At 36.8% G+C, this 72,089-nt stretch overlaps 1 long non-coding RNA gene and 1 pseudogene across 1 annotated transcript; one reads left to right on the top strand and one right to left on the bottom strand.

Moving 5' to 3' along the window:
• Positions 1 to 4,814: 4,814 nt before the first annotated feature.
• LOC144578226 (uncharacterized) lies at positions 4,815 to 7,327 on the bottom strand. Its single transcript, XR_013523674.1, has 2 exons — positions 7,239 to 7,327; positions 4,815 to 5,049 (listed from the first exon to the last, which is right to left on the bottom strand). It is a non-coding gene; the product is annotated as an uncharacterized LOC144578226 (long non-coding RNA).
• A 48,663-nt stretch (positions 7,328 to 55,990) lies between these two features.
• LOC100394760 (left-right determination factor 2 pseudogene) lies at positions 55,991 to 61,449 on the top strand (annotated as a pseudogene).
• Positions 61,450 to 72,089: the final 10,640 nt, after the last annotated feature.

The following is a 72,089-nucleotide window of genomic DNA, read 5'->3' as shown; positions in this document are numbered from 1 at the left end:
ATAGATACAATAAAAAATGATAAAGGGGATATCACCACCGATTCCACAGAAATACATGCTACCATCAGACATTACTACAAATACCTTTATGCACACAAACCAGGAAGAAATTGAATCCCTGAATAGATCAATAACAAGGTCTGAAGTTGAGGCAGCAATTAATAGCCTACCAACCAAAAAATGTTCAGGACCAGATGGTTTCATGACTGAATTCTACCAGATGTACAAAGAGGAGCTGGTAGCAATCCCTCTGAAACTATTTACAATACAAAAAAAGGGAATCCTTCCTATCTCATTTTATGAGACCAACATCATCCTCATACCAAAACCCAGCAGAGACATAACTAAAAAAGAAAATTTCTGACCAATATCCATGATGAACATCGATGTGAAAATCTTAACTTCCTCCTTTATTTAGAGTCCATCTGGAAAAGGGAGAGATAGAAGAAAGTAGGAAAGATGAATTATTTACACCCTCCATGAAAAGGGATGTAATATGGTGGAAAAGACTAAGTTGCTTTAAATTTTTTTGACAGATAAAATTGTAGCTATTTACTGTGTACAACATGATGTTTTGAATAAGCCAGGCACAGTAAGACAAATGCCATATGATCTCATTCATATGCGGTGTCTAAGAAAGTTTATCTCATAAAAGTAGAGAGTAGAATGATGGTTACCAGCATCTGAGGCAATCAGGCAGCATGGGGGTTGGGCAAAGAATACCAAATTTCAGTTAAATAAGAGAAATAAGTTCAAGTCATCTATGGTGCAACATGGTGACTACAGCTAATAATATATTGCATTCTTGCAAAGTGCTAAGAGTAATGTAAATTAGTCTCATCACAAAAATCATAACCATGTGATGCAATTTATTTTATTTGGGAAGTTGTCCTTATTCCTCCCACCATGCACCCCTACTACAGATTGAAATCAAATGTGGTACTACATATATGATGTGTGTGTGCATATACTATATATACATGTGTGTATATATACATATATTACATACATATATTACACATTTACGTATATTACTTATATAGTTGTGTGTATGTGTATATATACACATATTTGTGTATATATATGTGTGTACATATATATAGACAGACACACAGCTATATTTGTAACATATGTAAATGTCTCTATACATATATAGAAGATACACACATATATATCTACTATATAACACATATATAGTATATACAGTATATAGTATATAATATATAATATGTGTTTATCTTCTATATATGTATAGACATTTATATATCATATATCATGCCTACTATATATGATATATAGCAGATATAAAATATATAAGATATAAAATATATAAGATATTATGTACTACTATTATATATCTACTATATGTCATATATAGTAGATATACCATATATAAAATATATAGTAGATATAATATATGTATGTAATATAGAGTAGATATATGTGTATGTGTATATATTATATATACACATGTATATGATTATGCACAGTTTGAGTGAAATGTATAAATTTTCAGCCACATTTACAATATTTTTTAAAAGAAGCAGAGCCCAGCCAGTATTTCAAATGTTTTAACTGCCTAATGAAAGCATTTTCATTCACATTTAACAAGTATTTGTTGAGTTATGATAGCAGGCTTTCTGTTAGGCACTAGATACCACCATAGGTGGTCAAGGTACAGTGACAGGGTCCCTGCCTCCAATGGGTTTGTAATGTTATAACAGGGATATTTAATCTAACTTGACTCTCAGAGTGAATTAATGCCTCTGGCTTCATAGGAAAGCCTCAAATATATCAGTTTAGAGAAAAAAAAAAAAAAGGAAAGAAGAGAGGGGCAAAAGTGGATGTGGTAACACTTCACCAACAATTATCCTGACTATTTCCAGGATATTTTGTATCTTACACGGCCAATGCTCATGCTTGACCTAATTCTAAAAGTGTGGTTAATGGGGACGAGTATGAATGGCAACAGCATGGCTCACTGACTTTTTTTTTTTTTTTTTCTTTCTTTTTTCCATTTTTATTTTTAGGATAATATTCAAATGCTCAGAAAAGATATAAACAGTTTTACATTTTTGATATTGGGTATTGTATTCAAGAGCTGAGTCAGTCTGCCCCAAGGAGGTTCCCCTTGCTGGTGAAATTATACCTTTTGAGAACCAACAACATTCAAGACGTTTGCTGCTTATAATATTGGTTACTAACAGCTGGTATTAGTTTTTATCTGTATTTTAATTATATGTAACTCTACAATTTTATATGCCAAAATGTTTGTAATTTACTGCAGTTTTCTCATTCAATTATTTGAGTATAACAGGAAAGGGGATGTTATTTTTCTATGCTGCAACAATATTCATAGAGGCTGTTATTAATGATTTGGGGTATTTCACATACCCGATCACAAACCATATAATACTGTAATGAGGTACCTAAAGCTAAAGTCACTAAGGACCATCATTACTTTAATGATTCTAAGTTTAAATATTACAAAAAGAGCAATATCAAACAAATATTCCAGTTCACAAATTATCTGTAGTAAAATTTCATTGAATTAATTTAAAATTTCTGAAGGAATTGTTGAGGCTTGATGCAGCAGATTATGGGGAGAGTGGGGTGGAAATTTTTATAGTTTGAGCCAAGGAATTTGTCAAGAGGGAACCACAAGAAAATGTATGTTCTTATTCTAACACAAGACTTTGCATAGGTAGAGATGTTTCCTTAATTTGGATGCAGTCCTGAGAGTTGAAAAGCATTATTTACCAGTTGAGTCATTATGGGCTTCAGCTAAGAGGCTCATAGTTCATTACAGGAAGCTTCGGGAAAATGATTTCATGGCCAAGTTCCAGAGAAATTACAGCACAGGAAAACAGTAATAATTCAGTAGTAGTAGTCACCTAAACATTGTTAAGAATTTCTAATCCTAGGACACATGTCATTGTCATGCCAGGTTTTCTTATGTAAACATATTGATCCTTTGCAAAAATTTCTCTTCCTTCAGCCTGAAATGCCTTCCCCTCATTTTGCCCTCTTGAAAAGCTTCTATTTATCCTTCCATTTCATTTCATGACTGTCCTCTAAAATGTGCTCCTCAGGCCTTTCCTTTTTCTATTCTCCATTGAAACATTCTAACAAACTCCATTAAAGTACTTTTACTGCTGTATTCCAATTATTTGATGGCATGTTTGTTCTAGGCTGTGAACAACTTGAAGGTGGAAATCATTTTTTTTTATTTCCATAATGTAGTACCCATCAGAGTGGCACATAAGAAGGGCTTAACACTATTTTGGAATTTACTTTTATTAATTAATTTTTATTTCTATTTTAAGTTCCAGGGTACATGGGCAGGATGTGCAGGTTTGTTACGTAGATAAACAAGCGTCCTGGTGGTTTTATGCCCCTATCAACCCATCATCTAGGTATTAAGGCCAGCATACATTAGCTATTTTTCCCAATGCTCTCCCTCCCCCAAGCCCTTTCCCTGACAGGCCCCAGTGTGTGTTGTTGCCCTCCCTGTGTCTGTGTGTTCTCATTGTTCAGCTCACTTATAAGTGAGAACATATGGTGTTTGTTTTTGTTTTCTGTTCCTGGATTAGTTTGCTGAGGATAATGGCTTCCAGCTCCATCCATGTCCCTGCGAAGGACGTTGTCTCATTTGAATTTACTTTTAAGATATTGAGTGGGTCAGACCAGGTCACTAGTATCAATTATAATGAAAGTTTTGTATTTGGGTTTTTCCTCCTGCACTCTCCATTCTGGTTAATTGTATAACCTCCACATCCTTCACTCAGAAGCCTCCATGCAGTGGCAGCATTCCAGCTGGTGCCAATAATGGGCAGCCACTAATGAGGAGGACAAGAAGGAGAAGAGCAACTATACATTGCAAAAAGACAGTCACTTGCAAAGGGAGGGTGGAGCATGGAGCAGGAAGTAGCAGATCTTGCATTTTGTTGAAGAAAATTAGACTGGATGTGGGCACTGAAACTTAAAAAGCTGAGTTGATTTTTATTTGCTTGAAAAATGAAACAGTAGAGATTACAGAGGGAGAGCATGTTAAGCAGTGAATATGATGTTTACTTTTTAAAAAGTGTTCGTTTGAATAAATTACATGAAGGGCTAAACCAGAAGTCACATGCTATTGATCAATGTGCTTTGCCCAGCACCAAATGTGTATCATTTTGCTCATCCTTTGTCTAAAATACGGCAAATTTAAAATTCAAAAGATTTCACATAAAAATCTAGATTTCTGAAACTTTCTTAAAAATTTGGAAACTGAAGTTTTGTCCACATGGTGACACTCTTGAGGAGACAGCAGAGAAAGGCAGTGAAGATTGAAGGAACTGGAGTCAAACTGCTTCTGTCTAAAACCAGCTTTATCTCCATGGACAGAACAGTTCCTAAAATGAGCCGTATCCATTCACATCAAAATAATAGTAAATGCTACTTTTTGTGATAGCATTATAGTTTTTAACCATTTAAAAGTTGTTTTAAAATGTTGCTTTTTCCATTTTATCTCTTCTTTTTAAAATGTCTTTTGGATGTTTTATAAAATGAATTAGTTAGAACATATTATACATATATACATAGATAATGATCACCACACAATAAACATATCTTTAAGTCTCCATTTTATCAGTTAAAAAGAATGCACATTTCAAGATCTTTTCAAAGACATTTTATTTACATTAAATTTAAAATTACATGGATTTTATGGGTAAATATCCTTTAACAAAGACCTGGAATTTTCTATAGCCTCTTGTAAAATTAGCTGGTTTTATGAATTCTTCACGATAATGCAATTTAAACCAAAGAAAGTTGAAGAGGACTAAATGTATATTTCAGTGCCTATATCAGCCAGCAAATGCAAATTCTAGTCCTGATCCTCTTGTCTCCTTCCCTCAACTTGGTTTTCAGGCACCTTTCCGTTCCACCACAATAGTCCAAACCTTTGAACATTCTCCTTCCTCAACACACCGTTTAAAATGCAGCCACTAAAAAGACAGTTCTCTTCGGAAGCAAAGGAGTGAATTACCTCACATGATGTCTTCTTGCCTGTAATTGAAAAATCCCTCTGAACAAGCGGCATCATGGAGTTTATACTTGATTTAGTTCTAGCCTTGATTGTTAATCATCACCTCTAACCACACATCCAAAACTAAAAGGGAATGGGCATGAATCAAGTCTTTCAACACCTTAGAGAGAGGTTTCATATAAATACAAGGTACTATTCATAGATACCACACCTTAAATAACTTCCTTCTTTCGAAAGAGTATGAAAGGAAATAAAGCCCAACCCCAAAAGCCTGCTGATCAGCTTGACTACCAGAGGACACTGATTATAGACTAAAGGACTTTAACCTAGCTATTCGGCACCATTAGAATGTTTGATCTTTCAGTTATTACAGTTTAAATGAGATTTAACCCTGAATTAAACTTGTATCTATTTAAAGTACAATTTTTGAGCTTCTCAACTTATTGTGAATACAACAGCTTCTATGCCAAACCCTCAAGGTCAAATAACATTCCTCCCCACCCCAGTATCTTCTGAGAAGGCCAGCAGAAGACTGTACCCACTTACTAAGTTTGAATCTTTTGTACTCCATTTTTTTCTGACCTCCAGATAGGTTCTCATTTGATTACAAGTCAACAACACCTTGGTCACCTGAGCATTCATTTTAATAGAATACACATTTCAGGATAGCAAAGTTTAATGGGCACATGGTGAAGCCTGGCTGTCTATGTTCATTACCAGCTCTGTCACTGAGTACCTGTGCAAACTTGGCCAAGTTAATCTCTTTGTGGTTTCATTTACTCCTTTGTGAAAGGAGAAGGATCATATTACTCACCTCCTAGTATAGCGAGAGTTAATCAGGTGATCTTTGTTAAAGGTCTGAGGGCATGGTACCCTCCACTATGCAAGCATTTGCCAGCCAGAACCCATGCCCAGCGCAGTGGTTGTTCCCTGAATATTTGTTGAATGAAGATCTTTTATTTTTACAAGGTCTTTATAGATTCAGAAACACATATCTTTATAGCATTTTGTTATATGCTAAACAGTGTTCTAAGTACTGTACAAATATTCACTCATTTAATCCTGAAAACATCCCTATAAGGAAGGCAGTAATATTATCCTATTTTCCAGAGGGGGAAACTAAAACACAAATAGTTCAGTAAATTTGCCTGAGGTCACCTGCTGAACTTCTCAAACCTCAGTGTACATAGGAATCTCCTGGACAGTTTGTTAAGCATGTATTTTAGAGCCTAGCCCTCAATACTTGATAACAGGAAGTTGATGCTGGGGTCCGTAATCACTATTTCTGCCAGCACCCAACGGATTTTCAAAAACACTAGACTAAGATAATGATAAAACATTAGTTTGATCACTTTATAAAATGAATGCCATGGATGAGAATAAACCAAACTTTAGACCAACATGATACTTAATAGCACTGAGCCAAAGGCAATACTTTTGTTCCATTCTGGAGTTATGTCTGGGCTGTGAAATGCATGTACGAAATGACAGATAACAGAAAATATACCAGAGTCAAATGATGGAGTGGTAGTAATATACCAATACTGAAATGCTGGACCAAGAGGCCGCATAACCTTTACATGTGCAGACAGAAAACCAATGTGACTTTGGTGAGAGTCATTTGAAGTACTGCCATTTCTTCATGGTAAAGAAATCAAGCCTTTATTTAGTCACATTTAGAAAGCAGCTGAAATTCAGTCTGTGTTCATTCTAGACATGTAAATGGAAAAATGTGGAAATATAGGAAGGAGGACCACATAATCAGGCTTGATTTCTGGCAGAAAGAAAAACTACATGGTATATCTAAAATCAAAAAGCTCATTTTTATGCATTTAATGTTCTAAAACTGAGATGTGTTTTTAAATCATTGTAATCATTAAGTGGGGTAGTATTTTTCCCGCTCCATTCAAAATAGTGTTTTAGGATTGAAAAATATATAATAATTTATTTTTTAAGTGGCACAGATTACAAAAAATTATAAAGCATAATTTTAAGTCATAATCAAAAGAAAATGGTTTGCAACTATCATTGTTTGTGAAAAGCCAAGCAAATCCAGAGTGATATTTTAACATATAAATCAAGATTTAAATATCAAAATATAGGGTAACAAGGTAAAGATGAGTTAATTCACCCACAATTTACATTTTTCTAGTGGTGGTCATTTGCCAACTATAATTTTTTTATACAACCTCTCTCCAACTCGTCTTACCTCTGAATCTTCAAAGTCCATTGTAACACTCCATATGTCTTTTTACTCTTGGTGGGAGGACATGTTTCAGTTGAGTATTACCTCACCTGAAGTAAAAAATGATCACATAACTATAATAAAGAAAATTTGCATTATTTGATTCTAAAGAGATGTAGAAAAACTGTTTATCCATTTAAAATCACTGACTAGGGATTCATGAACTAGGATTCATATTGTTCAAAAAGTAATTGACTTTAGGTTTTTAAAATGGAAATATAAGATATCAAATTTATCTTTAAAAAGAAATTTAAAACATGATTTCTCAATATATATGACAAATATGCAACAAATAGATAGTTCCCCCTAAGATTGCCCCAGACTAGTGTTAAAAATGAGGTCACAGGCCAGGCGCGGTGGCTCAAGCCTGTAATCCCAGCACTTTGGGAGGCCGAGGCTGGTGGATCACCAGGTCAAGAGATCGAGACCATCCTGGTCAACATGGTGAAACCCCGTCTCTACTAAAAATACAAAAAATTAGCTGGGCATGGTGGCGCGTGCCTGTAATCCCAGCTACTCGGGAGGCTGAGGCAGGAGAATTGCCTGAACCCAGGAGGCGGAGGTTGCGGTGAGCCGAGATCACGCCATTGCACTCCAGCCTGGGTCACAAGAGCGAAACTCCATCTCAAAAAAAAAAAAAAAAAAATGATGTCACAAAAACAGCTACAGAAGAGAACATCTCTTCTGTGACAGAGTGGTGGCTCTGTCACCACCACTTCCAAGAACTTACCAACTTTCTCCTTAAATTGATTTTGTATGCCTGGATTTCACATATTCGCCACTGACCAGTTCTCTTGGTGACTCTGCAGTACCTGTTATTTTCCTGCTGATAGTTCCAGTCAAGGCCACTCATGTCTGCCAATGTTCTACTACGTGATTTCTCTAAAGTCAGCCTTCTACTGCTGATGGCTATGGATATGTGGACCAAGACCCACAAATGCCTGATGTTTCAGGGCCTTCACCTATGTTTCAAGAAGCCTGTCATTTATCAGCACAGCCTACTCATACCTTAGCTTTCACTTATAAATGAGAGCATGCAGTATTTTGTTTTTGATTCTTGACTTACTTCATTCAGCATAATGGCCTCCAGTTTCATCCAAGTTGCTGCAAAAGACACTGTTTTGTTCCTTTTATGGCTGAGTAGTATTCCATGGTGGATATATAGATATAGACATAGAGATACACAGATATACCACATTTCTTTATCCACTCATTGGTTGATGGGCACTTAAGTTGATTCCTCATCTTTGCAATTGTGAATTGTGCTGCAATAAACACACATGCACATGCATCTTTTCATATATTTCATCTGTTTTCTGTAGATGTACTAATTTACATTCCCACCAGCAGTGTATCAGTGCTCCTTTTCACAACATCCACACCAACATCTATCTACTATTCCCTGACTTTTTAGTAATGGCCATTCCTGCAGGAGTAAGATGGTATCTCTCTGTAGTTTCCATCTTCATTTCCCTGATGATAAGTGAAGTTGCACATTTTTTCTTATACTTGTTGGCCATTTGTATATCTTTTGAGAAATGGCTATTCATGTCATTTGCCTGTGTTTTGATGGGGTTAATAATTTTGTTATTGATGTATAACTCTAGGTAACCACTTAACCTCAAAAGAACTAATTTTATTACCAAAAAAATGACTTTCATCTTGGGCAAGCATAATCTGGTAAAGATGAAAGGCATTAGGAAAATGAGTTAGGGTAAAAAGAGAAACAACACAAAAATGAAACAATAAAAGTATGATTTGTTCCTTTTACGCAGGGTTTCTTTCTTAAAACAAAGCAAAGAACATTGTGTCATAATGCATGTTGAAAATGTAGTAAGGTTTTCGAGTGGGCTGCAGCCTCAAAAGAGAATATCATATATCAAAGGATAAGCAAATAATGAGAGCCCAGTAGAATAAAACTGATTTACCACAGGTTTTTTAAAAAATTAACTCATCAAGTTCAAAAGTAGGTTACTTACAGCTCTGGGATTTAACAAAACTATTCACCCTTCTTTTCTAATTAATTTCAAAGCTCTTTTTACTAAATTTTCTTACCCTTTTATCTCTTGTCATGATATCTCTCATTCATTAACACTGGATTGCATTCTGTCCACTCCTGTTGAGCGGGAACAAGAGAAGTTTGGTGCTAAAACGCTGGAGAAGCAAGAAGAGAGAAGCATTTCTTCCTTCAGGACTGGACTGAGACTGTTGGAAATATTTCATATTGTTTTTGGGTTCCTCAGATCCTTCCCCATGATTCTCTAGTCAATTCATACAAGGTAGTTGGATGTGATCCCTACCCTCTGACAGCAAGAAAACTGACTCAGAATGGCAAGTATAGACCAAGTACATGGACTCTGAGCCAATGATGACAATGCCAGTTTATCTTGGTGAAAAAAGAAAAGTTATTTTTTAAGTTCTTTTTAGAACTAATATAAGCAATATTCACTCACCTATAAATTCAACAGATATTTATTGATTCACATACAAGGCACTATTCTAAAGCTATTTTCCTAAAATTTCATTTCTAAGATCACTTTTGTGCTTTTCTTTTGTGTTGACTTAAAGAATAATCACTAGCTATAAGTAGTACATGGGGCCACAAAAGATGCCTACAGTAATTCATTTTGTTAGAAATAAAGTTACTATGTGAATTGATCCATAAAATCAATATAAAAGAGAAATGCAAAGTTGCTAAACTCCAAGAACCATGAGGCTTCATCTTAACTAGAGTCAAAATGCTCACATCTCTAAAGAAGGTATTTGCTTTTTAGAAGAGTGGCTTCTTAGCCATAAAAACATGGAAAAAGATTTCCAGAGACATTGGTTGTCAGTGCCACTCTAAGCTCTATGGTGGTGGAAAGTGTAGTCACCTGTAAAATCAACTTGAGGAAATACTTTGGAAGGGATACACCTACAGTGGAGACCCATCAGTCTGGCAGAGCCCAGCGGCATTAACATTTTTGTCATATAGACAAGCAATCTCTTTTCTAGATTCCCTGTTCAGTTGGAACCTTGATCATTTGATTTTCTTAGTAGTTTGCCTATAGGGAGAAAATAGATGGGTCAAAGTAATGCTAGTATTAGGTTCACTTGGGAATTGTATTTTTCACTGTGAATTAGTTACTTTTCTGGTCTTTTTGTAAGTCACTTGGATGTATAATTAGCATAAGTGAGTGTCCTCAAACATACCAATTCCAGAACACTGGCAAATTCAAATTCTGCCTCTTAAGCTAATAACCAGTTTCTGGTCTTAATGAGCTCAACAAGGTAAATGTTACTTCAGTGGTCATTTCTTAATTTCATCACTTACCTCCTTTTTAAACATAGATAACAAATGTAAAAAGAGGTATGTTAAAGTGACATGTATTACTTTTCCTGATTTGGCTAATGGGATAGTGTATACAATACCAGGTTAATTAACAAAACTCAGTCAACAGGTGAGGGAGATAAGTGACTTAAAGGAGCTGACCTACTAGGATCAGTCCTATATCTAAAATAATGTTTTAAAATTTTAAATGTTTCTATCTCCTCCTCCATGAAAATATTCAAGTCTACTGTTATTTTTGTGTTATTTTGAGAGCAGATTTTAATAACTTAGGGGATAATTAACATCTTGACAGAACAAAGAGGATAGATTTTTAATTATTAACATTTAATGTAAAGTATTTCAAACAACATGATTTATATGTATATAAGTTAACTTTATGTACATCATGGGGATGGAAAGCAAGTTAGCAAATGTTTTAAGTGCTAATCAGATATGCTTGCTTCAAGCAAGGTTTGTTAAGATCTGAGAAACTCAAATTAGATTTCAGAGACATCTTCTACAGAAGTTTCAACACTCCCATACCTACATCTTCCTAGAGGGAATTGTAATTGTACAAAAGATGTTAAAAAATAATTTTAATTGGTAAAATGGTGTGTAAGAGCTATGAATATGGCTAGAAATATTCTACAAGCATCTCCACCCTTGCTTAGGCTATATGAATCCATGGGATTAAGGGTTTTAATTTAGTGCTGGATAGCATCACTTAAAGATACTGTGGATCTCATTCAAATATCCTGGACCTGAATTCTGATGAAAAGGTTAACTGAATCCTGCTATGAGAATAGCATCACATCTGTCTTAAATGAACATTTCATGCAAAATGCTTGGCTGTGCATGAAAAGACAGAGAACTGGAACTTTTCTGGAGTGGAAAAATAGCATGGTTAATGTTTTAAAATATGCTTATTCATAAATATTTGCATTATGGCAGATTTGTTCTGACATTTGCTTTAATTTAACATTTCTCCTGGTTGTGAAAGTATGGAAGAGGAAACCCAGAGTCCTCTTCACCCCTAAGGTTATATTATGTCTGATATCTCACAATCATAAATGGATAAATTGGCCTAGGTCAGTTCATAAACCAGGACCCCAAATAACAATATGCCCATTTTGCAATTTTCATTGCAGAGTCAAATTTTGCTCTAATGAATCACTGAAGAGGCATGGATTAGGGAGAAAAAGGCATTATCATCACTTATTTTTGTTGTTAAGATACTGGAATTGAATAGGATGTTAGCCATCCATGAGTTCTTTCTCTTCTATTTTTTTCTTACTGCTCAGATTCTTTCAGGTGTTGTTATTTTCTAGGAATGACAGCAAAATGTTAAAAGTACACTGGCTTCGTGTTGCTAGGAAACTAACCTAAAAGAGTCCCTTGCTGGTGTTTCCATCTCAGGCCTTAGAACTTGTGTCAGTTTTCCTCTCCCTCTCACATCCGAGTATCAGCTTTATGAGGGGTATGCATATATCTGTGTTGGCGGTGGGTGGGTGAGGTTCATTTTTAATTCCAGAAGGCTCCATGTTCCTTTCATAGACAAGTCCCAAATCACCTATCACTGAAGCAGAAGCTGGCACTGACTCATCTGTTATTCAATCCTCTTTCTTTAAATATGCCCATGCTCAAAACTAAGAGCTTTCTCGGGAAAATAAATCAACTATCTAGTCTATCCACCCACTAATGTTGATAAACAAGGGATTGAGCTTATGAGCTGAAGTCCTAGGGCATCACTCTGATTTTGACGATTGTCCATGTTTGCTTATACTTCAGGGGAAATGCCAGTTCCCAAGGGCAGAAGGGCCCTGAAACAGCTTTCTAGAAAACTCTTGGCTATCTTCCAACTAGCAAGATTTGTAAACTAAAATTATCAATTCAGAACTATGTTAAAGATACTGGAAAGTGGGGGAAACTGTTTTAGAGGCTACTGGGTAAAGGATGAAGAAAGCAAAGAGGAAAGATGGGGAAATGGAGGAAATAGGAAAAAGAGTAGACCATCTTGAGGAAGGCAGAACTTGAACCATATCCCTCTCTTTCCCTCAGAAGTCTGAAAAGTGTCCCATTTGTTGGACTCCTTTAACTATCCTGGAAGTATAGACACCTTCCACAGGAAGATTTGAGCCCTAATGAAGCTCATTTCTCAACTTTAAGCTACATGTAAAAGTCATTCCATTTTAACATTTACCAGTACCTTATCTGTTTTCCCAACATCATTCTCTCAGAGTGAGAGGAAAATTCTCCATTTTAAAATGAATTAGTCTTTGTATTAATTTTTGTATTATAAAGTATTATGAACTTGGTGGCTTAAAGCAGATGACATTTATTTCCTCACACTTCTGGAGGCTAGAAGACCAAAATTGTTGTTGGTGGGACCATAATTCCTCCAAAGCTTTTAGGGAAAGATCCTTCCATCTTCCATCTTCCTATAGCTCTGGCATTCCTTGGCCTATGGCAGCTTAACCCCAATCTTTATTTCCATCATCACATAAGCATTCTGGGTCTCTTCTCTTCTCATAGGAACACCAGTCACATCAGATTAGAGTCTACCCCAATGACCTCATTTAAATTGATTTATATCAGCCAAGGCTCTGTTTCCAAATAAAGTCACATCAAAAGTACTGACTTGAGCATATCTTTTTAGGAGACATGATTTAATGCATAACTATTCTCCACATATAGAAATGTAAAAAGCACCAAAAGGGGCAAGGGGGATATTTGACTAGAGCACTTAATTTATCTAACATCGAACTGCCAGCCTATGAAAAAAATTGTAATATGTACCACCTATGATAACTTTATGACTACTACTCTTAGTTTATTTTGTCCTTTTCAAGGAATCAATACATCAGTTATTTCATTTGATTCATACAATAAATCTATGAACTCTTTCACAAAAGAAGACTCCAGTATAATCACGTCTCTAAGATTTTCTAATGAATGACTGCAGATTCTATCTACATTACTGTCAGGAATCTCCCTTTTCAGGATTATGTCTTCTTTATGAACTGTCAAATGCCATGCAGTTGATGTAGTTGAGGGACGGGATCAATCCACCTTTTACATCAACTGGGATAAGACTGCCTTCAGTCAAGAATTTTTTTTTTTCTTACTGCCACATGGTGTCACTCTTGAGAACCAGTCTGACGTGCGAATCTCTCCCAGGATGTTATGGATCACTGCAGATGAAGGGTCTCATTCTCTTAGACTGTTAGCCCAGAGGACCCCTCTGTTGAGCTCCCAGTTTTGCAGCTCTTGGCCCTCATTTTCAAACCCTGCACAGTCACCCTCAGGTTACCAGCCAGACTCAGGAAGGCTGATGAGTCCAACCACACATCTGCCCAGAACTCCTGATTCATTTTCCTCCGTTGGGATTTTTTTACTAAGGGCTTTCAAGTGCCCAGAGGTGTTTTAAAATGCATCTATACTTTCATTTTGCACTCACAGGTCACTTTGTCTCCAAAGTTAAGGTTGCTTAGACTTGTCCCCTGCTGCAAATACAATGAAAATTTGGAGTCTATGTCATAAGGGGGCCCAGAAATCCAGACTTAGAATGCAACACAAGGCCGAGACCTCAACTGCACTCCTCCTTCTGAGCTGAGGCTTACAGGGCAGAAGTTCTCCTTGTGTTCACTCTCAAAGCCATATCCCAGGGCTACTGAGAACACTGTCAGAGTTGGTTCAGCAATCCTTCACTTTTAGGACCCTGAATCTCATTTCTGTTTCCTCATGAGATCTCTCTTTGCCAGATCTCCCAGTTTTTCTATTTTAGATAATGCAGAACAACCTTCTTTTCTATTTTAGATAAAGCTATTTTCTGCAATTGCCAGGCACATGGGGTCTCACTGCAAGTCCACGTTGTAGGTGAAAGAACCAGTTGCCCTATCCCTTCCCTTCTCAGCACAACTGTCTTCAGAGACACAAGACGTCCTTCTCATCCATGTCATAGTGGGTGAATGTAGCTCCTTTCAGTAAATCCAAGATGGGTTCCTCATTCTTCCTTTAGTGGAGGAAGACTTAGGAAAATGTTACTATTTAGTAGGACCCTATGCTATAGAAATAATAATAATTTATGCAATAAACTCTCTGAAGCCAATTGGCCATTCACAACTGTTAAGTCTGAGAAATCAGAAACAGGTGGGACTATGTATCTTCTCCCACACAACCTCAGTACCAAGCAGCTGAAAGCAAGTATTCTATGCAATCTTGCCCCTTAGACAAATATTTAGTTGCAGGTAGACACAAAAGAGATACAACCTGTCTGTAAGATTGGTGAGGTCCTTGTTCCTTTGTCCTTTCAGACAAAGATATTTCTGGCAAGATATGGAGAGAAAGTCCCTTCAGTGAAAAAATGCAAGGCTGTTCTTGACTGCTTTATCAGGTAAACTTCCTGTTGAACCTAGTTGGCTTGTTAAGCAAAGAACAAAACCAGAAAGGCTGGCTCTGCAGTTTTAGACTGCTGGACTGGTTGCTTCATTAAATGTACTTTGATCACACCTGTTCTTTTAGCCATTCATTGAACTGCACTTATTTTTGCAACACTGTTTTTTAATATCAGTATTAACAAAACCTCTAATGTGTATTTACATAGTGCTTGTTGACTTCTTTGCCATAGCCACCTCTGTGTGAACTCGTAATAAAGGTCCTTCAGATGCTGACTAAATGCAGACAGCATTTATATTCATGACTGGGGTACTTCAAACAAAAATGAACTTCCTTAGTGTGTGAATACACATTAACCTGCATACACTCCCTCACATGGTTTAAACTGAAGTAGTTTAAAGAAAATTAAAGGTAGTGACAAATCTTATTTCTACATTACATCTTTTAGCATTATTTGTATTTTTTAGAAAACAGTTTCAAATACATAATTACATTTAAACTTAAGAAGTATTAAATGAGATAGAAATTATCTTTATGTTTCAGATGAGAAAACTGAGGTTTAAAAGATAAGTAACTTCTCTTTCAGTTACTCTGCAAGCAAATAACAGAGTGGGTTATGATAAAAACCCTTTCTTCTAGGGTTTTTTTGGTTTTAGGTCTTATGTTTAAGTCTTTAATCCATCTGGAGTTAATTTTAGTGTAAGGTGTCAGGAAGGGGTCCAGTTTCTGCTTTCTGCACATGGCTAGCCAGTTTTCCCAACACCATTTATTAAACAGGGAATCCTTCCCCCATTGCTTGTTTTTGTCAGGTTTATCAAAGATTGTATGGTTGTAGATATGTTGTGTTGCCTCCAGTGCCTCTGTTTTGTTCCATTGGTCTATATCTCTGTTTTGGTACCAGTACCATGCTGTTTTGATTACTGTAGCCTTGTAGTATAGTTTGAAATCCAGTAGTGTGATGCCCCTTGCTGTTTTCTTTTTGCTTAGAATTGACTTGGCTATGTGGGCTCTCTTTTGGTTCCATATGAAGTTCATGGTGGTTTTTTCCAGTTCTGTGAAGAAAGTCAATGGTAGCTTGATGGGGATAGCATTGATTCTGTACATTACTTTGGGCAGTATAGCCATTTTCACGATATTAATTCTTCTTAACCATGAACATGGAATGTTTCTCCATATGTTTGTGTCCTCTCTTACTTCATTGAGCAGTGGTTTGTAGTTTTCCTTGAAGAGGTCCCTTGCGTTCCTTGTGAGTTGTATTCCAAGGTATTTTATTCTTTTTGTAGCAATTGCGAATGGCAGTTCATTCTTGATTTGGCTTTCTTTAAGTCTGTTATTGGTGTAGAGGAATGCTTGTGATTTTTGCACATTGATTTTATATCCTGAGACTTTGCTGAAGTTGCTTATCAGTTTCAGGAGTTTTTGGGCTGAGGCGATGGGGTCTTCTAGGTATACTATCATGTCGTCTGCAAATAGAGACAATTTGGCTTCCACCTTTCCTATTTGAATACCCTTGATTTCTTTCTCTTGCCTGATTGCTCTGGCTAGAACTTCCAGTACTATATTGAATAGGAGTGGTGAAAGAGGGCATTCTTGTCTACTGCCATATTTCAGAGGGAATGCTTCCAGTTTTTGCCCATTCAGTATGATATTGGCTGTTGGTTTGCCATAAATAGCTTTTATTACTTTGAGATACGTTCCATCGATACCGAGTTTATTGAGGGTTTTTAGCATAAAGGGCTGTTGTATTTTGACAAATGCCTTCTCTGCGTCAATTGAGATCATCATGTGGTTTTTGTTTTTGGTTCTGTTTATGTGGTGAATTACGTTTATAGACTTGCGTATGTTGAACCAGCCTTGCATCCCCAGGATGAATCCTACTTGATCGTGATGAATAAGTTTTTTGATTTGCTGTTGCAATCGGCTTGCCAATATTTTATTGAAGATTTTTGCATCTATGTTCATCATGAATATTGGCCTGAAGTTTTCTTTTCTCGTTGGGTCTCTGCTGGGTTTTCGTATCAGGATGACATTGGTCTCATAAAATAATTTGGGAAGGATTCCCTCTTTTTGCATTATTTGGAATAGTTTCAGAGGAATGGTACCAGCTCCTCTTTGTGTGTCTGGTAGAATTCGGCTGTGAACCCATCTGAACCTGGACTTTTTTTGTGTGGCAGGCTCTTAATTGCTGCCTCAACTTCTGACCTTGTTATTGGTCTATTCATAGTTTCAGCTTCCTCCTGGTTTAGACTTGGGAGGACACAGGAGTCCAGGAATTTATCCATTTCTTCCAGGTTTACTAGTTTATGTGCATAGAGTTGTCTGTAATATTCTCTGATGATGGTTTGAATTTCTGTGGAATCTGTGGTGATTTCCACTTTATCATTTTTTATTGCATCTATTTGGTTGTTCTCTCTTTTATTTTTAATCAATCTGGCTAGTGGTCTATTTTGTTGATCTTTTCAAAAAACCAGCTCTTGGATTTATTAATTTTTTGAAGTGTTTGTCAAGTCTCTATCTCCTTCAGTTCAGCTCTGATCTTAGTTATTTCTTGTCTTCTGCTGGGTTTTTAGTTTTTTTGATCTTGCTTCTCTAGCTCTTTCAATTTTGACAATAGGGTGTCAATTTTGGATCTCTCCATTCTCCTCATATGGGCACTTATTGCTATATATTTTCCTCGAGAGACTGCTTTAAATGTGTCCCAGAGACTCTGGCATGTTGTGTCTTCATTCTCATTGGTTTCGAAGAACTTCTTTATTTCTGCCTTCATTTCATGGTTTATCCATCAACATTCAAGAGCCAGTTGTTCAGTTTCCATGAAGCTGTGCGGTTCTGGGTTGGTTTCTGAATTCTGAGTTCTAACTTGATTGCACTATGGTCTGAGAGACTGTTTGTTATGATTTCAGCTGTTTTGCATTTGCTGAGGAGTGCTTTACTTCCAATTATGTGGTCAATTTTAGAGTAGGTGTGATGTGGTGCTGAGAAGAATGTGTATTCTGTGGATTTGGGGTCAAGAGTTCTGTAAATGTCTATCAGGTTTGCTTGTTCCAGGTCTGAGTTCAAGCCCTGGATATCCTTGTTGATTTTCTGTATGGTTGATCTGTCTAATATTGACAGTGGAGTGTTAAACTCTCCCACTATGATTGTGTGGGAGGCTAAGTCTCTTTGTAAGTCATTAATAACTTGCCTTATGTATCTGCATGTTCCTGTATTGGGTCCATATATGTTTAGGATCGTTATCTCTTCTTGTTGTATCGATCCTTTTACCATTATGTAATGGCCTTCTTTGTCTCTTTTGATCATTGTTGCTTTAAAGTCTATTTTATCAGAGATGAGAATTGCAACTCCTGCTTTTTTTTGCTCTCCATTTGCTTGGTAAATCTTCCTCCATCCCTTTATTTTGAGCCTTTGTGTATCCTTGCATGTGAGATGGGTTTCCTGGATACAGCACACTGATGGGTTTTGGATTTTTATCCAATTTGCCAATCTGTGTCTTTTGATTGGTGCATTTAGCCCATTTACATTTAGGGTTAATATTATTATGTGTGAATTTGATACTGCCATTTTGATGCTAGCTGTCTGTTTTGCCTGTTAGTTGTTGTAGATTCTTCATTATGTTGATGCTCTTTAGCATATTGTGTGATTTTGGAATGGCTGGTACTGGTTGTTCCTTTCTATGTGTAGTGTCTCTTTCAGGAGCTCTTGTAAAGCAGGCCTGGTGGTGACAAACTCTCTGAGTACTTGCTTGTTTGCAAAGGATTTTATTTTTCCTTCACTTCTGAAGCTCAGTTTGGCTGGATATGAAATTCTGGGTTGAAAGTCCTTTTCTTTAAGGATGTTGAATATTGGCCCCCACTCTCTTCTGGCTTGTAGTGTTTCTGCCAAGAGATCTGCTGTGAGTCTGATGGGCTTCCCTTTGTGGGTGACCCGACCTTTCTCTCTGGCTGCCCTTAGTATTTTCTCTTTTATTTCAACCTTGTTGAATCTGACGATTATGTGCCTTAGGGTTGTTCTTCTTGTGGAATATCTTTGTGGTGTTCTCTGTATTTCCTGCATTTGAGTGTTGGCCTGTCTTGCTAGGTGGGGGAAATTTTCCTGGATAATATCCTGAAGAGTATTTTCCAGCTTGGATTCATTCTCTTCATCACATTCTGGTACACCTATCAAACGTAGGTTAGGTCTCTTCACATAGTCCCACATTTCTTGGAGACTTTGTTCATTCCTTTTTGCGCTTTTTTCTCTAATCTTGGTTTCTCGTTTTATTTCTTTGAGTTGATCTTCGACTTCAGATATTCTTTCTTCTGCTTGGTCAATTCGGCTGTTGAAACTTGTGCATGCTTTGCGAAGTTCTCGTATTGTGTTTTTCAGCTCCTTCAATTCATTCATATTCCTCTCTAAGTTATCCATTCTTGTTATCATTTCCTCGAATCTTTTTTCAAGGTTCTTAGTTTCTTTGCATTGATTTAAAACATGTTCTTTTAGTTCACAAAAGTTTGTCATTATCCACCTTCTGAAGTCTAATTTTGTCATTTCGTCACAGCCATTCTCCTTCCAGCTTTGTTCCCTTTCTGGTGAGGGGTTTTGGTCCTTTCTAGGAGGCGAGGTGTTCTGGTTTCAGGTGTTTTCCTCCTTTTTGCGCTGGTTTCTTCCCATCTTTGTGGATTTATCCACCTGTCGTCTGTGTAGTTGCTGACTTTTCGATTGGGTCTCTGAGTGGACACCCATATTGTTGATGATGAAGTATTTCTGTTACTTGGTTTTCCTTCTACCAGTCTAGCCCCTCCACTATATGACTGCTGAGGTCCACTCCAGGCCTTGCTTGTCTGGGGTCCACCTATAGCAGCTGTGGAACAGTGAGGGATGCTACCAGTTTATTTTTCTGCTATCTTTGTCCCAGGATGATGCCTGCCAAATGTCAGTCTTTTGGATATAGAGGGGTGAGGGAGCTACTTGAGGAGACAGTCTGTACTTTATAGGAGCTCAAGTGCTGAGCTGTGAGCTCTGTTGTTCATTCAGGGCTGTTAGGCTGCTATGTTTAATTCTGCTGCAGCAGAACTCATAAAAAAAAAACCTTTTTTTCTCAGATGCTCTGTCTCGGGGGGTTGGGGCTTTCTTTGTGAATGTCCGTTGTGGTGTCCTGCCCAGCTAGGAGGCAGTCTAGTCACTATTTGCCTGCCGAGGCTCCACCCTTCTGGTGTGAGGTTCACCCTGTTGCTGCAGGCTCTGCCCTGCTGCTGCGGTCTCCGCCCTGCTGCCACGGGCTATGCCCTGCGGTGGAGTCTCTCTGTTGTGGTGGGTTGCCTCAGCAATGGCAGGCTGTGTCAGCAATGGGTATGTACCTCAGTAGGGGCAGATTGCCTCGTAATGGCGGATGCCCCTCCCCATGGAGCTGCACCATCCTGGGTTCAGCTGTGCCCACAGGGAACCTCTCCACCCGGGGCATTTGGAATCACCGTTTTGTTTGTCCCACTGCGCTACCCCAAACGCTGTTTGCCTGGAATCTCCTGGGCTGGCTCACTGTCCAAGTCCCGTTCAGTCTCAAGTTCAGCCCTCTCACGTGTCAGATTGCCAGTTCAACAGGGCACCTGGACCAGTGCGCTTTGTGTGGAGTGCTGTGGAGCGCCACTACGCTACAGCACCAGCCACCGGCTGCACCAGCCGAAACCTCTGCCTGGCGTCCCGCATATCTTTTATACCTGGGAATTTCCCTGTTCTGTGGGCAACAAAGATCCATCTGGAAATGCGGCCCTGACTCACCCTCTGTGCATTCACCGAGAGCTTCAATCCTGGATTGTTCTCACCGCGCCATCTTGAGTCTCCGCTGCGTGCATTTTTTATAGCAATTCTCCTAATGTGGTTTTGATAGTTTGTTTATTCACTTGACAATAAAACTTAGGAATTATAAATGTTTCCAAAGCATAGGATGCCATCACTTTTTGGAAAGATACTTCTTTTAAGAAGTTCAGCTGATTTACCACTGTCTAATACAGCTGCTAGTTTCCATCTGCCTTGTTATTTCAGAAATGTGTACAGCCACCACTGCTACTTTGCATTAAGTGGTGCTTACCGACTTAATCCTGAGCCCTCATTTTAAATATAGTATCTATGCTCTTGCTTTTGAAGGGACAGAACCCCCAAAAGAGATCACTGCATGCAGGGAGAACTCACTCAATTCTGCTATCTAATTGAAATGCAGAGCCAATGCTAGACTCTAGAAAAGAAAAAGTTACAAAAACACACTTTCCAAACTCCCCTAGAAAAATTACCTGCAGTCTAGGAAAATAAAAAGCTTCCAACTCCCCTTCATTAGCTGGTCTCATGTTGCTAAGCAACGGCTGGCCTGTATCCACAGCCAGGCTTTAAGAGTCACACTTGTCTTGTAAGTCCCCAAGAGTCTTCAACTCTGACTTGCTCTGTCTTCTCTGCCTTCTGTTTAGTTGCAGTGTAGAGACTCTGCCTAATTCTGGGATCCTGGCAAGATCTCTAACCTACAACCTAATAGAGCTGTGTCCTTTTGTAATCACAGGCAGGAAAAGAAACCAAAACAAAACACTTAACCTGACATCCACCTTTGTGTTTGCAGCCTAGAAGGAACCCTGCAGGCCACCACCCTGCGCTGTGGGCTGACCTAATGCTTTTATACAGACCTGCGGGAATCTCAAATGTGCACATAAATCAGACTGAGAATGTATATAGGACAGGGATAGAAAGCATGCTGAATCACAGAGTGGCACCCCCTGCCAGCACACAACTGTTCTCCACTTTTTATCCTCAAGGGCATGAATAGAGCTGTCTGTCATTTTACAGAATAAGCTCCTTAAGACCAGAAAGTAGGCATTTTTTGGATTATCTGTACAGCACCCACCACTAAATAGGCACATAAATAAAAGTTAAATATTAATAAATGTCACTTTCTAAGACATAATAGAGCAGAAAAAGATCAGCTGCCAAGTAAGGTTGCCATAATTATAGTCAATGAATCTCAGTAATATGCTCCATTTATCATCGTATGTAGGAATAAGAAAAATGGTCCAGGTCCTTCTTCCAGCACATCATAGGTTTGAGCATAAATTGGCCCAAATAAGAAATCCAGGAGAGAGAAGGAACTAAAATTATGCAATTTTCCTGATAAAGCAAAGACAGGAACAAGATAAAAGAAAGTGTGTTTCTTATTCTGATAAAATGCAACCATTCATTAGGGTTCACTGTCTGTCAGGCCATTTATTTTTAATCCTGGAAGTAGTTAAGTTGTTAGGTAAGTGAATCTAGTCTCACTTTAAAAACAAGGAAATCAGGCTCAGTTAAATGTCTCATCCAAGCCCTAGAGTTTTTCAATGGCAGAAGCAACCCCAGTCCATTTGTTCTTCCTATTGATTGCAATACCTCTATCAGTGCCCACTTAGTGGTGAATTTCTAGTGCTTGGGCAACTGTACGCTCTCAAAAATATAGCTGGAGTTAGCCCACAATAGAAACTTCTCAACTTTCAACATTTGGGATCAGAATAAAGAGCAAAAACAGTGGTCCAGGAATCTTCCGTTAGGCTTTGAATAGTACATGTAAAGATGGACATGAAGCAGGGGTGGTGGGAAGATGAGAGTAAATGTAACAACAGAAATTTGAATCCTTTTTTGAAGCTTTTTGTTCAGCATTTTGCAGGGTCTCATCAGGCATTCAAAGTGTTAAATATTCTGAAATGCTAGCTTCTGAAAATGGATTCAATACACGATGTTTTTCTAGTTATGTTGCACTTGTACATCAAAGGGTAAACATTTCAAACTAAATTATTCAGTGAGGATTTAGTATTCTTCTATTGCTTCTGAATACTAGTGAGATATGAACATGGTTTATCAGTTTCTATTAAGGTAGATGAGAGAGCTGTCGGTAGAGTCACTGAGAAATGTCTTTCCTAGGTCACTAAACTTTAAATATTTTGATTCATCTGCGAGAAGCAAATCTGTAAGGAGGATCAATTATGTACAATCATTACTGTGGAATGTGTGACTTTGTGCATATACCTGAATGTGTCTATTGTGTGTCTACAGTATGTGTGTATATCTGCGTGTGGCTGACAGTTAATTTGGGAGTTGAAACTGTGAATCCAAACAGGAAAATGACCTATCAATCACCAAATAACTTAAATTTAGCTGAATAAATGATATATATACTTAAAAATTATGCAATCCAGCCAGGCATGGTGGCTCATCCCTGTAATCCCAGCACTTTAGGAGGCCAAGGCAGGTGGATCATGAGGTCAGGAGACAGAGACTATCCTGGGCAACATGGTGAAACCCCATCGCTTCTGAAATATGAAAAAAAAAATTAGGTGTGGGGATTCATGCCTGTAGTCCAAGCTACTCAGGAGACTGAGGCAGGGGAATTGCTTAAACCCAGGAGGCATAGGTTGCAGTGAGCCAAGATCATGCCACCGCATTCCAGCCTCAGAGCGAGACACTGTCTCAAAAAAAATGCAATCCAATAAAACAGTAAATAATTAATAGTTTCTTAGGAATTATATGATATTGACTATTCCCTGTATCCTACACTTCACCTTTACCTTTATATTGCTTCCTTCTTATCAAATTATAAATTTTATAAGTCATTCCATTAACAAAATCTTTCTTTCAACCCCATTTTACTACTCATTCGACACTTTATGCTTCTTTTGCCCTTTGTAATGAAACCTGTCAGATTAGTGTCAACCTCCATATTCTCTATAGAAAGGGAGGGAGGGAGGAAGGAAAGAGGAAAGGAAGGAAAGGAAGGGAAGGAAGGAAGGAAGGAAGGAAGGAAGGAAGGAAGGAAGGAAGGAAGGAAGGAAGGAAGGAAAGAGGGAAGGAAGGAAAGGAAGGGAAGGAAGGAAGGAAGGGGCATCCAAATTGGAAAAGAAAAAGTAAAACAAGATCTATAAACTGTAGATTTTAGATGATATGTAAAAATTACAAAGATTCCATGAGAAACTAATGGAGCTAATAATAAATTCAAGAAAACTGCAAGTACAAGATTGACATACAAAAATAAGTTGTGTCTCTATGTGTCAGTAATGAACACTCCAAAAAGGAAATTAAAAAAATAATTTCATTACCCAGGAACACTTCTACTTAAAGTGATAAAAGTTTATACTGAAACCTATAAAACATTGCTGAAAGTGAAGAAAACCTAAAAAAAGGTATCCCATTGTTCATGAATTGGAAAACTTCATATTGTTAAAATGATAATTCTACCGAATGCTATCTACAGATTCAAGGAAATCCCTATGAAAATTTCAGTGACTATTTTTACAAAAACGGAAATACTGATTCTCAAATTTATATTTTATTACAAGCATTCCCAAGCAGCCAAAATATTTTAAAAGAATAACAAAGTTGAGGCCAGTCACAGCAGCTCACACTTGTAATCCCAACACTTTGGGAGGCCAAGGTGGACAGATCATAAGGTCAGGAGTTTAAGACCACCCTGACCAACATGGTGAAAATTCTGTCTCTACTAAAAAGAAAATACAAAAAATTATCTGGGCATGATGGTGGATGCCTGTACTTCCAGCTACTCACTCAGAAGGCTGAGGCAGGAGAATTGCTTGAACCCAGTAGGCAGAGGTTGCAATGAATCGAGATCACACGACTGCACTCCAGCCTTGGCAACAGAGCGAGACTTCATCTCAGATAAAAAACAACAACAACAACAACACAAAACAAAAACAAAAAAAGAAGTTGGATAGCTTATACTTCTCAATGTTAAAACTTTCTGCAAAACTGCAGAAATCAAAATGATGTGGTATTAGTATAGGATAGACATAGAGCAATGGAATAGAATTGGAAGTCCCAAGACAAACCAATTGGCTATGACCAATTGATTTTCTAAAAGTGTGTCAAGACCATTCAATGGGGATTGAATATTCAACAAATTGTACAGAGACAGCTGGATATCCACATGTAAAAGAACAAAGTTGGATCCCTACGTAGCTGACACCTTATATATAAAGTAACTCAAAATGCATCTGTACACTGTAAATGGACACTTAGATTAAGTATAAGAGCTAAAACTATAAAATACTTAGAAGAAAATATGAGATAAATCTGTACTACCTTTGATTTTGCAATGTAGTTTTAGATATGACACCAAAAGCATAAGCAATAAAAGAAAAAGATAAGTTTGACTTCATCAGAATTAAAACTTCTGTTCATCAAAGGATATTGTCAAGAAAGTAAAAAGACAACCTATCAAATAGAAGGCAATATTTTCAAATAATATATCTAATAGCACATTTAGTGTTCCAACTCCATAAATTTTGCAACTCGACAATAAAGATGACTCAATTTTAAACTGGGAGAAAGACATGAGATATCTGTCCAAAAGAACACAAATACCAAAACGCACAAGTACCAAAAAGCACTTCAACATCATTAGTCATCATGGAAACACAAATCAAAACCACAATGAGACACCACCTTGCATGCATTAGAATGAGTACAACAACCAAAAAGAGAAAAAAAAGAAATAAAGTGTTGAGAAAGATGTGTGGAAGATGTAGAAGAATTGAAAGCCTCACATATTGCTGGTGGGAATGTAAAATGATGCAGCTGCTGTGGAACACTGGCAGTTCTACAGGTTAAACATAAAATAACCACACGATCAAGCAATTCCACTTTGCAGTGTATACCCAGAAGAATTGAAAATAGGTTCTCAAATATTTACACCCTTACATTCATAGAGGCACTATTCACAATAGCCAAAATGTAGAAGCAACTCAAATATTCATCAACAGATAATTGATAAACAAATTGTGTTGTGTGTGTATGCGTGGGTTTGTGTGCAATGGAATAATATTCAGCAATAAAATGAGTAAGTAATGATATATGATATATGCTACAACATGAAGAAATACCAGAAACATTCTATGTGGAAGAAGTCAGACTAAAAATGTCAAGTATCATATGATTTTATTTATACGAAATACCCAGAATAGGTAAATCCTTAGAAACAGAAAGCAGATAGGTAGTTGCTGGGGGCTGAGGGAAGGGCAGTGGGGAGTGACTGCTTAACAAGTATGGGTTTTCCTTTGGAGTGATGACGTTGTTTTAGAACCAGATAGAGGTGGTGGTTGCACAATGTAAATGTATTTAATGCCATTGAATGCACATTTAAAATGGTTAATTTTATGTGGTGTACATTTCTATTCAATTGTTAATTTTAAAGAGCGGAGGCAGGGCTTGGTGGCTCATGCCTGTAATCCTAGCACTTTGGGAGGCCGAAGGAAATGGATCATTTTTTTTTCCCTCTTTTTTTTATTGCATTTTAGGTTTTGGGGTACATGTGCAGAGCATGCAATACAGTTGCATAGGTACACACAGGGCAGTGTGTTTTGTTTGCTTTCTCCCCTTCACCCACATTTGGTATTTCTCCCCTGGCAATCCCTCCCCACCTCCCCCTCCCACTGGCCCTCCCCTTTTCCCCCTATAGACCCCAGTGTTTAGTACTCCCCTCTCTGTGTCCATGTGTTCTCATTTTTCATCACCCGCCTATGAGTGAGAATATGCGGTGTTTCATTTTCTGTTCTTGTGTCAGTTTGCTGAGAATGATGTTCTCCAGATTCATCCATGTCCCTATAGGAAATGGATCATTTGAGGTCAGGAATTCAAGACTATCCTGGCCAACATGGTGAAACCCTGTCTCTACTAAAAATACAAAAATTATCTGAACGTGGTGGGCACACCTGTAATTCCAGCTGTTCTGGAGTTTGAGGGAGGAGAATTGCTTCAGACTGGGAGGTGGTGTCTCAGAAAACAACAACAACAGAAACCAGGGCATCTAAGACTGGGCAGATGATTGATGGCATCTCCCTTCTTTCTCAAATTAATTTTAGAATAGATAACTCAGTTACTATACCTCATACAATGATAAAAATGTATAGGTTTTCATCATCTTGAAATAAACACATGATTAAACTGATTTGAATATCTTAATTAGATAGTATGCATATTTGTATTATATAAAATGGCTTTTTACCAAATTGTACTTCTGATAGCCAACAGAATTAAAACATGTTTAGATGTAATTTAAATTAAGGTCACAAAAACTCTAGTATTTTAGTTTTCTTGGCATGTCATATATTTCAATTTGTTTAGTTTGTTAGCTTGACTCACAAAACAAAAAGTAATTTTACTTTTTCTTTTCCTTGAATGAAAGGAAAAATAAAATAAAATGAATCAAGGAAAATAAATGTAATAGCACATAAACTTTGAAATTTCATAATTCTATATATTATATTTCCCTTTCTAATTAGGTTATGAAAATATTCACAATAAGAACCATTTTGTTGCAAATAGCAAACTTGTTATATTTGTATATGTACCACATTTTCTTTATCCAATCTACTGTAAATGGACACTTTCATGCCTTTGTTATTATGAATACTGCTGTAATAATAAATGCAAGTGTGGTTTAGACAGTTTTTGTTTTTTTGGTTTTTTTGACAGAGTCTTACTCTATTGCCCAGGCTGGAGTACAGTAGTACAATCTCAGTTGACTGCAACCTCCACCTCCCAGGTTCAAGTGATTCTCCTGGATCAGCCTCCTGACTAGCTGGGACTACAGGTACATGCCACCACACCTGGCTAATTTTTTTATTTTGAATAGAGTCTGGGTTTCACTATGTTGGCTAGGATGGTGTCAATCTCCTGACCTCATGATCCACCCACCTCAGCCTCCCAAAGTGCTGGGATTGTATGCATGAACCACAGTGCCTAACCAACAGTTTTAACTGGAAACTTCTACAATGGATTTTCTTTGAATATCACTAAGTTCAATATGTTCTCTAGAGATTGAGACCAAATAAAATAGAACTATTTTTTGACCTGTTTAAATTATTTATAAACAAAAAAACACATCAAATATTTTTTATAATTTATTTATATACAAATATATTTTATTGCATTTTAGGTTTTGGGGTACATGAGAAGGAACATGCAGGACTGTTGCATAGGTATATACATGACAATGTGGTTTTCTGCCTTCTTCCCCATCACCTATATCTGGCATTTCTCCCCATGTTGTTCCTCCCCAACTCCCCACCTCCTGCTGTCCCTACCCTAATCACCCCCAACAGACCCCAGTGTGTGATGCTTCCCTCCCTGTGTCCATGTGTTCTGATTGTTTAACATCCACCTATGAGTGAGAATATGCGGTGTCTGATTTTCTGTTCTTGTGTCAGTTTGCTGAGAATGATGGTTTCCAGGTTCATCCATGTCCCTACAAAGGACATGAACTCATCGTTTTTTAGGGCTGCATAGCATTCCATGGTTTATGTGTGCCACATTTTCCCTGTCCAGTCTATCATCGATGGGCATTTGGGTTGGTTCCAGGTCTTTGCTATTGTAAACTGTGCTGCAATGAACATTCGTGTGCATGTGTTCTTATAGTAGAACCATTTATAATCCTTTGAATATATACCCAGTAATGGGATTGCTGGGCCAAATGGAATTTCTATTTCTAGGTCCTTGAGGAATCACCACACTGTTTTCCACAATGGTTGAACTAATTTACACTCCCACCAATAGTGTAAAAATGTTCCTATTTCTCCACAACCTCTCTAGCATCTATGTCTCCAGATTTTTTAATGATCTCCATTCTAACTGGTGTGAGATGGTATCTCAATGCAGTTTTTATTTGATTTCACTGATGACCAGTGATGATGAGCATTTTTTCATATGTTTGTTGGCCTCATATATGTCTTCTTTTGTAAAGTGTTCATATTCTTTGCCTGCTTTTGAATGGGCTTGTTTGTTTTTTTTCTTGTAAATCTGTTTTAGCTCTTTGTACATTCTGGTTATTAGTCCATTGTCAGATGGGTAGACTGCAAAGACTTTTACCATTCTGTTGGTTGCTTATTCACTCTAATGATTGTTTCTTTTGCTGTGCAGAAGCTCTGGAGTTTAATTAGGTCCCATTTGTCTATTTTGGCTTTTGTTGCCAATGTTTTTGGTGTTTTAGTTGTGAAGCCCTTGCCTATGCCTATGTCCTGAATGTGTTTGCCTGGGTTTTCTTCTAGGGTTTTTATGATGTTAGGTCTTATGTTTAAGTCTTTAATCCATCTGGAGTTAATTTTAGTGTAAGATGTCAGGAAGGGGTCAGTTTCTGCTTTGTGCATATGGCTAGCCAGTTTTCCCAACACCATTTGTTAAACAGGGAATCCCTTCCCCATTGCTTGTTTTTGTGAGGTTTGTCAAAGATCAAATGGTTGTAGATGTGTGGTGTTGCCTAGAGGCCTCTGTTCTGTTCCATTGGTCTATCTTTCTGTTTTGGTACCAGTACCATGCTGTTTTGATTACTGTATCCTTGTATAGTTTGAAGTCAGGTAGTGTGGTGCCTCCCGCGGGTTCTCTTTTGGTTCCATATGAAGTTTAAGGTGGTTTTTTCCAGTTCTGTGAAGAAGGTCATTGGTAGCTTGATGGGGATAGCATTGAATCTATAAATTACTTCTGGCAATATGGCCATATTCACGATATTGATTCTTTCTAACCATGAACATGGAATGTTTCTCCAACTCTTTGTGTCCTGCCATTTCGTTGAGCAGTGCTTTAAAGTTCTCCTTGAAGAAGTCCTTTACATCCTTTGCTAGTTGTATTCCTATGTATTTTATTCTCTTTGTAGCAATTGTTAATGGCAGTTCATTCTTGATTTGGCTCTCTTTAAGTCTGTTATTGGTGTATAGGAATGCTTGTGATTTTTGCACATTGATTCTGTATCCTGAGACTTTGCTGAAGTTGCTTATCAATTTCAGGAAATTTTGGGCTGAGACAATGGGATCTTCTAAATATGCGATCATATCGTCTGCAAATTATAGGCAATTTGACTTCCTCCTTTCCTAATTGAATACCCTTTATTTCTTTCTTGCCTGATTGCTCTTGCCAGGACTTAAAATACTATATTGAATAGGAGTGGTGAGAGAGGGCATCCTTGTCTAGTGCCATATTTCAAAGGGAATGCTTCCAGTTTTTGCCCATTCAGTATGATCTTGACTGGGTTTATCGTAAATTGCTTTTATTATTTTGAGATACATTCCGTCAATACCTAGTTTATTGAGTGTTTTTAGCATAAAGCGCTGTTGAATTTTGTCAAAGGCCTTCTCTGCATATATTGAGATAATCATGTGGCTTTTGTCTTTCATTCTGTTTATGTGGTGAATTACATTTATAGACTTGTGTATGTTGAAGCAGCATTGCATCCCCAGGATGAAGCCTATTTGATCGTGATGGATAAGCTTTTTGATGTGTTGTTGCAATCGGTTTGCCAGTATTTCATTGAAGATTTTTGCATCTATGTTCATCATGGATATTGGCCTGGAGTTTTGTTTTCCATCAAATTTCTTTTATGATCTGCAATTCAGTTATATCCAAACATTCTAAGACCAAATATAAGCAGGGGTGACAATGAGATGCTGAAGACACAGGAAGGTTAATGGTGAAGACTATCAGAATCCCAGCAGGAGGTCAGGAGTCTTTCATTCAAGCATTCCAATGCTTTTCATTTCAGTTTGTTAAAGAATGTTTTTTACAGGAAGTTCTTTACAGTAATTTCATGCCAGACACCAGGTTTCTTCAACGGTACACAGCTCCATGAAATTTGTATTTCCATCTAGTTGACAAGAATAAAAAGGAATTTTTATTTTTGCCTTTTTTTTGGGCTGTAGAGACAAAAAATGGTCAGATTCCTATATGAGTAAATGAGAAAAAGAAGAGGAAGGAAAAGATCTGGACTGTGCTGGTGCTGGTTTTTACTCATCTTTCTGAGGATGTGACTACAAAAGAGTTAAGTCACACTTAGGCCACCCAATGATTCGTACTAGTAATCTTTTTTTTACATGATAAATAGAATCATTAGAATAAACAGAACTATTAAAATAACCTCCCCATAATGCCTAAATGTTTTTCTAATAATCTGCATGTACAATCCTGTAACTGTTCTTGTTTTAGTGATAAAGCATTATTTATAACTTAAACTATTTAAACTCCCACCAACATAAAAGAGGGTTGAGAGAGACACAGTAACAATATGTACAAGTCAAAATGGAAATGAAGCAAAGGCTACAAATTCCCATGTCTTATTTCATGATAGTTTTGACTCCCCAAATCAGGCCCTGAAAGGATTGGGTTCAATTTATTCACTTGTAAGTGATCTCAAGAAGACAGGAGCAGGGAGAATAACACAGGAAAATGAAGGTGGTCAGTACAAGACATATAAATGAACAGGTTATCACTCCAGGCAACTGGGGTTAAACCTCTGAGAAAGAGACTTAAATGCATATCTCCCAGTTATGTTGAGGAGGCTGGGATGTCTGCTCTTCAATTTCCTACTATTCCCATTCTCGCTGGTTGGGAGTTCACTTCCAGCTTTTCCGTCTAGATCTATAGGGATGAAGCCAACTTCTGCAACTGAGAGCACCTTCAAATAGAGACACACACAAGCTGCCTATGTGGACAGGAACTGTCTGAAGGGGCCCTCTGGGGTAAACCAACAGGATATGGGCAGGCGCCTGTCACAGGCTGGATTCTCTTGGAAGCAGACTCTGATATGAAGAGTAATGGACAGGGTATTAACTAATGAGCGCCTTGGTGATCAACACTGTGCATGTGAGGATAAGAAAGCAGCATCGAGCTAAGGGTAGTCCAGCTTCTGAGATGTACCAGCATTTAGCTTAGGATGAGAGTAAAGTCTACTCAGAAGAGTGAAAAATCTACCATAGGACAGTCTTAGAGAAATAAGGCCAAATAGAGGATTTTATATCCTTCATTACTGAAAAGTTATAACTATGTGCAGCTTGCCACATTATCAAGTGAGCTCAAATAATTAACATATTTTTGAATGATAAAAATTAATGGATAACATACATTTTATGTTACTATCAATAGACAATGTTAAATTCATGAAGTTAAAAATGACAAATCTGTAACACAATCTGTGTCTTAGAAACATTGAATTAATAATATATGTTCCCTATACCCTCCCATCAGTGGCTTTCCCAGCTTGCATAAGCATGGAAATAAAAGTGGGAGGCACACATACATACTTACACAGGTTTATAGATGATGTGGTGATTTAAAATTTTAATATGCCCAAGACTCATGTGGGATACTTGCTTATATTGCAGATGCTGGTATTCTTAATACCACCTCCAGAAATTCTGATTCAATAACTCTGAGCCCAGTACATTTTAAAAGAATATTCCAAGCATTCTCGTTCAATATTTTAGAAACCAAAATTATGAAACACTGAGTTAATGGAATGTTTAGAAGAATTAATCATTTTTACAGACAAGTAAACTAAAATAGTTAGAATATTTTTACATTCTTTGCTTTTAATTCATTGTTATTTTAGCACAAATGAGAGCATTTCAAAATTTAACTTTTTCTCTCTCTCTTGAATCTTTTTAGTAACGTCAGGAAACAATGAACCAAATGGCCAAAAGCTAAATTAACAAACCACAAACAAGCAAGCAAATAAACAAGTTTTTAATGTCTTAAACCAAGCAGTCTTCCGCTCTTATTTAGATTACTTCTGCTAAAAACTGATAAATGGAAACATGCAAACAGGTTTGCTTAGATTTAGAGACTCATTTAGATTCATTAGTATTATATATAAGTAAGTAACTATATGGCAAAGTCCTTAAAATATTATTTTTCTAGCCAAAACTTTTACTTTGAAATTATTTCATCACATTTATTAATGTCCTTTTCTTCTTATTTTTTTTATAGTTAATGTATGGTTAAATTAAGGCTCCATTTCAAATTCCAATTCTGAATAAGTATAGTCTTAAAGAATTTTTTTCTACTCATGGAAAGTTATTAACAATAACTTCCATGTGGTTACTAAAAGTATTCATGTATATTGTCCTTTGATCCATCTATTAATTCTGTGTGAGCAGTAGGAGAATTATTATCATTATTCTTATTTTTAAAAGAATATCATTGATATTCAGAAAGATGTGTTTATGGTTATGGAGGCAGCAAATGGAGTAGGTGGGATTGGAAACTGTTGCTTGGCTTTAAATTCTGTTCTCTCTCAAATCTACCACCTTCACTTTCTAATTAAAATTACTTCTTAGTATAATTCACATAAAAGCACATTCAAATTCAAAACCAGGAAATAATATTTTACCTATTTGTATGGGGGAGAAGCATATAACAAGCTAATTAAAAAAAGGAAAACCAGTTTTTATCTGGTCAGCATTTATAGGTCCATTCTCAGGTTTTACAGCCAAGCAAGAATGGGTTGCTTTAAAGGAAACCAGAAAAAGATAGAGATTTTTTAATGTAAGTTGGATACAATGCAGTGACTTTGCTAAAACTAACAAGGTCTTCTTGCAGAGGTTAGCACACTGCTGAGAACAGTCATTTTCTTCTCAAGGATCATTTCATAGCATAGTTTGTGATTCTCAAATTTTACGTATTTTAATGGAAGTTACAAACTGTGGTAGTTCCACATAAGTATTCATGCTGCTTGTTTTTTGTTTGTTTGTTTGTTTGTTTGTTTTGGCTATCCTCAAATCCAAAGGGAAATAAAAATAAACTTAGGTTTTTAATATAACAGTTATAAATGAAGTACAAAATTTTAAATCCTGACATTTCTTGATGTCACATGAAGGAAAGATGCCTGACTCAACAATCCCTGCAGCTGGAAGCTGCCCAGGAGAGACTCTCAGGAAGAAAGGAAGCTTAGGGTACACATGACCAAGTGTGAATTGTAAGGGCATAAGCAGGAATCTGTATTTCCAGAAACCACCTTTGTTTTGCCCAATATTAGCCCCACTGCAGCGATCCCTCCAGGACTCATAAGAGGTAAAGCAAGGAAAAAAATATCTGGCCTGTATATGTGACATTGAACCTGTTTTTCTACATATCAACTCTATTTCCAGTAAAGATTTCAAAGGCACAGAAAAGTCAAGGTTTTCCTTCTCTTTCTCAAACACCAGTATAATGATATTTTAAAAAAGTTTAGACAATCAAGAGCCACTTATTATTTCATGTCACAAAAAGAAGAATCTCCAGAAGTACTATGGCTAAGATAAAAAGGATACAACAGGAAAATTTTTCCAGAATTTTAAATTTCTGCATATTGGCCATTTTCATGATGCTTTAAGGTGTATTAGGTTATATGTGGTGAGCAATTTAAAACAAAGAGAAAGCATAGTCATTCATTTCAAGAATAAGCTAGGGTAGACCAAACAGCCAACAAATTACAAGTGTTTGGTTGAAAACACACTTAACCTATGGAGCACGAGCATTTGCATCCATGCTTGCATAAGTTGATAATTCTAAGGCATAAAATGAAGGCTCTGAGGGAGAAAATTATTTTAAGTAAACTCTGTCTTGAAAGCCCATTACATTTAAAAGTGTTTACAGAAAAGCAACATACTCTATTCAGTTTAAATTCTTAGTATCAGGAACATAATTAAAATCCAAAAGTTTTTGCTGAGTATCTGTTACATCTAAGAAAAAACGCTAGATTTTGCCTATCTAGAAATAGCAAAATATCTTTGAAATAGATTTGACTGTAGTCATAGATTGCAGATTTTTAGAAGCCTATCAAAAATATATTAATAAATTTCTCTATTTTCATGGCTGATATTCAGAATATTTTATAGTAAATCATAGATTTTATCATGGACTAACAGCTTAAAAATTAGGAATTTATTTCTTATTATTTTAGAAGATAAGATACAGAAAAACAGAAATAACAAAGAAATCCAATGTGAAGAAAGGAGAGAAAGAGTTAAGAGAGAATAGGCAAAAGAACCTAAAAATCATGGACTGCAAATAAGAAATACATAAGAAAATAAGAAGTAATGATCATTTAGCAGGAACTGAAATAAAAAGGATGTGACTTACTTTAAGAATTAAACCAATTTTCAAAACTTATTTTGTCTACAGTATAGTTTTCTAAAATTATTGATGGGTATTTATTCATTCATTGTCATAGCTTTACTTTCTCTGCTATGTGGTTAACTCCCAAATCCCTGAAGCCTGACCCATCCCTTGAGCATCACATCCAGCTTTTCAACTCTTTCAGATGCATTCACCAAAAAAGTTCACAAGAACTTTTTTAAACTTGACATGGCTGAAGCTACTGTTTATAATTGCAAAGATATGGACCCGACCTAAGTATTCATCAATGGATGAGTGGATAAAAAATACACATAAACACAATGGAATACCATTCAGCCATAAAAAAGAATGAAATTATGTCTTTCACAGCAACACAGATGGAACAAGAGGCCATTGTCTTAAGTGAAAAAACTTAGAATCAGAAAATCAAATACCACATTTTCACTTAAAAGTTGGAGCTAAGTGAAGTATGAACACAGACATAGAGTGTGGAATAATAGTCATCAGAGACTCAAAAGGGTTGGAGGGTGGGATGGAAGGGGTGAAAGATGAGAAATTATTTAATGGGTACAATGTACACCATTTGGGTGATGGTTACACTAAAAGCCCAGTCTTCACCATAATGCAATATATCTATGCAGCTTTTCCACTGTCAGATGAATTTCCTAGAGATCAAAACCACTATGTATCAAAACATAATGTTATGAGATATTTATTTGCATTCTACTACTGTTCTTTTAGAGTAAAGTTCTGTTTCTGGTATAAAATGATCCCAAGCATTAAAATAAAATGAAACTATTGTTAAATGCTTCCTTATCTCATCAAAGCAATGCTCACCACTAACCCATATATAATTCTACATAGTTGCATATTTGGAAAACATCTGTAGCAGAATATAAGCCCTGGGAGATAAAAATATAAAGCTATATACATTTGCATGAGACTATGGTTCCTGTCATAAGGACCCTTATCAGGTGTGAATCCCAGGCAGCTGATCATATTCCAGAGACTTGACTCAGTTAAACAAAAGATTGAATGGAATCATAGAATCACCCTATCCAAGTCCTGGCTTCTTCTAGGCTTTCCCTTTTCCTTAAGTCCCATTCTTTTTGTTCATTGTTTATGATTCTGCCAATAACAATAGTTCCTTAGCTTAAAGGAGATTTTTTTTTCTCAGACAGAAATGACTAAAATCTATCAAAATATAATAACTAGAAGTATCTGCATAGTCTTTGCTGAAAGTTTTTGTCGTGCATCTTAGGACTAGAACGAGAAATTGACTAACATGAAGCTTTTCCTTTGTGTGTAACACTGCCTCTTTGAGTGAGTCAAGAGCCTCTAGGACATACCCCACTGGAATACTCTTATATTTGCACTGTGTCTTATCATTTATCAAGTTATTTATTTTTATTTATGTTATATTTAGCTTCTAGCTTTGTAACAATCCTATGAGAAAAAAGGCAACATATCCATCAGTTTATTTTTAAAAGATGCAAATATTGTCCTTAGACATTGTTCCATAGCTGGTGGGTGGAACATGTAGGATCAGAATGCATATCTTCTGCAGCATGGTTCAAGGATCTTTATACAACTCACACAAACTAGTGGCAGGCTCAGTAGAAAACATTAAGCAGGCCGGGCGCAGTGGCTCACACCTGTAATCCCAGCACTTTGGGAGGTCGAAGTAGGTGGATCATAAGGTCAGGAGCTCGAGACCATCCTGGCTAATGAGGTGAAAATTCATCTCAACTAAAATTACAAAAAATTAGCTGAGCATGGGAGTGGGCACCTGTAATCCCAGCTACTTGGGAGGCTGAGACAGGAGAATCACTTGAACCCAGGAGGCGGAGGTTGCAGTGAGCTGAGATCAAGCCACTGAACTCCAGCCTGGGCAACAGAGCAAGATCCTGTCTCAAAAAATAAAAAAAAAAAGGAATATAGAGCTCAGAACTGAGGCAACATCTAGGCAGAGTTGATGATCATATTATTTGTAGGATATCGCTGACATTGAGAGGGGTAGTATTACTAATCGTGCCCAATATAAGTTATTTACTTGGATTTTATCAGAAATGGGACACAAAGTAATTCTAAGACAGAAGATTCTTGTGAATGTGTTCTCACAGGCAGGTCAGGGTATTCGAGGACAAAATTCTCAAATTGGAGCCCCAAACTTTTGTTGTAACTCAAGGTAGGTAGAGGTCAGTGAGGAATAAGTAGTGAAGGGAGGAAAGGATGGTGATCAAAGGGAATTGAACATTGTTTCTAGAGATACTGAGCGAATGAGATACAGACCATAATAGCAACAACAATTATAAAATGGGTGTCTACCATTTATTGAGTTTCTGCTAATGATCTCAAAAAAATCTTGAAATGTACTGATTATTAACTGTTTTCTTACACATGAGGGAACCACAATTCGAGAGGGTTAAATTATCTACATTCTCTAAGAGGATGAATTTGAATCCAGATCAGTCTGAATCTTACAAAACTATTTTGCTATGGAGTAAAAGGACCAACACAAAACAGCTGTTAAATTGGGGTAGTTGTGTAAAAATAACTCAAAACAAACTTTAGGAGGCTCCCACTATCTAAAAGATGGCATAATTTAAGCTTCCAAAAAATTACAAATTATTAAAAGCCATCAAAAGAGTTTGAACCCATCATGAGTTCATAACTGTGTGTGCGTGTGTGTATAACTAATTGCATACCTTTGGTAGTTAATAAGAAACCAATTCGTTATCTTGAAAACTGATAAACAATTTTAAAAATTATTCTATCTTTATTTTACAAATGGTATCATTCAGTAACCAAATAGTAGGTGAGACGAAGCATCTCTTTATAAGTGTATTCCCAATTAATAAATAAAAGTAAAATGTAGACTTTGAATATTCTCATATTCACAAATTAATGGATCTAAGCACTGAATATCAATAGCTGACACACCAGGTATTGCTGTATAAAAGGAGAGACAATCAGGTTTCTTTCTTGAAAGAACACAAGGAGAAAACACAAGCCTATTATAATTTTATCAAATGGATCAAATATGAGTCTGATCAATTCTCTAGATCCCCCTGCTCATAGGCACAAAAATGGGACAGAAAAATATAGTGTATTTCCCGACTACAGAGTAATAGAGGTTTAGCAAGTCACATAATTTCTTTGCTAAAGACTGAATTTCTTAGTCCCTCTTGTAGCTAGAGGTGGCCATGTGACTGAATTTCCATCCATGAAAAATGAATGCATGTTTAGTATTTTCAGGCCCATTCACTCTCTTCCATTTTTGCAAGCTGAATCACAAAAGAGCCTGCAACACACCTCTGGTCATGAAGGAAAGTTTATCTTAAGGGATGCTAGAGACAGAAAATGAGTCCTTGAAAAACCACATGCTGTAAAGCCACCCTAACAACCTCGATTACTTACATTAGGGCTGCATTGTGAGAAAATGAACTTCTATGTTCTTAAAAAACAAATGAAACAAAAAATGAGTTATTGCCTGTGATCTAGAAACCAGGAATTTAAGAGGTAACCTGAATGTCAGAACCAAAAACAAATAGAGCAAAGAGGTTACCAGCCAAGCTCAAACTGGGTCATCTACTGGCAAAACAAAGTCCTCCAGGTACAAACCACAGGAGGAGTTGCCAGTTTAAATAGGCAAGGTGCCACAGAGGTGACATTTCTATTTGAGTTTTAACTTTATCTCCATCTTAAGGTTGATGAGTTTTTTTAATCATTATGAAATCTAGTTCCTAGAAGAAAGTATGTGAATCCCTGACATACTGCTTCTCCAAGGTCTGGGCTAAGAAAAGCAGAGGTTATTCAAAGAATGAGTATGAATAAACAACAAAACTTGAGGGCTGAAAGAGGAATGAAAACAATTTGAGTCTGGAAGATCCTGACAGTGGTGGTATATCTAGGTGAATAAAGAAAATATCCTACGAATTTGGGTTAGTTAGATTAGCAGTGTGATTGGAACAGACTTTGCCCAGACTCAAGCCTGTGGAGTAGGGTTAAGTGTGGAGTAGATTCTGCTAACCTCTGGTCTTGAGTAAAGAGGAACTGAAGTCCAAATCCTTGTCTCAGAATGCTGCAGAGTCATGACAAAGGTGTTCATGGTAAGGAGCTGAAATGGAGAACAGGCATGTCATAATAAGCAGGATTGAACGATGCCCAGAGAGATTCTCAAGGACCATCAGATACAATGGGAGCACATCTAAGACACGCATGAATAGACAATGAGCAGTTAGTGGCACTGAACCAGTCTGATTAACAACCCGAAACTTTCCTAGTTTTTAGTAAAGATTAGGTGTACATTTGAAGAGACAATGAGTATACTGTTTGGCAGGCAATGTAGTAGAAGAGGCAACATCAGAGGTACACCAGCAGGAAAGACCTTAATATCAAGGATACAGTGAGTGGGAAAAGCCCTGCAGCTCTCTACGATCCTGTTACCTGCCACAGCTGAGGCCTCAAAAATTGAGCTAGGGATCCATTTTCTTGCCAGAAGTCTTGAGTAAGACTAATTCTTCCCAAGGAATGATGGTATTTGCGTATTCTTGGCAAAGACAGATCCCAGGGAAAATGAAATGCAGAAGTGTGACAAATGCTGATTTCTTCATTCACATCTCCACACTTGATGGTTCCCTCTCTCATTGTATGTATATGCCCTTATATTTAGTGCTTCATGTCCTCTGCAGAATAGCCCTTCCAGAGCCTTCAAAGAGGACTAGAGGAGAAAGAAGTTGGAAATCCCTGAACTGATGCTGTTGATGTTATCATTTATAACGTGTCTTACTGATTGGGAGATGTTAAGATTAATTTAAACCTATTGTTCCTTTGCAATTGACAGTAATTGGTAGTCACAAGTGTCATGGTTTGCCTCTATGGGAGGGATGATAAATGGCTGCATTTTGATTATGGTAGTAATTATTGCATCTTCATTAATTCACCAACCATTTGGATATTTGAAGTGTTTCTGTCTGGTGATGCTATCTTATGTTGCTGTCAGTGAGGAAGAAAATCCTAATTGATTTGTTTCACATTCTCACGGTCAACCAACAAAATCAACTTCAGTGTAAGATACCAAATTTCATATTGAGGTATGTAAGAAAGAACTGAAACAAAAAAGGTAGATTTTCATAGACTGTTGTTTTGATGAAATATCAGTCTCCCCAGAGGTTGCTGTGGTCTCAGTGCTCCTTATCAGGGAGGTCAGAGCAATGTCTTACCCTATAGAGTTCTCTTGAATTTACCTGGCTTGTCCCATGCCTGTAAGGCCAAGTGTGTGTGTGTGTGTGTGTGTGTGTGTAGGTGAACATGGTAGGGTGGATATTTATATACCACATGTGACAGGAAAATCATTTAAAATTTCCAGATCTTCTGAAAAGAACAATCTTCAAGGACAAAACTGTCAAGTTTTGGTGATGAGTATGAAAATAAAATTTAAATAAAATAAATGAAACTAAATTTTACTTTTTTTGAGTCTCACTCTGTTGCCCAGGCTGGAGTGCACCGGCATGACCTTGGATCATTGCAATCTCCACCACCAAGATTCAAGGAATTCTCCTGCTTCAGCCTCCCATGTAGCTGGGATCATGGGTGTGCATCACCATGCCTGATTAATTTTTGTATTTTCAGTAGAGATGGGGTTTCACCATGTTGGCCAGGCTGGTCCCGAATTACTGGCCTCATGTGATCTGCCTGCTTTGGCCAAATTTCACTTTATAAGTAAAGCCACATGCTAGGAGTAGAGACGTGAAGACGAGGCCTAGGAAAGGAAACAGATGGAGCTGATATGGCTAGAGAAGCTAACAGAAGAGGGTTAATATGACTAATATCAGAATATAATTCTTTGGAAAGACAAGTTTGATAGCACAATAGGGTGGCTATAGTTAACAATAATTGATTGTATATTTCAAAATAATTAGAGAAGTGAATTTGGAGTGCTCCTAACACAAATGATAAATGTGTGAGGTGAGGGATATCCTGATTTCTCTGATTTGATGATTTCACACTGTACCCAACAAATACATACAACTATTATGTATCCATGAAAATTAAAAACTTTAAAAAGAGATGCCCCTTTGAGATCATGTCCTTACCCCAAGCCTCTCATCAAAATAGTTTTTCCAATATATGCAGAATGCCCCCTATGAGGAATTCTGACAAATGAGCTTTTAAGACTGGTTTTAAGAAAGGCTGACACAAATATAATTGCATACCTTTCACGGAAATGAGAATAGGAATATGATGCGCTAATATTTCTTGATCTTGATAATGATTTACTGACCACTTACTATGTGCCAGCACTCTGCTAGATAGTAAGCATCTCCTTGAATTCAATGACATAAGATCTGTTTCACAGATGAGACACCGAGGCTAAGAAAGGTTAACAGAATATGAACAGTAATATACAACTAATAAGTGTGGGAGCTAAGATTTGAATTCAAGTCTATCTGACTCTAGAACTAATGTTCTTAAGCCTAGTGCTACACTATTTTTGCTGAACTGCATTGTGTGTGATGTAACTTCCTGTCCTTGAGTCTATTGGACTCTACTCACCCGAATTATACAACTTTATGGCAGCGTGTGAACTATTTCCCATTTTGACTTTGACTACATTTTCTTAGTATGAAGTAAAAGAAAATTTTGGCAATATTTCATAGACATCTATCAAATCTCTGAGCTTTCTTTTATTTCAGAAATTGGAAACATAAACTATTTTAGTCCCTGTTGTTAAGAGCCCCTGTTCAAACTGACATCCTCTCCAACCCATTCAAAAGAATATTCCAAATCATAGCATTTAGTCTTTAGACAGGCATATGTAGGAATACACAGGTATATATCTAAGATGACTGCAGTTTAAGATTTCATTACTCAAATGTCCAGTCTAGATGCTTGAAATAATAACAAAATAGCTTTTTGAATTGAAGGCTTCAGAAATATGTACATTAAAACTAAGTGCATAGCTGTTATTTGTAAATGGCAAAATGAACCCCATTAAGGATTTCTGTTTCTAAAATCAGAAAATCAAGCTCTGATGCCCTGTGAATATGACAGCAAATAATATTTTCTGTATCCACAGTTGACTCATCTTGCCATGTCAGTAGGTTAAATGGAAGGAAGTCATCTGGCTTTTTATTATAACTGTCAATCATTGAAATTATTGCTCGCTTTTCCATATTTAACCATCTTCACTTTCATTCTATTTTAGTGGTCTTCAAACTTGAATGTTAAAATATTTACCTGCAGAATCCCAATCACAATCCCCAAAGATTCTGATTCTGTATAAAACCTGATAAACTTTTTAAAATTAAAAGTTGAGATGAATATTGTATAGATTATCCTTTTTATGTACTTGAAGAGATCATTTCTCATGTAATTATTAGAATAATTTCTACTTATTTTACATTTTCATTGAAAAATAAGTTGTTTATAAAAATTATTCAACAAATAGTAATCATCTGCTCAAATTGTAAAAAATTTTGACAATATAAAACAATTTTTTAAAATGTTGGAGTAATCCATGGGGCTGGCAAGATGACCAAATAGGAAAAGATCTGGTCTACAGCTTACCAGGAAATCAACACAGAAGGTGGGTGATTTCTGAATTCACAACTGAGGTACCCAGCTCATCTCATAGGGACTGGTTAGACAGTGGGTACAGCCCACAGAGGGTGAGCTGAAGTAGGGTGGGGCATTGCCTCACCTGGTAAGCTCAAGGGGTCAGGGAACTTCCTTTCCTAGTCAAGGGAAGCTCTGAGGGACTGTGCCATGAGGAATGGTGCATTCTGGCCTAGATCCTATGCCTTTCCCATGGTCTTTGCAACCCACACATCAGGAGAGTCCCTTGGGTGCCTACACCACCAGGGCCCTGAGTTTCCAGCACAAAACTGGGCACCCATTTGGGCAGACACCATGCTAGTTGCAGAAATCTTTATTTCTCATACCGCAGGGACACCTAGAATGCCACAGTGAGACAGAAACATTCACTCCCAAGGAGACAACTGATCTAGCTCAGTGGATCCCACCCCCATGAGCCCAGCAAGCTAAGATCCACAGGCTTGAAATTCTTGCTGCCACACAGCAGTCTGAAGTCATCCTGGGACCCTGGAGCTTGATGGGGGAGGGGTATCCACCATTACTGAGGCTTGAGTAGGTAGTGTTCCCCTCACAGCGTAAAAAAAGCTGCCAGGAAGCTCAAACTATTGCAAAGCCACTGTAGCCAGACAGCCTCTCTAGATTCCTCCTCTCTGGGCATGGCATCTCTGAAAGAAAGGCAGCAGTCACAGTCAGGGTCTTATAAATAAAACTTCCATCTTCCTGGGACAGAGCACCTGGAATAAGGGGCAGCTATGGGCACAGATTCAGCAGACTTATATGTTCCTGCCTGCTGGCTCTGAAAAGAGCAGCAGATCTCCCAGCACAATGCTCAAGCTCTGCTGAGGGCAGACTGCCTCCTTAAGTGGATCCCTGACCCCATGCTTCCTGACTGAGAGACACCTCCCAGCAGGGGTCAACAGACACCTCATACAGGAGAACGCCAACTGGTATCTGGTGGGTGCCCCTCTGAGATATAGCTTCCTGAGGAAGAAACAGACAGCAATCTTTGCTGTTCTACAGCCTCTGCTGGTGATACCCAGGCAAACAGGATCTGGAGTGGGCCTCCAGCATTCTCCAGCGGACCTTCCACCAAGGTGGCCTGACTGTTAGAAGGAAAAACTAACAAACAGAAATGAATAGCATCAACATCAGCACAAAGGACATCCACACAAAAATAAACCCATCTGAAGGTCACCAGCATCAAAAACCAAAGGTAGATAAATCCAAGAAGATTAGGAAAAAACAGTACAAAAAGGCTGAAAATTCCAAAAACCAAAATGCCTTTTCTCCTCCAAAGGATCACAACTCCTTGCCAGCAAGAACAAAACCGAATGAAGAATGAGTTTGATGAATTGACAGAAGTAGGCTTCAGAAGGTGAGTAATAACAAACTCTTCCAAGCTAAAGGAGGATGTTCTAACCCAATGCAAGGAAGCTAAGAACCTTGAAAAAGGAGGAACTGCTAACTAGAATGACGAGGTTAGAGAAAATCATAAATGATCTGATGGAGCTGAAAAGCACAGCATGAGGACTTTGTGCTGCATACACAAATATCAACAGCTGAATCAATCAAGTGGAAAAAGGATATCAGAAATTAAAGATCAACTTAATGAAATTAAGTATGAAGACAAAATTACAGCAAAAAGGATGAAAAGGAACAAACAAAACCTTGAAGAAATATGGAACTACGTGAAAAGACCAAACCTATGTTTGATTGGTGTACCTGAAAGTGATGGAGAAAATAGAACCAAGCTGGAAAACATTCTTCAGGATATCATCCAGGAGATCTTTCCCAACCTAGCAACATAGACCAACATTCAAATTCGGGAAATACAGAGAATACCACAAAGATACTCCTTGAGAAGAACAACCCAAGACACATAATTGTCAGATTCACCATGGTTGAAATAAGGAAAGAATGCTAAAGGCAGCCAGAGAGAAAGACTGAGTTACCCACAAAGGGAAGCACATCAGACTAACAGCAGATCTCTTGGCAGAAATCCTACAGGCCAGAACAGAGTAGGGGTCAATATTCAACATTCTTAAAGAAAATAATTTTCAACCCAGAATTTCATATTCAGCCAACTAAGCTTCATAAATGAAGGAGAAATAAAATCCTTTACAGACAAGCAAATGCCGAGAGATTGTGTTACCACCAAGCCAGCCTTACAAGAGCTCCCAGGAAGCACTAAATATGCAAAGGAAAAACCCTTACCAGCCACTGCGAAAATATACTAAATTGTAAAGGCCATTGACATTATGAAGAAACTGCATCAACTAACAGGCAAAATAACCAACTAATATCATAATGACAGGATCAAATTCACACATAACAATATTAACCTTAAATATAAATGGGCTAAATGCCACAATTAAAAGACACAGACTGGCAAGCTGTATAAAGAATCAAGACCCACTGATGTGCTGTACTCAGGGAACCCATGTCACATGCAAAGACACCCATAGGCTCAAAATAAAGGGATGAAGGAATATTTAACAAGCAAATGGAAAGCCAAAAAATCCAGGTGGTACAACAGTCTCTAATAAAACAGATTTTAAACCAACAGAGATCAAAAAGGACAGAGAAAGGCATTGCATAATGTTAGAGTAATCAAAGCAACAAAAAGAGCTAACTGTCCTAATATATATGCAGCCAATATAGAAACACCCAGATTCATAAAGCAAATTCTTGAAGACCTGCAAAAAGACTTAGACTCCCATACCATAATGGTGGCAGGCTTTAACACCCCACCGTCAATATTAGATCAGTGAGACAGAAAATTAACAAGAATATTTAAGACTTGAATTTAGCTCTTGTACCAAACAGACCTAATAGACATCTACAGAACTCTCCACTCCAAATAAACAGAATATACATTCTTCTCAGCACCACGTCACACTTAGAATCTAAAACGGACCATATAATTGGAAGTAAAACACTCCTCAGCAAATGCAAAATAATGGACCACAGTGCAATCAAATTAGAACTCAAAATTAAGAAACTCACTCAAAACCACACAACTACATGGATTCTAAACAACCTGCTCCTGAATGACTACAGGGTAAATTTAAAAAAATTAAGGCAGAATTAAATAAGTTATTTGAACCAATGAGAACAAAGATACAATGTAGCAGAATCTCTGGGAAACAAGTAAAGCAATGTGTAGAGGGAAATACATAGCACTAAATGCCCAAATGAGAAAGCAGAAAAGATCTAAAATCGAGACCCTAATATCACAATTAAAAGAACTAGAGAAGCAAGAGCAAATAAATTCAAAAGCTAGCAGAAGACAAGAAATAACTAATCAAAGCAGAACTGAAGGAGATAGAGACATGAAAAACCCTTCAAAAACTCAATAAATTCAGGTGCTGCTTTTTCGAAAAGATTAGCAAAATAGACCACTAGCCAGACTAATAAAGAAGAAATGAGAGAAGAATCAAAGAGACACAATAAAAAATGACAAGTGGAATATCGCTGATCCCACAGAAACATAAACTGCCCACAGAGCATAACATAAACACCTCTATGCAAATAAACTAGAAAATCTAGAAGAAATGAATAGATTCCTGGGCACATACACCCTCCCAAGACTAATCCAGAAAGAAGTCCAATCCCTGAATAGACCAATAACAAGGTCTGAAATTGAGGCAGTAATTAATAGCCTACCAACCACAAAAAGTTTAGGACCGGATGGATTCACAGCTGAAATCTACCAGAATTACAAAGAGGAGCTGATACCATTCCTTCTGAAACTATTCCAAACAATAGAAAAAGAGGGACTCCTCCATAACTCATTTTATGAGGCCATCATCATCATGATACCAAAACCTGACAAAGACACAACCAAAAAATAATTTTTTAGGTAAATATCCTGGTGAACATTGATGAAAAAATCCTCAATAAAATACAAACCAAATCCAGCTGCCCATCGAAAAGCTTATCCACCATGATCAAGTCTGCTTCATCCCTGGGATGAAAGGCTGGTTCTACATGTGCAAATCAATAAACATAAGTCATCAAATAAACAGAACTAATGACAAAAACCACATGATTATCTCAATAGATGCAGTATAACCTTTGATAAAATTCAATGCCCCTTCATGCTAAAAATTTTCAATAAACTACATAGTGATGGAACATATCTCAACATAATAACAGCTATTTATGACAAACCCATAGTCAATATCATACAAAATGAGCAAAAACTGGAAGCATTTCCTTTGATAGTGGCAAAAGACAAGGATCCCCTCTCTCACCACTCCTATTAAACATAGTATTGGAAGTTCTGGCCAGGTCACTCAGGCAAGAAAAATAAATAAAGGGTATTCAAATAGGAAGAAAGGAAGTCAAATTGCCTCTGTTTGCAGATGATATGACTGTATATTTAGAAAACCCCATCATCTCAGCCCAAAATCTCCTCAAGCTTATAAGCAACTGTAGCAAAGTCTCAGTATACAAAAATCAATGTGCAAAAATCACAACCATTCCTATACATCAATAATAGAGAGCCAAATCATGAGTGAACTCCCATTCACAATTGCTACAAAGAGAATAAAATACCTAGGAATACAACTTGCAAGAGATGTGAAGGAACTCTTAAAGGAGAACTAAAAACCACTTCTCAAGGAAATAAAAGAGGACACAAACAAATGAAAAAATTCTATGCTCATGGATAGGAAGAATCAATACCATGAAAATGACCATATTGCCCAAAGTAATTTATAGATTCAATACTATCCCCATCAAGCTATTGTTGACTTTCATCACAGAATTAGAAAAAAAAACACTTTAAATTTCATATGAAACCAAAAATTAGCCCATATAGTCAAGACAATCCTAATAAAAAAGAACAAAGCCGGAGGCACCACACTACCTGACTTCAAACTATACTACAATGCTACAGTAACAAAAACAGCATGGTATTGGTACCAAAACAGATATATAGACCAATGGAACAGAATAGAGGCCTCAGAAATAATGCCACACATCTACAACCATCTGATCTTTGACAAACCTGACAAAAGCAAACAATGGGGAAAGGATTCCCTATTCAATAAATGGTGTTGGGAGAACTGGCTAACCATATGCAGAAAACAGAAACTGAATCTCTTCCTTACACTTTATACAAAAATTAACTCCAGATGGATTAAAGACTTAAACATAAGACCTAGAACCATGAAAACCTTGGAAGAAAACCTAGGCAATACTATTCAGGGCATAGGCACAGGCAAAGACTTCATGGTTAAAACACCAAAAACAATGGCAACAAAAGCCAAAATAGACAAATGGGATCTAATTAAACTACAGAGCTTCTGCACAGCAAAAGAAACTATCATCAGACTGAACAGGCAACCTACAGCATGGGAGAAAAAAATTGCAATCTATCCATCTGACAAAGGGCTAACTCCAGAATCTACAAGAAACTTAAACAAATTTACAAGAAATTAACAACCCCATCATAAAGGGAGTGAAGGATATGAACAGACATTTTTCAAAAAAAGACATTGATGTGACCAACAAACATATGAAAAAGCTCGTCATTACTAGACATTAGAGAAATGCAAATTAAAACCACATTGAGATACCATCTCATGCAGTTAGAATGGTGATCATTAAAAAGTCAGGAAACAACAGATGCTGAAGAGGATATGAAGAAATAGGAACACTTTTACACTTTGGTGGGAGTGTAAATCAGTTCAACCATATGGAAGACAGTGTGGTGATTCCTCAAGGACCTAGAACCAGAAATACTATTTGACCCAGCAATCCCATTACTGAGTATATACCCAAAGGATTGTAAATCATTCTATTTTAAAGATACATTCACATGTATGTTTACTGCAGCACTGTTCACAATAGCAAAGCCTTGGAACCAACCCAAATGCCCATCAATGATAGACTGAATAAAGAAAATGTGGCATATATACACCATAGCATACTACACAGCCATAAAAAACAATGACTTTGTGTCCTTTGTAGAGACATGAATGAATCAAGAAACCATCATTCTCTCCAAACTAACACAGGAACAGAAAACCAAACACTGCATGTGCTCACCCATAAGTGGGACCTGAACAATGAGAACATATGGATACAGGAAGGGGAACATCACACACTGGGACTGGCTGGGAGGTTAGGGGCTAGGAGTGGGATAGCATTAGGTGAAATACCTAATGTAGATGACTGGATGATGTGTGCCGCAAACCACCTTGGCACCTGTATACCTATGTAAAAAACCTCCATGTTCTGCATGTGTATTTCAGAACTTAAGGGTATAATAATAATAATAATAAGTTACCTATTTATAATCTTCGTTAACTCCTTGATAAACATGCTTCTAGAGCTTTCATTTATAAATATATGACTTTTATACATTCTACATTTACAGTGTATTCTGTGTCCTACTACTTGTATATTCTGTTAAGTTGTTTTAATTTTATATGTCAACTGTTCATTTTTTATATCTTCTCTGTGTATCTTAAATTGGGTAATTTCTATGCTTACTCTTAGAAAACAGACCCAGAAGCAATTGGATAATTTCTATTGCTCTCTTTTAAGCTTATTCCATTTATATCATACTTAAATATGGAAGATATATTATGCAGTTGTTGGTTGCAATATTCTATATCCATCCCTTAGTTTGTTTGCTAATTATGTTGTTCTACTTAAATTTAAATAGATTTTTTAGTGATTTTTTTAAATTTTTAATCACTGAGAAATTTATACTAAAATATTCTATTATGATTATGGATTTGTTAATTTATTCTTTTATTTTTGTTTGATATTCATTTTCTATATTTTGAAGCCACCATATTTAGGTGCTTACAAACTTTAAATTGTGGTATCTTGCCAGTGAAATTAAAATTTGATCATTATTAATAGACCCTCTTTATCTCTGTTGAACCTTTCTTGTTTTCATTGTATTTTTTCTGATATCAATATAAACAAACCAACTTCGTTTTGGTTGGTTTACAGAGTGCATTTGTTCTACTTCACTAACATCAGTGTTTTTCTGTACTTATGTTTTGTATGTGTCTCTTTCAAATAACATAATTAGCCTGAGCTATGCAAAATTAAAATTCTTGTTGCCAAATAAATAATCACCTATTGGCAGTTTCATATGGTTCAACCTAGTATTTATTTAGGTGATACCCATATGTCATTGAATCACATATCAACTCCATGAATTCAGCATATATATGCTCACTCTACAGATGAGTTTATGCATGTCAGAGCTGATAATTTAATTCAGGTTATCTTATTCCAAAGATTTTCTCTGTCTAGTAGCATTTGGATATGCATACTTCATAAGACAACTATGTTTAAATTACACTTTCACCTTAAAATATTTATAGGATGGAGTTATAAATGTTATGTTTATAATTCATTTCAGTTATGACAGGAAACACCTGGCACATTGTAATAGGCTATTGATGGGAGTTTAAAAGAACAATACACAGGCTGTGGACAGGGCAAAGAGAAGCCAACAGGTGATGATTAGGGATTTAGGGAGTTCGTCACAGTTGGCAGGGAGCTATTGCTACCTTTTTCCTAAAGAGTAAAATGGAAAAGAGGCTATTTTGATCCTTTCAGTCACCACCACAAGTCAAGTGAAGAAAATTCTTTGAAATTTGGGGTCACCTGCAAAAAGTAGAGACTGCTTCAAACTTCCCTTTGGGCAACAAGATTGGATATATGCCTTCTGTGTGTATTTTTTTTAACTGAATTGGAGAAAGATAGCAGCAAGGGAACAATCTGTACTCCCATCATGTACCCAGATGGAAATTCCCAGGAGGGTATCCATGTTTGAGCTGTCTCACTAACATGAACAAAAGGAACACCATAATAAGAGAATGTGGGATGTCCCCTAGAATAAGAACCTGAGTGGACCACCTTAAAAATTCACACTGGCATCCCAGCACAGAGCCAGCCTTGGAATGCAAGTGCCCTTTCTCACATTTTTCTTCCGAGGTACCAATGTAGGAGAAAACCCAGAAAAAAAAGGAACGGAATTAGAAAGGAAAAAGAAACAAAGAACAGAACCAACACACTGATCTGCACAGTAGAAACTCAGACCATTAGGCAAGTACAAGAAAAAAAGACCTGAAGTATGCTGATTGGTCATCTGACTGTACTGTCATTTTAGAATGGAATCTGTGTTTTAATACCTGAACTGAATGGAGAGTTAAAGAAACAACCTAAGGTAATTCTAAGAAGCCTGGAAAGAATGACTTAACAGAATATGATTGAAAGAGCAGTTAGAGACAAAAGAAAACTGTCTCATGTTTTGACTCTACCAGATGAAACTTTAGTAAACCTGCTACCTATATAAATCCACATCCAATATCATAATGAATAGGCAAAAACTAGTAGCATTCCCTTTAAAAAATGGCATGACACAAGGATACCCTCTCTCACCAATCCTATTCAATATAGTATTGCAAGTTCTAGCCAGAGCAATCAGGCAAGAAAAAGAAACAAAGAATATTCAGTTAGGAAAAGAAGTCAAATTGTCTATATTTGCAGATGACTTGATCGTATATTTAGAAGACCCCATCATCTCAGCCCAAAACTTCCTCAAGCTGATAAGAAACTTTGACAAATTCTCAGGTTGGATACAAAAATCAATGTGCTGAAATCAGAATCATTCCTATACACCAATAACAGACTAATAGAAAGCCAAATCATGAGCAAACTGCCATTTATAGTTGCTACAAACAGAATAAAATACCTAGGAATACAACTAACAAAGGATGTAAAAGATCACTTCAAGGAGAACTACAAACCACTGATCAAGGAAATAAGAAGACACAAACAGATGGAAAAACATTCCATGCTCATGGTTAGAAAGAATCAATATTGTGACAATGGCCATACTGCCCAAAGTAATTTATAGATTCAATGCTATCCCCATCAAGCTACCATTGACCTTCTTCACAGAACTGGAAAAAAAACACCTTAAACTTCATATGGAACCAAAAGAGAGCCCACATAGCCAAGACAATCCTAAGCAAAAAGAACAAAGTGGGAGGCATCATGCTACCTGACTTCAAACTATACTACAAGGATACAGTAATCAAAACAGCATAGTACTGGTACCAAAACAGAAATATAGACCAATGAAACAGAGCAGAGGCCTTGGAGGCAATGCCACACATCTACGACCATCTGATCTTTGACAAACCTGACAAAAACAAGCAATGGGGAAAGGATTCCCTATTTAATAAATGGTATTGGGAAAACTGGCTAGCCATATGCAGGAAGCTGAAACTGGACCCCTTCCTTACACCTTACACAAAAATTAACTCCAGATGGATTAAAGATTTAAATGTAAGAACTAACACCATAAAAACCCTGGAAGACAACCTAGGAAATACTATTTAGGACGTAGGCATAGGCAAGGTGTCCATGACTAAAACACCAAAAGCAACAGCAACAAAAGCCAAAACAGACAAATGGGATCTCATTAAACGTAAGAGCTTCTCCACAGCAAAAGAAACAATCATTAGAGCGAACCAACAACCAACAGAATGGAAAAAAATACATATTTGTAATCTACCCATCTGACAAAGGTCTAACATCCAGAATCTACAAATAACTAAAACAGATTTACAAGAAAAACAAACAAACAAACCCATTGAAAAGTGGGCAAAGGATATGAACAGACACTTTTCAAAAGAAGACATATATGAGGCCAACAAACATATAAAAAAAATGCTAATCATCATTGGCCATCAGAGAAATGAAAATCAAAACCACATTGAGATACCATCTCATGCCAGTTAGAATCGTGATCATTAAAAAATCTGGAAACAACAGATGCTGGAGAGGATGTGGAGAAAAAGGAACACTTTTACACTGTTGGTGGGAGTGTGAATTAGTTCAACCATTATGGAAGACAGTGTGGCAATTCCTCAAGGATCTAGAAACAGAAATTCTATTTGACCCAGCAATTCCAATACTGGGTATATACCCAAAGGATTATAAATCATTCTATTCTAAAGATATGTGCTCATGTATGTTTGTTGCAGCACTGTTTATGATAGCAAAGACCTGGAACCAACCCAAATGTCCATCTATGATGGACTAGACAAAGAAAATGTGGCACATATACACCATGGAATACTATGTAGCCATAAAAAATGACAAGTTAATGTCCTTTGTGGAGACATGGATGAATCTAGAACCATCATTCTCAGCAAACAGACACAAGAACAGAAAACCAAACACCACATGTTTTCACTCATAGGTGGGTGATGAACAACGAGAACACTTGGGCACAGGGAAGAGAACAACATTCACTGGGCTAGGTGGGGGGGTGGAGGAGAGGGGAGGTGAGGGACAGCAGGGGCAGGGTGGGAGGATGGGAAGGGATAACACCTAACACTGGGAGAAATGCCTGATGTAGGCAATGGTTGGGGCAGGGGGATGGAGACAGCAATCCACCATAGCCTGTATGTACCTATTCAACAATCCTGCAGGATGCAGGTTATGCACATATACCCTAGAACCCAAAGTACAATAAAATAAATTGAGCATCATCTTGTACATATTTGACAATGGAACCACAGTTAACTGCAAATAACTTGGAGCCTTTTAACCTTGTACTACCAATAAGCTTGGGTAAGAAAATGGACTACAAATCATCAGCTTAGTAGGGACCCCTGTTTTACCATATGTTGCAAAAATTTCTTTAAATACCTCTTACTCTTTATCATCAAATACATATATACTCATATTTTAATACTTAAATCTATCTTTGTTTTACCATGTTTGTAAATATCAAAGTCAGAGAGCCAGGAACATGTCACAACTTTCTTCCAATTTCAATTTTGACTTGTTTGTACATCTTTCCCCTATATATTCTGAGGGAGCTTAGAAATAAGAATTTAAGTTTTTTTCTATTCCCTTTTAGTCATCTGAAAACTATGTAAAAGAACAGAAATATATCCACTAACTTCTTTATCAAGTCACTAAGAATACCCCAACCAGCAAAGAACTCTTCTTTAGAAAAATAGCTCATCCCCTCTAAAGGTAAAAGTATATCTATTTCTTCCACTTGGGAGTTGAACTGTTTATTTTCAGCATCTAAGGATTAAAATCATCAAGATTTCAGCCACAGTATTGTTAAGCATCAAGTTTGAACATCACTATATAATCCCCTTATATTAAGATTTACATTAATCTTTTTGAAAACATTCAAAATGTTCAATGTCCACTCTCGTATTTTTCAGGAAGAAATATTTTTTAAAAGTTTGTGCAAAAAGAATGAAAATTATTTCTTCTCCCTCTTGTTCCCCTAGATGAATGAATTCTACCCAAGAGTTCAGATTTCCAGCTTTGTTTTTGGTCTCCCTGACTACAAGTGACCCAATTGGCCACTGTTTATTTGAAATCTTTCTTCTCCTCCTAAATCCTAATACTCCTATTTCCTCAGCTGTAGTTTCACTCTTTCCCATCTCCTCCGCTCTTTATGACCCATAGTGTAAAGCCAACCAAAGTTTTCTTTGATATTTTGTTCTCCACTTTCTGTATACTCTCTTTGCTTCCCCATTCTCTCAGTTTCAGCTGTCATATTGAGGTTGTGACTCCCTAAATTTATAACTTATGTCTTAACTTTTCATTTTTTCCCATAATTTATTTCAGAGGTCATGTCCCTTAGGAGTCTGACATCTGACATGTAAACAAGCCTTACACCCAGCCAAATATCCCTAATCCTTAACTAGCTCCCAGAATCTACCTGTGCTCGATCAGTTACATGCTGACCCTGCTCCACCTCATGCATTTGTACTTTCTTCATCTTCCTAAACTCCTCCCAAGGGCTGGCCAGACCCTAGCTGTGTCGTAAGTCTCTAGCTTCTGAGCCTGTCATTTCATCCTGCACATACCTGCCAGGATTATCTTTTAAATACTGCTTTCCTCACATCAGTTTCCTAGACTCACATTTTCTTGACTGTCACATCTCATGTAAATTCTTGAGTCTGGCATCTGAGGCCCTTCATCAATGGGGTCCACAATGCCCTATTTCCTAACCAAATATCTCATTACTCTTTAATATACCCTTGCTCTAGCTAAATGAAGAAAACCATCACCACCTACATATATCTTAATCATCTCCTCTATGTGTTTTTAATCACAACCTCAAATTCCTTCTTTGTCCTTTTTACTGGCCATGCTTATTACTAGCCTGCTTATTATTTCTATCTTTGGCCATATAATGACTATAGGTTATGTCCATCCTAAGATGACAAAATTTCCTCTACTTCTTATGTAGTCTATTCTTCTTATTTTTCTTGAGGATCTCATGCTTAGTAGTCATCAAAGATCTTTTTTTTATGCTGATGACAATCCATGTCATTAATCAAATACATTGCCAACCTAAACATGAGCAAAGTAACTTCAGACAAATGGAGGAACTCATAAAATGCCCCAATTTATTCCTAAATTCAACCAACATTTAGAGCGCATTGCCACATAACAGGGATTATCACTTTACTGCAACTAGGAATGAAAAGAGATATTTCAAAACCCTCCTAAAATCTAAAAATTCTTAATATTCTGAAAGACTCATCTTAAAAATTATTTTCTCATTCATAGGCAGGTATTAGCCATTATTCCAATCTTGAATAATGTTAGGTCATTTAAATATGAACCCTTTATATCTAGGTGACAGTATCTGGTAGTTGAAATTTTCAATCATTCAACAAGCATTTTATTGAGTATCTTCTAGGTTCTGAATGGATGAATAAGTGAGCTCCCTAGTTGGGGGATCTGTTTTTATCTTACTCTACCTTGTTCCAAAGAAAATACATTTTACATTATTTTACAATGTTGAAGAAGCACATAAGGACATGGAATGCTTGCTTTCAGAAGAATTTAAAATTATTCTGCACGTTTAGTAGTATTGTAATTAAAGCTCTAAAAATCATCCTTATACTAATATCAAGGGTCTAAATATCAATGGTTTTATCCTCAAAGGCAGACTACAACATTACCCACTTTCACCCCTGTATCATAAAGTTCTCTGGAAACACACAACTTAACAGTTTTCTTAACTTCTTCAGTTTAAATACTTTAAACTGAAAGCAAGACTGCAGTATTTGTTTACATAATTGAGCTATTTCCATAATTAAACTTCCAACTAGTTTTTATGGAAAAAAAATCCCTAGGGTTCTAAAAATGTTCACAAAAATAAAAATATTACAATTCCTCAGTATATCTTGTTACAAATTAATTACCCTGGTAAGCTTCTGAACTCTTTTTTTCAATGGTTTATTGGCACATAGCTAGTGATTTTTCTTATAACTTTTAAAAAATCTGCTTTGCCATGTGATCTCTGAACATCAATAAGAGCCAGGGACCTGTGAATTCCACATCCACCCAAAGTCTTCGTTTAGGTCAAATGTCAATGACTTGGATGGCCCCAGCTGCTGCCTATGAGTGTTGTGTCTCCCATATAATATACACAAGGAACAGGTTCTTTTTTATTTCTCAATAGCTATGTATCGGAAAAAGACTGATTAACAGCATTTGTGCGATGAGAACTATTCAAAGGTTATCTCATGTTGGAGAACCTCTTCTGATTAATGACCTTGTCTTTGAAAGGGGTCTTTCTAAGGTAATCACTCTAACACGATGAGCAAATATTACAGATGTTTCATGGACTATATGTTCACAGGATGTATGTGTTTAAAACCTCAGGAAAGAGTTTGCCTGTATGAAATTATGAGCAAGACACAAAATTAAAAACGGATCCAAGTTTTGTTGCATTTGAAGCTTACACAATAATAGAAGATTATCTACAAAGAAATACAAAGCTGTGGAGACAAAAGTCGGTTACAAAAATGGATATTCATTTAGAATAAGGAAATAAATCACAAAGTACTACAAATTCAAGTCCTTTTCTTCGGTGATCTCTTGGGCCATTAACTGGAAATACCAATAGAGAAATCCTTTCTAATGGTATCTGGCCTTTTCTGTCCACATAAAATTCACAATTACTCCCCAAAATTCTCAGCACTCACCTGGTGAGGCACCCTGAAGCTTCAATTCAAAAACTGCATTGTAAATTTACTTCTGTGTAGTTAAAACGAAAAATGAATAATACTTTATTACTCTTTAGATGGTTTCTGCTGTCCCAGTCTTAGTCTTCTTTTACTATGCAACTGGCTTTTTCTGGGTTTCCTTGATAAGATTATCCTCTTTGTCAAACAAGCCAATATTTCGTATGCAGTGCATAATATCCAGGGCTATTGGATACACGTCTTTATGAGGTTGTCACTGCTCTCTCTTATGCCTCATTGTGCAGAGGAAGTTGATGTGACACATATAGAGCCCACATTTTGTGCTCTCTCATTTTCTGCCTGCATCTTCCAGGCTAGAATCCAAATATCTGAACTCTTTTTTTGACTTATTTTCCTGAGATTCTCTATGTCCATCATCAGCATGATACCCAGGGCTACATCCCCACAGGACTGGGAAAGTTGAAGGAGCTAAGTTATTGGAAAGGTTTTCCTGCTTCCAGCAGCTCCTGTGGAGCCAATCATGACCAGCCGGACATCTGCTGATGCCAGAAAGAAGGATTTTCTAAAGATATTTCAGACTGCATAAGTATAACAAAACAAAATTCCCTTATGTCTTTTGTCTAGAGAACCATAGGGCACCTTGTCACGTAGCCCAGTTTCATCCAAACCTACATTGTCTTTCTCTAGTACCTACAATTTTACAAAATGGGTTAGATCCAAAGTTTATGTTCTGATCATAAATAGCTAATTTAAACACACTATTCATTGGGAGACATTGAGTCTTCAGCGAGCAACAGATAGTAATGCTAGGCTGTTGTCAGGGATTATCTTGGGGATAATGAAAATGGATTTTGATTTGATATTTACATTTGGCTTTAGGAACACTAGCCAGTGAGGACCCTAAAACTAGGGGTTTGGCTCACATGGGTCTATTTCTTGCTCCTGAAAGTATTGCAATTCACTTTAGACAACTCTCTTGAAGCTCATCAAGAAACTTTTGGGTACTTCAATATGGCTTATTTAAAAGCTTGTTGAGCTTATTTTTCTTTTAAGTAAAATTTTCATTTGACTCAATTTTAGCAATTTTAAAGCAAATGTAAAATAATATCCCTGTCTTTGTTAAATGACAAGTTATGAGGCTTACAGGACTATTAAGGAAATAATTCAATGAGTAAAAAAATTTCTTAGTCAAATGTATTGTTAATACTTTCATAGCTTTCAGAAAAACTAGCCTCTCAAGAGAATAACAGGTAGGCAGGTACATTCTTGTGTATTTCTCATTGAACAAGAATTCTCAGGATCTGTTAGACAGTAAGAACTAGTGCATGGTAGCTGAGAGTATACTTATTATTATTTTCTTTGTACCATGTTTTGAATAAACCCCTTGAATATAAAACTGTGTCATTCTTAATAGTGTATTTGGGGTATAAATAGCTAATACATTCTAAACATATATTATTATTGGATAACTTGAGTTTTTTTCCAAAGGGAGTATTTGTATAGATATTGAAAGCACATTAATAAATATGTCCTTTGAGAAAATATCCCAGTGGTTTTCCTTTTGGGAGCCAAACCTTAGATCAGCATCTTCTAAGGACTGACATGAAGAATCTCTTCACTATTTTGAAGCCTATCGAGTTATTAAGGCTTATTAATATTTTCTAGTCACAAATCAAGATTACCCTGTTAGAAATATTTTCTAAAGGCCTTCATGCATCTTTTTGTTAAGATGCCTGGCTTGACAATGTTATAAAATTATTAGTGGCACATCCCTTCAGATAGTTGAGATTTTTGAAATTTTCCAGTAGAATAATGTTATTATTAGTGTATCATCAGCATAACCTTTAGTCAATTATAGCATTCACTTGCTGCTATTCCTTTTTCTCTGATTTGGTATTATTTGAATGTATTTTTTGTTGAAAATGGCTTTTGATTGATCATTATTAGTTTTTTCTTACAGATTTTTCTCTGTAGTTTGTATTGATACAGGTTTGCATAAACATATTTAAAAAGCTCAATATTAATAGTAATCAGAAAAGTTCGAATTAAAATTAAGATGGAATAATATCTGCCCTTCAACTTGGCTAAAAACAAAAGAAAGAACAATATCAACTGTTGGCTCAGATGTGGAATAACTAGAAGGTTTATCCATTTCTGGTGGGAATATAAAATGTACAACCATTTTGGAGAATTTTCTGTCAGTGTTTACATAGCTAAATGTGTGCTTACTCTATGATTTGGCAACTGAACTACTGCAGCAGAAATGAGCACTCATGTCTACAAAAAGATAAACACAGGGGTGTTCATGGAAGCTTTATTCCTAATAACTTGATATTGGCATCAATCAAATGTCCATCAAGAAGGGAATGGATAAACATTGTAGTATATTAAGTAGGAATGTATTTTAGTATATGAAATATATAGTCAATACTAATTTGCTTTTGCACAGCAGTGAATAAGTGTAGGCTACCATTGAACACCGCATTGATGAATCTCACAGATGTGTTGAGTAAACATCAAACACAAAATAATGTATACTGTGCACATCTATCTATGTGAAGTTTAAAACAGGTAAAACTAATCTATTTTGATAGAGAACAAAATAGTGTTTACATTTGTGGAATTATTAACTGTTTGGGGACCTTAGGAAACTGATACAACATGCTGAAAATGTTCTTTATCTTTATCTAGATAGTGGGTAAATTGGGATGTCTCTCTCTCTCTCTCTCTCTCTCTCTCTCTCTCTCTCTCTGTCTGTCTCTGTCTCTCCTTCTGTGTGGTGGGGGGGAGGGGGTCTGCACAAAAATTCATTGCACTTAATATTTGTGTGCTTTATTATAAATAAGATATACTCCAATATAAAAAAGGATAAATACTAAAAACTGGCTGCTGGGAAATTTCAAGAATTGATGTTTTATGGAAAATTATCTTAAGAAACCTCCCTCCAGCTTCTTGCTATTTAAAGTGTTTCCTAGACCAGAATTGCTGACATCATCTGAGGGTTTGTTGGAAGTCGGAGTCTTAGTCCTTGCCTCATGCTTACTAACTAAAAAGCTGCATTTTAACAAAATTCCTAGGTACTTCATATGTACTTTAAGCCTTGAGAAGCTCTGTGTAGCTAAATTCTTGAACTCTTGTGTAATTACTACTAATCTTTCAGAACTCACTCCTCATTTCATCTTATTTGGGGAGAGTTTCTTGCGTCTCAGACTGGATAAATTCATCATGTATGTTATAGAGCCTCATAAGTAGCTCCATCTTAGCACTCAACACACTTCAAACAGTGTTAATTACTGAGTTTCTTTTCTCCATGGAGTATAAGCTGATTGAGGGTAGAAACCAAGTCTTACTTGCTTTGTGTCCACAATGCATAGTGCCATGAGGACCCATGATACACACTAAATCAATTCTTAGCCAAATAATAAAAAAATTAAATAATGACTATAGTTCTCAAGATATAAATCTAGGTAACTGAGTGGTAGCAACATCGTGTTCAGATAAGCATCTAAAAAGTATTATGTTCAGATAAGCATCTAAAACATCTAAAATGTTAAAAGCTACCACTCTACCCCAAAATTGTGAAAATTTTCTAATTAAAAACATAATACTCAAATTGAACATTTAAAATGTACATTGTAATGGTAAATATAAACCCCAAGAGGGAATATTTTTAATATAGCTTTATATTATATTTGGGTTTGTGGATTTCATATAATCTTGCTAGATGTTATAAGGACTTTATATTTTTAAGTGTGTTTTTTAAATCTTTAAAAATTTTGTTTTTAATTCTTGTGGGTACATACTAGGTGTATATATTTATGGGGTAAATGGGATGTTTTGACACAGGCATGCAATGTGAAACAAACACATCATGGAGAATGGGGTACCATCCCCTCAAGCATTTATCCTTTGTGTTACAAGCAATCCAATAATACTAAGTAATTTAAAAATGTACAATTAAGATATTATCGAATGTGTTTCTGTGCTAGATTTTGGTAGATTGATGATATGAAGTGGGTTTCTAGAAACACTAACTTAGAACATTATTGTTCAACTTAAGGATGGCACAAGTGACAAGTGTCAAAAACTTTGATGTTCAAAAGCAAACTTTCATCAAATAATGGCTCACTAAATTTGTGCATGTGTGCATATGTGTGTTTGTGTATATATATAATTTGTGTGAATACTTGTGTAAAGAAATATATATACACAAATTTACATATATTTATATATAATTTACATATATTATATATAAAAATATATATACACACATACACATGTACACATACATGTATATACATGTGTATGTGTGTGTGTATATATATGTTTTTTGTATCTTGTGGATATGATAAACCTGTGGTATTCATACCATATGAAGGCAGAGAAAAATCATGAGACAGTTTCGGTAGCATCCTGGAAGGGAAGTGACAATAGCAGGGTATTGGTGAAGATTTGGAGTCTGAGGCATTGCTGCTACAGGTGTCAGCACAGAGGGAATATCTGGGCCTGCTGTCATCTGGTGCCCACAGCTGCTCCACTTGGGCTCACAGGGGGCACCAAAGGGAGTGGGGAACCCCAGCTGGAGCTGCACACCCTGAACCTCAGGGACTATGCAGCTCAGAGCGACTCTGACCCTGAAGCACCAGTGACCGAGGGCTGCCACTGCTGCCACCAGGAGATGTACATTGACCTGCAGGGGATGAAGTGGGCTGAGATCTGGGTGCTGGAGCCCCCAGGCTTCCTGGCTTATGAGTGTGTGGGCACCTGCCAGCAGCTCTGAGAGGCCCTGACCTTCAAGTGTCTGTTTCTGGGGCCAGGACAATGCATGGTTTCGAAGACTGCCTTGCTGCCCATGATCATCCACATTAAGGAGGGAGGAAGGACCAGGCCCCAGGTGGTCAGCCTGCCCAACATGAGGGTGCAGAAGTGCAGCTGTGCCTTGGATGGGGATCTTGTGCCAAGGAAGCTCTAGTATAGGCACCTGGTGTAGTCATTGAGCCCTCTAACTGAACATCTGCATAGAAGTGGTCTTAATGTAGGTCTTAATTTTATACTTGGCAAATTACCTCCATTCCAACTTAGTGCTCCTGTATGACCTTTGCCCTGTGTCCTTCCATTTCCTGTCTTTCCCATCCATCACCCATCCTAAGCATTTATGTGAGTGAATAATGCAGATGCTGAGCTCTAATAGAAAATGCTGGCCTGCTAATGAGAAGATACAGCTGAGCAATGCACAGATTGTCAGCTGGGAGTTTCTGTTCTCCAGCAAATTCTTGACTGAATCTGGAACGATACTCTATGATTAGAACTGGGGAAATAGAACTGATTTGCTCCATTATATGAGGAATTAAAACCTGAAATCTTTATTTCCCCCAAATAGTGACCTATTCTGGACTTCAGTGAACATACCTAGGTCTCTGTTCCCCTGAGAGGGTGCTAGGAGGAAGGATGAAGAGCCTCAGGCTGACAGCAGTGGACAGGGAATTGGGATACCTGGTTTCTGGATTTGACAGGACCACAAGCTAGGACATCAGACAAACACAGAGGCTTTGGGTCATCATTTCCTATTAAAAAGAGAAGATAGGCTTCAGCTCTAAGACTTTATTGCCCTGGGATTAGACAGCCCCTACCTACCCCTGCACGCCCCTCCGGAGGCAGAGTCTTGCCTGTGCATATTTAGGTCATTTTTCCCACTATCTCAGAGAACTTGTCACCACAAACCACATGTATTTGTGTGTGTGTGTGTGTGTGTGTGTGTGTGTTTTGTTAATTTAGCCAAAGTCATTGAATGTAGATACTCAGAATAAATAAAGAGTAATGTTTCACTCTGAAATAACAAATATAATATTCAAAATGAAAGAGATCACACCTTTTAACACTATAACCAGATTAATACAAGAGAAGGACTGTGATTACAGTTTGCTGTTCACTTTCAGTCCAGAGTACCCAAATTTGAGAAAATAGATCTTAGCCCCAATCCAAAGAGCCCACAGTGCTAGATATAGATTTATATAACTTATGGTTTGTTCACTTCTCAAATATAAGATTAGTAAGAGTAAGGACAACAAAGAGATCTGCAGAGGTGTAAGCCTAACAATCCTTCCCCAAAATAGCATCCACTCACTCTCAAGAGGCCAATATTATATCTGTTCAAAATGAGTACCAGTTCAATTTCATGAATGTCTCAAGTGGCACTTCCATTGGTGGCACTTTCTGCCCTGCTGCTCTTCTAGGAACCATAGTATTCAGGATTATTTCTGCTTTTCAGGCCTATTTTTAAAGCATATGGTGATTTTTTTTTTCTGAAAGAGCAAACTGATAGGCCAAAATGGACCCTGGATGTTTCAGAGAATATCTTGAAAATAGGAATCAGATTATTAATATAACAAATTTCTGTCCAGTTGACAGGAAGAAACCCTTAGGTTCTTGTACATATACGCAGCACCAGTCATTGGAAGCCAGTCAATGATCTATTCTTGGACAATCTAACACCAAAGGATTGACAAATAATGTTGTAATATTTTAGCATCATTTGTCAGGAACGGTCTAGGACCAGGCAGTGAAGTTTTCAGCATGGAGATCCTTCAGTAGAGCAAAAGCAAAAGAAAAAACAGTGTGTTTACTTGGAAGATCTTTGAAAGTATTAACCTCTAAATATATATCATCTGTACCCTAGTCTGCTTTAAATTCTATTTCTGTGTAAGCTCAGTTTCAAAAGCCATCCATCTTCAACAGAGGATCTCTACTTGTTGCTTCTGTGGAAACGGAAAGCTTCTTTTTAAATAACAATGTGATATGGAGTTCTAGATTTCCTGTTGTCTGGCCTATTGTAAAACTGCTTTGTTTTGTTTTATTTTTTTTTAATCTACAAAGTTAGCTAATAGTTGAATATAGTTCTCCAGGAAAACAAAGAATTCATTATAAGGATTTAGTACCAAGGAAAGCTGGGAGGCTGCTTATGGAAAGTGGGCTTTCTGTTACTTTAAACATGTGCTTTAGCTAACTAGTAAATTGCAGTCAGGTATAGAGCTCGTACCTTGGAGTGACTAGACACATGAATAGTAAAATTAAGAATAGGGGCCTTATTGGTAATGTAAAGATAACCTTAAGCAAAAAGCAAACAAGGAAACAAAATATCTAGGAAAATTAAGAGCAAAATAATGCAGTATGAAGCATGATAATCCATAGTCTTTTCCTGTGGATCCTCAGGAGAAGCTGGCTGTAACTTATGTAATATTTTGTCATCTTTAGTTCAAAGATCTCTAATGGAAGTTATCTCCTTCTGAAAATTGACTGTTTCTGGAGGGATCTCAAGAATTCTCAGCTTAAGGTCTCTGGTAAGGGCTATCTTCCAGTGACTCAGGCAAAGTTTATGAGAAACATCAATCCAGGGACCAACTCCATGGAATTTTACTATTGTCCTAGTAGTGAACCCCCATTCTAATGTAGTGCTCCTGTATGACCTTTGCCCTGTGTCCTTCCAATGGGGTTCTTTCCAAAAGGTTTTAGATCACTCAAGGATTGCTTAGAAGGATGTGAGAAAAGGCTGGTCAAACTTGTTGATAAGGAAACTGGATATGATCTATAAAATACCTGTACTATTTGGCCATGTCTGCTTTTAATAGGTAGAGTCCAGAACTGCAGATGATATTTGATGAAACATGGATCAACTTTTTACTAACTCACACCAGAGGAGTCAATGAATCTTAGAAGGATTTGATCTCAATGACAATATCCCAGGCCTTAGAAGTTTGGGAGCTTCTGAGAATTTTGCTAATTGGAGTTTTAGAGCTTTGTTCATTCTTTCTTCCTTTCATGGAGATTGGAACTTTGTTGACAGTAAAGTTTTTGAGTAAGTGGCAGGGATTTTCAAAGCTTTTAAATGATAGTCCCAGTAAAATGGGTACTTTTGTTACTGAGATAGGCTGGATTTCTTTAGGAGTTCCCCAGGTTGGGTATACAAAATTAAGTAATTTTAAAAGCACAATTAGAGCCTAGCTCTCCAGCAAGAAAATGGGTTGGAAATCCTGAGAACTATCTGGATGAGCCAGACATATTAAATGATCAAGTAGGATAGTTTTATGACATCCAGTTAGAGATATACAAAGGGATTATGCAGTTTCGGTCTTTGTCCATGACCCACCTTTATATTTTTATTAACCTTATCCTAGTGACAGATAAAACCTGAACATATCCTCAGCAATTTAGTAAACTTGCCTCATTAATGTTAAGTGCAGTAGCCAATTTATCCTTGCTATTGTGGATAATTTCCTGTAAAATTTTTCCAAGGTTCCACTTTAAGTCCTCTGGTGCTATGAGTCAGCTATCCTAAGATTATCAAGATATCCTCAGAAAATGTATAGCCATATTTCTCCTAACTCTGCAGCCAATATTTGACTTTGGACCTCTCCAAACATTGAATCTCAGGAGGGTTAGGGAGCTTCAGAATCCTGCTTGTCTGACATAATGATCACCCAGGCCTTTCCCTTAAGCTTCCATGTTACCCACTTTTGAATAAGTTTTTACTTTCAATATATTAGCTTGGTACAAAAGTAGTTGTGGTTTTTGCCATGGAAAGTAATGGCAAAAACCGCAACTACTTTTGCATGAACCTAATAGCTACCTCCTTAGAAACTATTAGAACACTCAAAAGTTCTTTACTGTGTTAATTATTTTTATTTTTATTTTTTTTTTTTTGAGACGGAGTTTCGCTCTTGTTACCCAGGCTGGAGTGCAATGGTGCAATCTCAGCTCACTACAACCTCCATCTCCCAGGTTCAGGCAATTCTCCTGCCTCAGCCTCCTGAGTAGCTGTGATTACAGGCATGCGCCACCATGCCCAGCTAATTTTTTGTATTTTCAGTAGAGATGGGGTTTCAGCATGCCGACCAGGATGGCCTTGATCTCTTGACCTCGTGATCCACCCACCTCGGCCTCCCAAAGTGCTGGGATTACAGGCTTGAGCCACCATGCCCGGCCGTGTTAATTATTATTAATCAAGATTCCTTCTGAAATCAAGAACCTTCTTTGCCTTCAAAGCATTACAAAGTTATGGACAATCCAAAACCATATCCACATATCTTCTCTTAATGTTTATGTTAACCTCCTATCTTTAACTAATCACAAGCCCAGGTGATTGCACATAATTCTGCCATTTGAGCAAATTTTGCCATTGGCAGAGATATTACAGAATAACTTGCCTTAAGATATGACCCATCAACATACAAGAGTAAGTCTAAACTTTCTAAAGGAAGTTATAATAAATCTATTCAGAACATGTATAGTTAGCAAACAGAGGTTAGAGAGTCATTGCATTTTCTTTTTTCAGGTAAATAGAGAAGAGCAAGATTTGAAGTATTTCAACAATTAGTGAAATTTGTGAGGGAGAAAATAGAAGGATTTCATAAGACATAAGCTTACAAGCTGGTAAATGTTGTCTGTTTTCAGTGATCAGAAAAGATTATACAGAATGGTGAACTATCATTTATAAGGAAGACCCAAAACCAAGTTGGTAGAAGCCTCTATTATTTTAGCTGTAGCAACTGTCCTTAGATTCAGTGAATAGGCTTTTGCCACTGTGTCAGGAAAGAGACTATTGGTTTGATATTTTCTGTGAGGTTGAATCAGAACACCAGGGGCTTATCCATATCATTTATGTATAAATAAATATAAAGGTTTATGAAAATTGGGTATTCCAGGGTGGGAAGTCATTTGAGAGTTAATCCTAAAAAAAAGTCTGCTCATGTTTAGATCCAGTTACTTAGGGCTTACTTTAGTCATATAGAGGTCTGGCAATTTCAGAAAAAGTTGGAAACACATTGCTAGCAGTAGCAAATTCAGGAATCCTTTTATTTGTTTCTTAACTACTGACCTGGGAAACTTTTAAACTGCTTGTGGTCTATCATGAATAGAGAATTTATCTCATTGAAGTAAGTCATGCCCTGGGACTGGACGACATTATTTTGACAAAAGTGAAACTCTTGTTTGGAAACCTATGCGCTTCTTAGGCTCAAACAGTAAGTAGATAGATGAAATCCATCTTAGATCTTGCCTCATCTTTAAAATATAATAAAAATCATTCATATATAAGGTAGGAGTAGACTCAGAAAAGTTTAATGTTGATGTTCTGGCTGAGGACTTTTAAAAGCTTAAAAGTGCTTCCTTAAACTTCTTGGGAATAACAGTCTAGCTGTAGTGCTAATTTTCTTAGGAAAAAAAAACAAACAAGTGTTGACCATCTTCACTTAAGAAAGAAAGTGAAACATAATGCACAATTATAAAATATGTAGGATCAGGAAGCACCAAAGGCAAAATAGCATTTGGGGTTGGTACAACAGGGAAGTGGAGAATCTCTATTCTATTTCTGAACCTGAGGTCTTCAATGACCTATATGCCCCACTGACAAAGATTTTTTACTGAGAGGAGAGGATACTGCAAGAACTGCTAGAGAGTATGATGAGTCCTTTCTTTTTTTAAACTTATCTCATCAATATTTTCTATTTGAGCTTGATTAGAAAGAATTGAACCCATATTCAAATTAGCTATAACCTTGTTACTAACAGAGGAAATAGCCAAGTCATCAGGGATTTCTGGGAGGAAACCTTGGGAAGAACCTCTAATCTGCAGTTTCATTTATACAGTAAATTCATCCCTATCAAGTTAGTAAGGGTTTTGTCATGAAAGAGGAAAGTACGTTCCTTGGTTAAAGGTCCAAGAATAACAGCTACGAGCTAGGATGTGGGAAACGTCTGAAGGTTATCAAGATATGTACCTAGTCAGTAGTTTGCTGACTCTGACAGAAGGGCTGTATGCCAGCAGTAGGGTTTAAGGTTGATATTTAGTACCCTGTTTACACTTTCTGTTGCTACTTAAAGGCTTAAAATAGCACCCATTTATTATCTCACAGTTTTGTTAGAAGCGGGCACAGTGCAACCCAGCTGCTTATGTGCTCTCAATTTCATAAGGTTAAAATCAACCAGTTGGCAGAGTTATATTCTTTACTGGAAGTTCTGGAGGTAAATCTGCTTCCAGGCTCATGCAGGCTGTTTTTAGAATTCAGTTCTACATGGTTGTAAGAGTGTGGCTACCATTTTCTTGCTGGCTGTGAGCTTTAGGTCATTCTTAAGCTTTCAGAAACCACCAGTACTTCTTGGCTTGTGACTCCCTTCTTCTATCATCAAAGCCAGTAAGTAAGGCTGAGTCTTCAACCTTCAAATTTCTCTGAACTTCTTTTCTGTGTTATCTCTCCTCTGTTTCTAGCCAGAGAAAGTTCTGTTTATAAAGTTTATGGGATTATGTCAAACTCACCGAGATAATCCAGGATAATCTCTACATCTCAAAGTCTTTACCACATAATCTGTGAAGTCCCTCTTTACCATGTAAGATAACACAAGTTCCAGGGATTAAGGTGTGGACATCTTTAGGGGAACATTATTCCACTTACCATACACCCATATCAATAAAAAAATTTTAAGGCTCTCCTTTAATATGTAAAGAAACTCTTTCTTGTAAGAGTGAGGGTATAGCTACTCTGGAGACGGAGGTGGGAGGATCACTTTAGCCCAGCAGTTGGAGGCTGCAATGAGCTATGATTGCACCACTGCACTCCAGCCTGGGTTTCAGAGTGAGACCCTATCTCTAACAAAATAAAATTAAATAAATAAAATTTAATTTAAAAATAAATTTTAAAATACTGAATGTATCTACCTGTTTTACTTTACCTATCTTTTTAAATATGTTTGTCATGAAACTCCCTCCTGCAGGGTTTAATGACTGAGATAGAAGCATCTAGTTGTAATTTATTAATTTATATAAATAAATTAATGCCATCAATTTATTTTAATCCTGATTTTATTTCTATTAAAAGATTTTTTTTTCAAAATATTCAGATACTGGATATAAGACAGTGGAACTATTTTCCATTCTAGTTTTTGCTTATATATCAAATCCTTTGTTTCAGTCTTAAGGCCATTTATAAAAAATAGAGACCTCAAATTACACCTGTTTGAGGAATGCTCTTGAATGCTAAGAGTGCTTAAGAGTCCATCTCTTTAAGTTTCTGAACTCATCTTCCTTTGCTTGTAGAGCTGGGTTAGAATCTGTTCATTTTCATTGGCAAGATTTTAGAGACAACCTCCAAAGACTTTGTCTAACATCTGTAAATCCCTGCAAATCACTTTGGTTTCCTATAAAATTTGAGGTGTTTTAAGATACCCTCGAGATTTTCCCATTCTGTCTTTTTCATTCAATCATCTGCATCTAATGCTGTTACAATAGTATGATCTAATTGATATAAACTTGCGACCCCTGAATTACACATTCCTACAACAATTCTAAATTTCCCTGCAGTTTTTTTCAATCCTATATGGATTTTGAAAAGTCTTTGACTATGACTGTCAATTCAAAGAGAGACCATATTTTAAAATCAGCCTCAAGGAATTTTTCTATTCTGAGAGCAGTTTATGTTTAAGAAGTAACTGAATTTGGGGAAGATGGTTTCTGGCTGACTGGAAGGGAAAAGAGAACAAAAATTGGAGGGAGAAATAGAGTTAAGAGAGAAATTGAGAAACATAAGATGGAAGAAGAGAAGTAGTTGGATTAAGAATTTGCATTATGAATTGTGTTTAGAGGAAAATATGTGAGAGAAAATTTAAAGTTGTTTATTGTTCTCTTTTGCCTTGGCCAATTAATCACTTATGAAAGCAATTTGGGAATCTGAATTTCTTCTGCATAAATTTGCATGCCAATCAAAAAAGTACACAATCAGATATTTGGGATTTCTTCCTTTTTTGTTCTAAGATGCCTCTTAAATTAACAATTTTGATCATATCAAAATTTTGCATTTCCTATTTGTTGGTCATTTGTATTTCTTCTTCAGAGAAATGTGTATTCTAGTATTTTGGCCATTTTTAAATATGGTTATTTATTTCTTTGCTATGGAGTTATAGGAGTTGTAGGAGTCCCTTTTATAATTTGAGTATTAGCCCCTCATTCTAAATATATATATATATATATAATATATATATATATATTTAGATTGCAAATTATCACATATAGTTTGCCAATATTTTCTCCTATTCTGTACATTCCCTTTTCACTGTTTTGATGATTTCCTTGCTATGCATTTTTTAGTTTGATGTAGTCACACTTTATTTTTGCTTTTGTTGCCTGTGCTTTTGGTGTCTTGTCTAAGAAATTGTCCTAAATACTGTCATGAAGATTTTTCCCTATGTTTACTTCTAGGAGTTTTTATAACTTCAGTTTTCATTGACATCTTTATTCCATTTTGAGTTTAGTTTTGTTTATTAAAAGGGTTCAATTTCATTATTTTGGATATGTATGTCTAATTTTCTCATACCATTTGTTAAAGAGACTATTCTGTCTCCATTGTATATTCTTGGCACTCTTGTTGAATATCATTTGATCGTATATGCATGGATGTTTTTCTGTGCTCTATTTTGTCCCATTGGGCTACGTGTCTGTTAATAATACTGTATTGTATTATTAAAACTTAAAAATTTAAGAGGGTAGACTTCATGTTAAAGGCTCTTACAACAATAAAAATGCCAAATTCACATCATTGTTGTAGAATTTAAAATGCGGTAAAGTTACATTCCTTAGCACTTAATATCTGCAATAAAATTATCTTGATTTTTTTTTAAAAAGTCTGTGAAGTGACCTTGGTAATTCTAAGTTATCCTTGGTGAAATCAGTGCCATTTATGAAGGCAATTGCCTAGATTTGAGTGATAGCATAAATACGTGCAAGAAGCAGAAGTCTGGTCAAGAGGGGAGTAAAGAGAGGTTTAAGAAGAGGTGAACCCATGAGTGTGGTAATAGATGGCTGTAAATATTGCTTGTATACCTTGTTTCTTGGGGCCCCAGCTTGAGTGCCAGACCATCTCCAATTACAAACATGACAGAAGGTGGAAAGATTTATAAGAGATGTCTTCTGGAACCAGGCAAAATATGACTAAGGAAATTTCCCATGAGGTTTTACTAAGTGATCTATCACCTGAAGCAAATTCCTTCCAAAGGAAGCCAGCATGAATACAAACCTAAATTTCTCAGTCTGCAGTGCTGCTTCAGGAGCAGATGTGTGGGACTTGCACCTGTCCTCTTCCTCATACACTTCACATTTATAGACACATACCAAAAATGATTAGTACAGAGACAAATTTTGTATTACTAGTCATAGGGCAGATTTCAAACAAGAATAGAAAGTTTTCAAATATGGTTAGATAATGGAAGAGTTACTTTAAAAGGCTTATCAGTCTTAGAAGATGAAATAAAGTAAAAAATTCTGGGAGCCAAAGAAAAGAAAAAAAAAATACAAGGTTTCAATGCAAGATAAAAGCTCAAGAGGCCCCAGAGAAGTGAAATATTTTCAGACTGAGGGTGTTTTGCTACAGTCATGTGAGGTCTTAATAAGATCTCAGCGGCCCTCCAAGATTTTCAAATGCTAGTTCACCACAAATGTCACCAAAAGAACCTGATGATGAGATAAAGCTGAGTTTACTCCTCACAAGGTTCAAAAGAAAGAACACTACTTGGCTGTGTTTGTTAGTCTTTTAGTATTCCAGCAAAGTTGGAAGGTTTATGAGATCTTGAGACTGGTTTTAGTTGGTCTCTCAATGTTAAGTATTTGACTGAAATTGTGTATGTTTCATGATCTAAATATTAGAACCGGTGAACATAGCAAGATGATATTTTCTTTTTTAAAAGAAAAAATTAATTTATTTTACTTTAAGTTCTGGGATACATGTGCAAAACATGCAAGTTTATTATATAGGTATACATGTGCCATAGTGGTTTGCTGCTCCTATTAACCCGTCATCTAGGTTTTAAGCTCCACATGCATTAGGTGTTTGTCTTAATGCTCTCCCTCCCCACCTCCAACAGGCCCCAATGTATGATGTTGCCCTTCCTGTGTCCATGTGTTCTCATTGTTCATCTCCCCTTATGATTGAGAATATGCAGTGTTTGGTTTTCTGTTCCTCTGGTAGTTTGCAACCATAAAAAAAGAATGAGTTCATGTCCTTTGCAGGGACATACATGAATCAAGATATTTTCTAGAAGAGGGTTTCAAAGAGTCTTGAAGAGTTAAGTCTAGTGTTCATTTTTTTAAAAACTTTTGCCAGGATGTCCCTGGAGCAAACAGTAATGTTATTTATAACCACTATCTTTCTGGGTGAGAGTTTTCTGAAATAATAAAGTTATATTAATAAAAATGGTGAAATAATAAAATTACATTAGTGAAGACGGTAAATAATAAAGCTACAGTCAATGTAGATGGTAACCAATGGGAAAGGAGAAGCTTTTAGTTCTCACTTTGACCTGCTTCCACAGATGAAATTGTTTTCTAGATTCCCTAAGAGCTTTCAAAAGTGTTCCCCATCATCCTTAAGCAGCTGGACTGACAGAATGGTAGAATGGTGTCCAGACCCTTCAAGAATGAAGGTTTGGGTCACTCCACCAGGGAGAAAACCATGACCTGCTGAGGTGTTGCTGAAAGAAAAAGTAATACAGAATGGGTACCTGAAAAAGGCACTCATCAATAACAGCTATGACTATGTGACCAGTTGCAGGCCTTGGACTGCAACTGAGGACTGTA

This window comes from Callithrix jacchus, chromosome 11, assembly GCF_049354715.1.
Source record: "Callithrix jacchus isolate 240 chromosome 11, calJac240_pri, whole genome shotgun sequence".
In the NCBI taxonomy this organism is placed as follows: domain Eukaryota; kingdom Metazoa; phylum Chordata; class Mammalia; order Primates; family Cebidae; genus Callithrix; species Callithrix jacchus.
This window is presented reverse-complemented; position numbering and strand designations above follow the sequence as displayed.